General features: G+C 39.8%; 3 protein-coding genes across 6 annotated transcripts; 1 reads left to right on the top strand and 2 right to left on the bottom strand.

Annotated features, from left to right (window-relative positions):
• Window positions 1-42,036: 42,036 nt before the first annotated feature.
• TRMO (tRNA methyltransferase O) lies at window positions 42,037-52,717 on the bottom strand. 3 transcript variants are annotated; one of them, XM_036741489.1, is made up of 6 exons: window positions 52,519-52,717; window positions 50,077-50,251; window positions 49,395-49,552; window positions 45,271-45,882; window positions 43,021-43,291; window positions 42,037-42,120 (listed from the first exon to the last, which is right to left on the bottom strand). In XM_036741489.1, the coding sequence occupies exons 1-5, from the start codon at window positions 52,592-52,594 to the stop codon at window positions 43,035-43,037; spliced, it is 1,278 nt and encodes a 425-aa protein (XP_036597384.1). In that variant the 5' UTR covers window positions 52,595-52,717; the 3' UTR covers window positions 42,037-42,120; window positions 43,021-43,034. The 3 variants fall into 3 exon arrangements, with proteins under 3 accessions (XP_036597384.1, XP_036597385.1, XP_036597386.1); XM_036741490.1 differs by having other exon boundaries at window positions 43,035-43,291; XM_036741491.1 differs by lacking the exon at window positions 42,037-42,120 and having other exon boundaries at window positions 42,623-43,156.
• A 47-nt stretch (window positions 52,718-52,764) lies between these two features.
• LOC118834050 (tigger transposable element-derived protein 1-like) lies at window positions 52,765-57,110 on the top strand. 2 transcript variants are annotated; one of them, XM_036741488.1, is made up of 3 exons: window positions 52,847-52,986; window positions 54,036-54,114; window positions 54,638-57,110. In XM_036741488.1, the coding sequence occupies exon 3, from the start codon at window positions 54,649-54,651 to the stop codon at window positions 56,929-56,931; it is 2,283 nt and encodes a 760-aa protein (XP_036597383.1). In that variant the 5' UTR covers window positions 52,847-52,986; window positions 54,036-54,114; window positions 54,638-54,648; the 3' UTR covers window positions 56,932-57,110. The 2 variants fall into 2 exon arrangements, with proteins under 2 accessions (XP_036597382.1, XP_036597383.1); XM_036741487.1 differs by having other exon boundaries at window positions 52,765-52,986; window positions 54,036-57,110.
• A 4,247-nt stretch (window positions 57,111-61,357) lies between these two features.
• Window positions 61,358-70,302, bottom strand: HEMGN (hemogen). Its single transcript, XM_036748976.1, has 4 exons — window positions 70,221-70,302; window positions 67,316-67,406; window positions 62,854-64,865; window positions 61,358-61,691 (listed from the first exon to the last, which is right to left on the bottom strand). The coding sequence occupies exons 1-4, from the start codon at window positions 70,300-70,302 to the stop codon at window positions 61,576-61,578; spliced, it is 2,301 nt and encodes a 766-aa protein (XP_036604871.1). The 3' UTR covers window positions 61,358-61,575.
• Window positions 70,303-72,089: the final 1,787 nt, after the last annotated feature.

Genomic DNA, 72,089 nt, shown 5'->3' with positions numbered 1-72,089 from the left:
TTTCATTACGAATTGCTGGCAGAGGTTAGGAAGCATGACTCAAGACCATCCTTGCCAGGCTCTGCTGACGCTCACCACTATACATCTCACCAAAGGCTGTTTTCTCCTGAATGAACCAGTGTTATTAACCTCAGGGCAGGCATCATAAAATCAGCTTCAGACTGTATTTTCTACTGCTTCTAATAGACAACAAGCACAGAAACAACACCATACCCTGTAATTCAGAGGAAAAGATTTAGTTAAAACCGCAAGATGGAAATCATCCTTGGACAGACTATCACAATAATCTCTTTCCATCAAGATTAAGATTCTATGTTGTTGCTGTTGTTAAGGTGTTTTTCAGTTGTGTCCAACTCTTTACACCCCATTTGGGGTTTTCTAGGCAAAGGTACTAGAGTGGTTTGCCATTTCCTTCTCCAGCTCATTTTACAGATAAGGAAATTGAGGCAAACAGGGTTAAGTGACTTGTGCAGGGTCACACAGCTAGTATCTGAGGCCAGATTGGAACTCAGGAAGATGAGTCTTCCTGATTTCAGGCCCCAAACTCTATCCACTGCACCAACTAGCTGTCCCAAAAAGATTCTATACATTGAATAAATTTCTAGAGAACTCAGCTCCATTTGCAAACAAAACCATATTTATACTTATTTTTCAGAAATAAGGAAAGACTCTTTGAAAAAGTTGAATGTAAGATTCTTTGATGTCAAGAACTATTTGGTTTTAGTTATTTATATTCTTAGCATTTATATTCTAGCATGGTACCTTGCACATATTCCAATGTTTCAACAGAATTGTGATCTCTAAGATGGTAGCTCATCCATGGGTGCTCATGCTGTACGACTCTTGTCTATATCTTCCCACACACTCACATGGGAGAACATCCAAACTTCTTCATGGGGAAGGAGGGAACTTTGTGGGGACATCCTTTGTGTTCTCTTGATGTGATGAGGATACCAGTGGAGGTCAAGGGTTGGCCATCAGTTGATAGCATCATAGATCTAGTCTTGGAAGGGACCTGAGGCCAACCCCTTAATTTTTCATTTCAAGAAACTGAGGCCCAAAGAAATGAAATGACTTGCCCAAAGTCACACAGGTATTGTCAGAGGCAGAATGAGAACTCGGGTTTCTGACCCTGGATCCAGAGTTCTTTCTATTGTACCATACTGCTTCTTCTGGTGGAGTTATCTGTCATTTTCCCTTGGTAACTGGCCTGTAGTTTTTGGGTTTTGGTTATATATTTCTTTGATGATGTTCTTTTCACATTGCTTCTCCTGTGTAATTCCTTATGTGTGGTATGTTTTGGCTCACAGCCACCGTCTCCAATGCCTTATGGGTACTCTTCATCATTAAAGGTAGCTAGGTAGCATTGTGCATAGAGCGCTGGGCCTGGAGTCAGGAACTCATCTTCCTGAGCTCAAATATGACCTCAGACACTTACTAGCGGGGTGACTCTGGGCAAGTCACTTAACCCTGTTTGCCTCAGTTTCCTCCTCTGTAAAATGAGCTGGAGAAGGAAACAGCAAACCACTCCAGTATCTTTACCAAGAAAACCCCAAATGGAGTCACAAAGATTCAGACACAGCTGAAAAAAATTGACTGAACAAGAATTGTAAACCTTAAAGTGCTATATAAATATTAGCTACTATTACTTTTTATTGTCATTTCTTCAGAGACCTTCCATAACTCACATACATATAACATCACCAAAGAAATTCTGATGCTGTTTTGTTTTGGGGAGAGGCTTGGGATGATTAAAAACACTCTGCAGTTTCCTTTGGGAAACTGGGCTGCACTTAATAGAGTAGGGACTTGATAAATGTTTGTTGAATTGAATTATCACTGGTGATCACAAGCATCAGATTGAGAGCTCCTTGAGGGCAGGGACTACCTTTTGTCTCTTTTTGTACCCTCAGGGCTTAGCATAGGTCCTAGTACATAGTAGGCATTTAATAAATACTTATTGACTCACTAATGGGGTATCTCTAAGCAGGGTTGTTGGAGAAATCTATGCCTCACTTTAAACTTAAACGAAAACACAATAACGTAAAACGGATGGAGGACTGGGTATGAATATTCTCCTTGCAGAGAATTCTTCATCTTTTAAAGAATTAATCCACTTCAAAGTTCTTTTAAAGAATGAGTTCCCCTGAAACATTAAAAATATGACCCCTTTTGTAAAAAATCATCTAAGAGTACAAAGCAATGTACAGCTGTATGCTCCTTGAATGAGCCAGGAATGCCTTCATTCATTGGAGTAATGCTTCATCCCACAGTAAGCACAACAAAGGATCTAGACTATGGCCAGCCCACCAGCACTGAAGCAATCCTTGTTATGTTACAACCAAGCTAGGCTAGACATGTCTGGAGGATGAATGACAACTGGACAAACAAGTAGCCAAGGAACGATGAGCCAAAAAAGAAGCTGGCAGTACCAGAAAAGTGTGCAAAAGAAATGTTCTGAGGACATAATGAAGCATGGTAATGGGTAGACTGGAATCTGAAAAGCAGATTCATAAACAACATTAGGCTATGTAAATAACAGCTGCTGTTACAAATCAAGGGCAAGTCTTTACTGATAGGTAACAACCCCTCCAGGCTACTCCCCAGATTTGCACTGGAACTTGGAGATGGGGTCCCCCACGTCAGGTTACAGGGCTAACTCTGTGGGTAGATACTCAAGAGCCCCGACCATTGTGTTTTTCATGCACAATCAACTAGTAGACTCAATTAGCTCCTATCAAAGGCATTTACTCAATGGAATAGCAAGGACAGTTGGTACAAAACACCCCCCGCAAAAAAAACCTAAGGCTCACTCTCCCACAGCTACACATACTCAGTGGGAGAGAGTGGGCACAAAGCACAATGGCACCATTGAACACATGCGGTCCGAAGAATTGCAGGGCTTGATGTTATCTCCAATAGATACTCTTTCCCACTTGGGAAACCAAGGGACTCTCTTCAGAGCATTCTCACAATGTTCACTGGAAGCTATAGCATCTATTATGTACTCCCTGCTTGGTTGGGCTTACTCTTCATAGGGCATAATACATCCTTCTGCTGGGCTCCTTAGGTTTTCTCCGTGAAGGGTAGCTATGTTCCTACCTCTCCCAGCCTCTGGCTTAGCCATAACCCTCAGCTCGAGCAATGTAGTACTCTTTTAGAAAGAGCTGAGACTGTTAGTCGAAAGTTGGCAGAAGTCTCCTTTCTCCACTCTGCTCACACAGGGCCTCTGAGGCTTTTTCACGTTCCAGGTAGGAGGTGGTAAAACATAAACGTAACCTCTTCTTTCAAAAACTCTTCCTGGTTCAGGTCTTAGCCCTCTAAGTGACAGAACTTACCCTATCTTTTCCATTACATTTGCCAAATCTTGTTATCTTGTAATCTTGCCATTTTGACCTTATCTTGATAAATGGTGTAAGATAATCTGTACCTAGTTTCTGCCAGACTACTTTCCAGCTAGCCTGACAATTTTTGCCAAATAATAAATTAAGGTCAAAATGGATACATGATCTAGATATAAAGGGAGATATTTTAAAAAACTGAGAATATGAAACATACTACTTTTCAGACTTATGAATAGGTGAACAATTTACAAGTAAACAAGAGACAGAGAGTAGTGTGAGGTGTAAAATGGATACTTTCAATTACATTAAATTAAAAAGCTTTTTGACAAATAAAACCAATGTAGCCAAGATCAGAAGGAAAGCAGAAAGTTGGTGGGGGTCGGGGGGCAGGGAAGGGGGAATTTTATGGACAGTTTCTCAGACAAAGGTCTCATATCTCAAATATATAAAAAGACATTGTCCAATCTATAAGAATATGAATCATTCCCCAGTTGATAAATGGTCAGAGGATAAGAACAGGCAGTTTTCTGATGAGGAAATCAAAACAATTTATAGTCATGTAAAAATGCTCTAAATCATTATTGATTAGAAAAATGCAGATGAAAACAATCTTGAGATGTCACTTTACACTTATCAGACTGGTTAAGACGATAAAAGGGAAAGCCACAAATGTTGAAGGGGATGTGGAAAAATTGGGACACTAATTCACTGTTGGTGGAATTGTGAACTGATCCAGCCATTTTGGAGAGCAGTCTGGAATTATGCCCAAATAATTATTAAACTGTCTATACTCTTCTTTGATCCAGTCATGCCACTTCTAGGTCTGTTTCCCAAGATGATCAAGGGAAAAAGAGAAGGACCTGTATGTTCTGAAATATTTATAGCAGCTCTCTTTGTGGTGGTGAAGAACAGGAAATTGCAGGGATGTCCATCAATTGGGGAATGGCTGAATAAGTTGGGGTATATGATTGGTATTGGAATACTATTGTGCTATAAGAAATGAATTAGATGATCTTAGAAAACTAGGGATTGCCTTGCACAAAATAACGAGTAGCAAAATGAGCAAAACCAGGAGAATGTTGTGTGGTAATAGCGAAATGGTAAAAACAACTTTGAGTAACTAGGTCATTTTGATGATTATAAATACCCAAATTAACTACAAAGGACTCATGAAGGAAGATGATCTCTGCATCCAGAGAAGGAACCGACCAATAGAAGTATGTATAGAATGGTTTTACACATATTTGTATCTAATAGTAGCCATCTCTAGGGTGTTACATAATATATAATGACAACTTTCTAATATATTTAAAAGGAATAACAAGTTGTACATATCAGACTTGCAGTTCCTTACGCAATCAGCTTTTTTTCCATGCTACTATGTTACGGAAATGCTTGTTTTATTGCTTAAGTTCAGAATTTTAAAAAATAAATAAATAACTTGTCTCTATAGAATAAGCCATAACTAGCAATGGCCATTTGTCCAATTAATCATTAAATAGCTCTGGGATTCAGGGTTCCCCAGTTGTTAAGAGTTCTGCTGTTTTCTTGTTGGCCTATGCAAATGAGTGGTTGGGGGAGAGATGCTAAGGAAATCAGTGCTGAGAACACAGCGCTGGGTCCTTGCCCCTAATATTAGCTAAAGTTTGCAAGGAGCAAAGCATGAAGTAGAAAGCACTACATATGAGTCTTTCATCAATCTTTTCACTCACATAAATTCAGAAGCAATGTTCCGAATGCTTATTGTGTGGGCAGTGCTGGGCACGTTATTATAGGAGAAACAGTAGTAGATATGGTGCCTGTCCTTGAGGAAGATACCAGGACAATTATAGGAAGAACACACATACTATTCAACTAATGTGATGTCAATTACAGTTGTACCAAACCATTTATTGAAAGAGATTGAAAAGTTACTCAAATGTAAAATGGCCAAAACTTAACACATCAATCAACCTTAGAAGCATAGCACTATGATGGGTGATAATAATAAGATTTTACAGTATTTACAGAATGCTTTAAGGCTGGTAAAGTTCTTGTGCAAATGTTATCTTATTGGATCCTCACAACAACCCTATGAAGTAGGTGCTATTTTATCTTCATTTTACAGATGAGGCATACAAAGGTTAAGCGACTTGCCCAAGAGCCCTACAGCTTGTAAATGTCTGAGGGAGGATTTGAGCCCTCGCCTTCCTGAGTTCAGATCAAGTTCAGTGCTCTTACTCACTGTACCGCTTAGGAGAATACAAAAAAAGGCAGATTCTACCTCTCCAACGTCCTCTGTGTCCCTTGATTTATAAGATATCATAACTATTTTCTCCTTTTCATTCTCACTACCACCACTCCAGTTCAGACCCTTGTTGCCTTTTCCTTAAACTATTATAATAGCTTTCTCTCCTTGCCTCCTACTCACAAGACCTTCCTCCCTAAATAATCCTGCATGCTTCTGTGAGATCAATCTTCCTAAATCACAGAGCTGATTGTATTACAATCTGATTCAAAAACTGTCCATGGCTCCCCATTGTTTATAAATATAGGAACTATATTTTCCAAACAAAAAATAGAAATGCATGGATCATTAGTATCCATAAGGTACTTGACATACCATAGGCAAACATCTTAAGGTCGAAGCTACAGAGACACATTTTACAAGAAAGTATGCATTTTCTTGAACAATTGTGATATTCAGCCATCATATTTATATTCTGCAGCCCTCAATATTTTGAGACTTATGCATATTTTTATGGTAATGCTTACTGAAATTTTAGAATGACAGAATTTCAAAGTTGACCTCTGAGGTCACTGAATCTAACCCTACCTGAACAGGAATGTTCTATAAAACATTTTAGGCAAATGGTCATTAAATGATGGATAAACATCCGGTGACATGGATGGATAAACATCCAGTGGATAAACATTCACTATTTTCCTTTGGACCACTCTAGTTGCTAGAAAATTTTTCCTGAAATCAAACTGAAATCTGGCTCTCTGCAACTCTGAACACTTATTTCTAATACTGCCTTCTGTGTCCAAGGAAAGCAAGTTAAATCTCTTTTCCAAATAAAAGAACTCCAAAGAACTTGACCTCTTTAGACTCAAATATCACCAGTTTCTTTAGCTAATTTTTGTATGGTATCATCTCCAGTCTCCTCATGAACCTTTGGACAAATTCCAGTTTGTCTGTATCCATCCTAAAGTAAGGTACCTAGTGCTGAACACAATATTCCAGATATTATCTGACCAGGGTATAATACCAACAGGACTCTCACCTCTCTCACTTTGAATACTATACCTGCTTCAACAAAGCCCAAGACTGTGTTAGCTTTTGGACTGCCACATCATCCTCTTAATTCATCTTAAGTTTGCAGTCCACTAAACCCCAGATCTTATTTCAGATGAGCCAAACATGTCCCAGTTTGTACTCGTGAAATTGATTATCTTATCCCAAAAGTAAGACAATATTTACCCTTCATTAATTCTATCTTATTTGGTTCAGCTCTAGACTTTTAAGATCTTTTCTGGATTCTGATTCTGTTGAGTAACATTTTAGCTATGTTTTTCTAGCTTTACGTTTATCTGAAAATTTGACACATGTGCCTTCTATAACTTTTAAAAAATTAGTTTCAAAAATGTTAAACTATACAGTGTGAGGAATAGATCCCTTGCAGGTTTGCCCTGATTCATTAATGACTTCTCTTTGGATCCAGTCATTCAACCAATTCTGAATCTTCCTAACATCTAGCTCATATTTGTCCATCTTTGTCCACAAGGATAACATAATGCTTTATTAACATCTAAATAAACTACCTCCACAGTATTACCTTGATCAACCAGTCCATTAACACTGTCAAAATAAAAGGCAATGGGGTTATTCTGGAATGACCTGTTCTTGATGAAGCCATACTCCTTCTTTGTTGTCACTGTTCCCTTTTTTTTTTTTTTACATATTCATTAGTCATTCCCTTAATAATGTGTTAAAGTCAAACCCAGTGACCCACAGTTGCCTATTTCAAAATTTAGAACATTTGTCTTTTCACAGGTCCAGGCCTCTCCTGCTCACCACAATGGTGCAACTATCTCACCTGCCAGTTCTTTCAGGGCCATGGGATACAGTTTGGATCATCCTGACAACTCACCCCAGTATTTACCCAACTACATCCATCTACTTTTCTCAAGTTTTTTACTCCTTATTAGTCATTTCCATTCCAAAAATTATTCTCCTTGGCAGAGAAAAAAAGGATCAAAATAAGACTTGAATAGTTCTCCCTTCTCTCTGTCATCCATTATCATTCTCCCATCCACTGCAAGCAATAATCTTATTCCTCTCTTTGTCTAATATGGGGCAGCTAGGTGGCACAGTGGATACAGTGCCAGGCCTGGAGTCAAGAAGACCTGAGTTCAAATTCAGCTTGTAGATACTTACTAGCTGTGTCATTTTACCCTGTTTGCCTCAGTTTCCTCATCTGTAAAATGAGCTGTAGAAGGAAATGGCAAACCATGCCAGTATCACGTAGAGTCAGACACAACTGAAAACTGACTGAACAACAATTCACCTAATATAAAAACTACAATAACAACACCAGTTTTTAACCAAATCAGAAATACAGGGACTCATCTCAGACCATTCCTTCGGTCGTATGTGTTGTGCCTGCTCTGAGAGTGGTCCTGAGTATACCTGAAAGTAAATAAAGCCCCCATTCCCTCTTTTGAAAATATTAAGAAAGCGTTTAAAAATTATCCTGGTCTGAAACCTTTGGATTAAGCTAGAAAAAAAAATGCTTATCAGTTTTTCTTTAAATATCAGCTCCAAAACAAGGTCCTGCTCTCCTGATTGGAAAAGAGATCAGCCCAGAAAGGACTCCTCCCTGAAATAATTAGGGTGTGACTGAACCAGGCAAGGGGCCCTAAACTGATCCACCACAGTGGCCTCTTTCCCAATTCCCAGAAGGTATTAGGGTAATGATCTAAGGAAGAAAAGCAGGAAGCCTCTCTGATTACTTCAGTTAATGAAGTATCTCTTTTGTTCGTCTTTGACCTGGTAAAAATGATAATAGCTAACATTAATATAGCAGTTTAAAGTTTGTAAAGTACTTTATCTCATTTGCTCCTCATAACAATCCTGTGAGGCAGGTGCTATTACTATCTCTGTTTTACAAATGGGGTCTGAAACGAGATTTGAACTCTCCCAGGTTTTCCTAACTTCAAGTCCAAGGCATTAGCCACATGCCACCCAGCCACCTCTTTATGTAAATTAGAGGATAAGTAGCTTAAGTCTATAGCACTTTCCTCTGAACATAGCAGGCCCAAGTTCTGTCTGAGAAGCCACAGGATTCCGGGATCTTAGCTTGGATTCAGTGCCATCTCTTCATCCAGGTGTCTGAAAGCGTCACAAAGGGATAATAGCCACAGCTCAGGAGGCCAGGAACAGTACTAATTGCATTCTTGTACCTCCTGGGATTGATTATAATCCAACTTGTCTGACTCTGTCAATGAATGCTGTAAGTCCTCCCCCACCCCACCCCCAAACAGGATCACTTCTCCCAGACTAAATCCTGCAGCTGAACTCCCTTCTACCTGTCTGTGTAGTGTAGGACTTGGCGATAGGAAAGGCTCAGATTCAAATCCTGCCCCCAGTACTTACTAGTTGTGTAAGCATAGAAAACACCCCCCACCCCAACTCTCTGAGATTTGGTTTCCTTATTTGCTAAATAGTGATAACAATAGTACTTAACTCAAATAGTTGCTGTGTGCATCAAATGAAATGTTTATAAAGTGTTTGGAAAACTTTAAAGCACTATATAAATGTCAGGAGTAGTAGTGGCAGTAGTAGTAGTGGTGGTGGTGGTGGTGGTAGTAGTAGTAGTAGTAGTAGTATGTAAATTCAGGGGGAGTAATAGTAGCAGTAGCAGCAGCATCAATATGAGGAAGAAGAGGAAGAGGAGGAAAAAGAAGGGAAGAAAGGGAAAGGGAAGGAAAAGGGAAAGGAGAAAAAGAAAAAGAAAAGGAGAAGAAAGAAGGGGAAGGGGAAGGAAAAGGGAAAGGAGAAGAGGCAAAGGAGAAGGGGAAAAAAGGAGATGAGGAGGAGAGGAAGAGGAGAAAAACAGAAGGGGAAAGAGAAAGAGGAGAAGGAAAAGAAAGAAGAGAGGGAGTAGAAGAGAGGATTGGTACAAGAATGAACCATTTGTTTCCATAGACTGAATACTCTCTGGAGGAAGTCCTAGATTTCATTCACACTTTGTGTCAGTGGCCCTGCTTCCTTTATTTCCCAGATCATTTTCACCCTATCCATGAAGATCACAATGATTTCAAATATGTAGGGAGTTAAAGATAGGTCACAGGGGCTGGTAATACACATTAAACTCATAGATCACCAGATCTGCCACACATCTCTGAACAGAAATATCCAATTTAGCACTTATAAGAACAATAAGTCAGTAGACAATGGCCTATCCATGTTTACAATCAAGATGCATACATACTGTCAGTGAGAGCCCACCACAAAGCCAAAAATCCCAGCTTATGGACAGGATAACGAGTTTCACTTGGTTTCTAACAATTAATAGGATTGCCACTGCTACTGTCACCTTCCTGATCAGGGCCATGACTCCCGGATACCCTTCCCATCTTTGTGCATGTGGCTCCTTTTTTGTTCTGAGTATTTGCTATTCTCTTTCAATTAAGCACTATGCTCTGGGCCCAGGGCATCATGAGAAAATGTGTTCTTGGCCTCTTCCAAACAACTCCCATGCCTCAGGCTAATGGCGCTACAGAAAAATAAATCTTTCTCCATTGGTTCATGCACTTATAGGAAAGTAAGGCCTTTCTCTATCAAGCAGTGCCCACTACCATAGAAATGTGCATTCTCTGCTTGACTATAGCATGTAGGATATATTATTAGAAGCTATTAAAGTTAAATTACTGAAGCTTTTTTTTTTTCATTTTGAAGTGACTCGCATCTAAAGCAAAATTGGAGGCAACCATGTAGCCTAGTGAATAGAGTCTTGGGCTTGGACTTGGGAAGACCCGAGTTCAAACCCAGCCTTAGACACTTATTAGCTGTCCAATCCTGGGCAGATCACTCAACCTCTAACCACATCAGTTTCCTGAACTGAAAAATGGGGATCATAAGAGCAACGTAGGGCTGTTGTCAAGATCAAATGAGATGTATCTGTGAAGTACTTAGCATAGTCCCTGCTCATAGTAGACATTATATAAATGCTTGCTCTCTTTCTCTCCAGTGTGATCAATGTAGATTTTTATTTGATAGACTTGGTAAATTTTCATTCTTGTTTTCAAAGAAAGACTTATGAGCCAGATATAATCTGCCAAGAATTAGCAAAGCTAAAATATTTCAAGTTCAAGAAGCTCTTGGAATATGTTTAAAAGGTAATCCTTTTATTCCTCCCTAAATGATTCCTTGGGACAGTTAAGTGGTGCAATGGATTGAGTGCCAGGTCTGGAGTCAGGAAGATGCATCTTTCTGAGTTCAAATCCAGCCTCAGACACTTGCTGTGTGACCCTAGGCATATTACTTCGCCCTGTTTACCTCAGTTTCCTCATCTGTAAAATGAGCTGGAGAAGGAAATCGAGAGCCACTCCAGTATCTTTGCCAAGAAAACCCCAAATGGGGTCACAAAGAGTTAGACAGGACTGAACAACAACAAATTGATTCCTCAAACTTCCCATACCTCCTTCTTTCTCCTCTAAGCTGAGGCCTTCACCTTATACTTAATAAATGTTTATTCATTCATTCATTCATTCATTCTTGTCTGGACTATTGCAATAGTTTTTTGATTGGTCTTCCTGGCTTAAGTCTCTCTCTACTCTAATCTATCCTCCATACAGTTGCCACAGCAACTTTCCTACAAAGACAGGAAGCATTCACCCTGAACTCCTTCTCCCTTCTAAAACCTTTTGACACCATTTCCCACTCTCTCCTCCTTTGCTCCAGTCTCTGACAATGAATTGACCTTTCTCTTTATCAAAGCCAACCCCTCTATCTTGATTCCATCCCTTCCTAGCTTCTCCAGCAGAATTGCCCCCTCCATCATCTTCCCCCTCTTTAATTTTCAATCTCTTCCTATCTATTCATTTCTTCCCTGCTTCTTTCAAACATATTCAACTCTCTCCCACCCTTAAAAAAGACAAAACACCTTCCTTGGACTATATCATGCCCTTGAGCTACTTCCCCATTATTTCCTGACTCTCTTTCACAATCAAAATCCTTAAAAAAAAAAAGAGGGGAGGGCTATCTATATTTGTCTCTATTTCCTATTTTCTTGCTCACTCCTGTATCAGTAAAGCAATAAACACAACATCAATGATAATTGTGAATATGCCTACGTAGTTCTGTATTGCAAGGCATGAGAGACTCTCCATAAAGAAGGTAGAAGTATAACATTTATTCAGACACCAGAGAACCATATCCCACAAGCCATTTATCCAGTCAGTCCACTTCATCATAACAGCAAGGAACCCAAAACATTCAATACACAACATAACAACCTGGAGCTTCACTGTCCCAAAACCTCCCCAACCCCCTGCTGGGATCTTCCCCAAAACAAATCACAGTACATCTAAGTCAGCCTGTTCAGTTCTAACCATCAGGAGGGTGGCCATTAGCAGCCATAACATATCTCTCTTTCTCTCTCTCTCTCTCTCTCTCTCTCTCTCTCTCTCTCTCTGTCTCTCTCTCTCTCTTTCTCTCTCAGAATTTCCTGTTACATAATTTCCTTTTCCTGTCAGGAAGCTCCTCCCACCATGTAACTTAGGCTTCCTGTGACGTGAGCAGGTTACATGGACTATTAATGGGTGGGAAAGATCTTCAAATCTAATTGCTATGGCAACTCCTCAAGCCTTTGCAATCTGGCTTCCAAACTCAACATCCAGTTGAAACTACTCATTTTAAATTACCAATGATCTCTTAATTGCCAACTCTTTTTTCACTCTTTATCTTTCTTGACCTTTCTGTAGTAGCTGAGGCTGTGGACCACTCTCTCCTCATGGAATCTCTCTTTCCTCTGGGTTTTTCTGACACTGCTTTCCTGGTTCTGCTCCTACTTCTCTGGCCACTACTTCTCAGTATTTTTTCCCCTTGCTCATCATTCATATCATGCCCTTGAACTATTCACCTATCCTTAAGATTCTGTCTTGTCCTCTTTCCTCTTCCTCTACAATCTCTCATGACCTCATTAGTTCCCATGGATTTAATTATGTTCTCTACGCAGATAACTGCCAGATCGATATATCCAACACCTTTTCTGAACTCCAATCCTGCACCATGAGCTGTTCATTGGAAATTGGAAACTGGATGTCACATAGATATCTCATCCTCAACAAAACCAAAATAGCACTAGCTCATTATCTTTCTCCCCAAACCCACCCCTTTTCTGAACTTCCCTATTTATGTGGAGGATTATCACCATCCTTCCAGTTGCCCAGATTGCAACCTGGAAATTATCTTCAACTCCCCAATATCCCTCACCCTACATAGATCTTGCATTTTATACCTCTATTACATTCTGAAAATCAATTCCTTCTCACAGACCACACCACCACTCCATTAATTTAGGGCCTGATTACCTACAAAAGGGAAGAGAATGATGGAAAAGGTTGGCTGCCAAGGGAAGTGTCTGGAGGAAGCCCAAGAGAAAGGGCTAGAACTGGATACCTAGTAGTATGGTCAAAGTATGAGTTCACAGCCTTGCCATCCACCTTGTTATAAGACCCTCTGGACTATCAAGATTTACCACACGCAGGGCAGCTAGGTGGTGCGGTGAGTAGATCACTGGCCCTGGAATCAGGAGGACCTGAGTTCAAATCCAGCCTCAGACATATGACACTTACTAGCTGCGTGACCTTGGGCAAGTCACTTAGCCCCAATTGCCCTGCCTTCCCCCCTGCAAAAATAAAAAAAGATTTACCATTTGCCTTTGTGTTGCACGATCCAGACCACTGCACCTTTCCAACACCCTGCAGCTAAACTGTCCTACACCTATTGTTTCCTCCTTTCATAATGGAAGCTACTTGAGAACAAGGTAGTTTTCCATTATACAAATACTGGGCATACAAGCCCAGTATTTAGCCCAGTTCTTGGCATACAGGAAGCACTTGACAAATGTTTATTCATTTATTCCTTCTTGTCTGGACCATTTTTTTTGGAGGGGGGAAGGCAAGGCAATTGGGGTTAAGTGACTCACCCAAGGTCACACAGCTGGTGTCAAGTGTCTGAGGCCTTGACAGGTCCTCCTGACTCCAGGGCTGGTGCTCTATTCACTGTGCCATCTAGCTGCCCCTTCTCGTCTGGACTATTGCAATAGTTCCTGATGGGTCTTCCTGGCTCAAGTCTTTCCCACTACAATCCATCCTCCATATAGTTGCCAAAGTGACTTTCTTCAGCCTGGATCTGACCATGTCACTCTCCCTTCCCCTCCCCACCCACACTACTCAATGAATTCCAGTGGCCCCCTGTCTCTAGGATAAAACATAGGCTCCACTATTTGGCCTTTAAAGACCTTCGCAACCTGGCCTCAACTTACCTTCCCAGACTCATAATACAGGACTCCCCTTCCTGCCCATTAGCCTTTTTGCAATTCCTCCCACATCACTCTCTCCCAACTCAGCTCCTTTGTATTGGCTGTGCTCCATGCTTAAAATATATTCCCTTCTCACCACAGCCTCCTGCAATCACTTATTTCCTTTCAAGCTCAGCTCAAGCACCACCTTCTACATGAGGACTTTATTGCTCACTCTCTCCCAGCTCCCAGTGCCCTCCCTCTCAAAACTACCCTGTATTTATTTTGCATATATTATGTGTACGTGTGTATGTGTATATACACACATATACACATCCTTACCTATTTACATATATACATACATAATGTATGTATACTTGAGAAATCAGCTATTGCTAAGAAGACCCCTGCCCCACAGCCCCTGAAAAGACCCCAGTTTGCATAAGAAAAAATGGACTTAGATCTGGCCATTTGGTGTTCAGCAAATGTCCCTGGGGCCCCGTGACTGCTCCAAGGAATGTCAATAGATAAGACTCAGAGACCAAACTAATTAACCGGAAGAAAAGCCTTACCCTAACAATCTCTTTGTTCCCTGAGTAGGCTCAGAGATGTCTGTATCTTATGTCAACAAACCCAGATGGAGCATCCCTTGGTCTGTCCATGGCCATTAAGGGTGAAAACCTTAACCCCAGACATCATCTTGAATTATGTGACTTTTCCCCTATCTTGATATTTAATGGGCATATACCATGTTGTGGAATGTGAATGACAAATTGGACACAGAGATCCTAGGTTGTAATTTCAGTTGACACTTTGTCAGCTATCTGATTTGTTGTATTTACAATCTATTCCATTAAGGAAGTTCCTCTTCTTGTATCATGGTCATAAAAGTGAGATAACACAGGCTTGCTGGGTCTGCTGAAATAACATATGTAAGTTTCAAGAGATAATTAACCACTGCACCTTGATTTCTGTATAAATATGTCTCCTTCAGCCCTATTTGTGGCCGTTCTGATTTGGGCTGCTTATGCCCCGGACGGACGCCGGCTAATAAATTCTCCATTTAAAACTTATACTCTGTGACATGTCTTGCTTGCTATTGGAACAACAATATATCTGCATACATATGTTGCATATATTAAGTATGTATATGTATGTATACACATACACACATATTATCTCCCCCCAAAAGAATGCAAATTCCTTGACAGTTTTATCTTTAACACCCTAGCATACAGTACAGTGCCTAGCACAGAGCAACCACCTAATAAGTCCTTGTTCATTGATTAGGTAAGCATATGGCATCACCAATGGCATTGAGGTTTTATTTTTTAATATTATACAATGATTTGTAACCATAATACAAAATTGAAGAAGACTATCTCGAAGCATAACATAGATTCAATAAAATCCGAAATTAGTTTATTTTCTGTTTTCTGTGAGAAAAGACTGTGGGAAGAATTTCAGAAGAAGCAAGATGGACAGGAGATGAATAACAAGGAAATTGTGAACCTGATTTGAGGGTTTATGAAGAAAGTCAGAGATTGAATTAGGAGACATGTTTGGAGAAATTTGAGAGAAAATTTGAAGGGACGCAATCTCCAGATCCAGATTTGATTTCTGGTTCCTGTGAGAGAAGATTTCAGGAGAAGGAGTCAAGTGAGGGAGTATGCATCTGAAAATAAGGATTCAAGGAAAAAGAAAACGAGAAGGCAGTTGGCAAGGCAAAGCAAATGAGAACAGGCAAATAAATTGCTAAAGTAAATTGCTGAGCAAAACCAACTTGTGAAACAAATGAGAACGTCACAAGGTTTTTAAAAGAAAAAGGAAGTAAGGCGCTGGTTGTAAAGGTGTTGAGATGGTTCCCTTAATAAAGGAAAAGAAATTGAGGGTGGTTGCCAACTTGTTAAGAGGTAATTAACTGTTATAAAAATCAACCTAGGTGGTGAGAAGGTGGTGTTGATATCTAAAAGCAGTTTAAAAATTGTTAGAGAATGTCAACAGTGTGGAGAGGATGAACTTTGTATTGAGTGTGAGATGTTTTTATTTCTGTGACAGTCGAGAGACTAATATTTATATTCCAAATCGAGGTTAGGATCCCTCCTAGAGAAGATATTTCTTAACCTCTCCACACTCCAGGCTATTAGAGAAACTGTAACTTCCTTTAATAAAAAATCTGAAGTGGCAGAGAGAAATTTACTTTTCTTAGGATTAAAGAGAGAAGAAGAATTTCAGACAGAGAAGAAAAAAAATGCTAAGAACCTATGAGGTTCTTCCTAAACAAGAAGGAGCTTGAGGCTCTAAAGAAGGAGTTGCTTGTCTTCTAAGGACATAGAAGTAGAGTCACCAAAGTCATCAGGTGAGGGATCATCCAATGAGCTTCAAGGGTCAGAAGAAGAAGAGCAATGGAATGGCTCTTGGTGACTCTCTGCTGAGGGGTACTGAGGTTGACTGATATATGTTGATTGGTAACCGTGATAGAAAGGTCTCTTGTCTTCACAGCGCATGCATCCAAGATGGAGAACCTAACAAAACTTGTCAAAATAGATGACTACTACCCACCCCTGACAACTCATGTAGGTGCAAATGATATTGCCAAAGGGAACCTAGAAAACATTATGAAATATTACAAAGTCTTCAGCAAGAAACTGGAGACTATACTGCAGTGGTAGTTTCATCAATGCTACCCACTGAAGGCAAGGGATACAAAGGAGAAAAATGCTTTAGGAAGTAAAAATCTGGCTAAGAAGGTTGTGTCTAAGGACGGAATATGAATTTTTGGATCATGGCCTAAAAACAGTTTTCAAAAGAACTGCAAACTATTAAATGATCACATGAAAACATACTCCAAATCATTAATAGTAAGGTAAATGAAAATTAAAACAATTTTGATGTTCCACTTCACACCACAGAGATTGAAATTCTATGTAGATGACAAAGATGACAAAGGATGGGAATAGTCAATGTTGGATAGTCTATAAGAAAATAGACACTAAGGTACTATTAGTGGAGCTGTGAAGTGGTACATCTCTTTTTTTTTTGGAGGGTGGAAGGTAGGGTAATTGGGGTTAAGTTAATTTGGAGTTAAGTAAGAAATCTGACTAAACTGTACATACTTCTTTGACTCAACAATCTCACTGCTGGGCATATACTCTAAGAAAGTCAAAGTCAGAAGTAAAGGTTAAATACATACCACAATATTCACAGAAACACTCTTTGTGGTAGCAAAGAACTGGAAATAAAGCTTATTAATTGGGTAATGGATAAAAAAATTGATCTATGAATGTATTCCATTACATTCATTATTCAGTTAAAAAATATGAGAAGTTCAGGGAAACATGGGAAGATTAATATGAAGTAATACAAAGTAAAATTAGAAGAACCAAGAGAGCAATACACATGACTACAATAATGTAAGTGAGAAAAGATCACTAAAAAGAAGTCAACCTCTCAGAGAAGGTCCTAGAGAACAGATAAGGAAATATACCTTCCTTCTCATAGCAGAGACTACTAAGACAAAATATTGTATACATTGTCAGATGAAGTCATTGTATCAGATGCTTTTTGCTTAATTTTTTTTTTGTCACAAAGGAAGGTGCAATTTCAGGAGGTGAGGTAAGAGTGGGGTTTGAAATGACGGTGATGCAAGATATGCTCTAGACTAGACAGACAGACACAGAAAGGCAAGAAAGGGAAGAAGCTGTAAAGAGGAGACTCTGGAAATCCAGCAGAGATACTATACCCAAGGGGAATTATATGTGAACTATAGGAAGAGATAAAGGACTTCCAGGCCCGACAGTACCAGGAGTTGTGAATTGACTTTGCTACATGTATATCCTACAGTGTATTTCACTACCATTATATTCTAAGCTTGGGCTAACTGCTCCCATGGATACTGTGTATTTGTGGGAAAGTGTGCTCCAGGTTTTTAAAGTTGTAGAAATATTGTTTTTACTATGCCACCTTGGTAAATGCCTTTTCTAAGAGCTAATTGTGTTTACTGTCTGACTGTTAATGGGATGCACACCCTGTAGGGGCTTATGAATTATGGTATTAGGAATAGAAACCCACAGGGTTACTTTTAGGACCTAAGATAGCTCTAGCACTAGCTGCCCCTTGCCCCAATTCAGCCCCTCCATTCAACCAATAGTTCAAGTGTGTGTTGGTGTAGTAACCTGGAAGACTACTATATATTTTTGTTTTTGCAGAATGTCATGTCTTACGAAACTCATTTCCTTTTTTGACAGAGTTACTAAACTGGTCAATCAGGGGAATGTTGCAAATATAGTTTACCTAAATTTTACCAAATCATTTGTTAAAATGTCTGATGTGGAAAAGATGGAGTGCTACGAGCTAATGATAAAACAGATCAATTCAACCAATTTGATGGTTGCACTCAAAAAGTAATCATTAATGATTCATTGTCATTTTGGCAGGAGATCAACAGTGGAATTCCCCAGGGAATCTACGCTTAGCCTTGTGCTGTTTAATATTTTTTTATCAATGACTTGGACAAAGGCATGGATAAATTCCTGTCATATTTGTATGTGATGCAAAACTGGGAGGAATAGCTAACATACTGAATGACAGAGTCAGTAGTTTAAAAGGTACTGAAAGATGAGCATTAGACTGAGAGAAGAAATTCAGTGGGGATAAATGTAAAGCCTTATACTTAGGTTCAAAAAGTCAATTTCAAATTGTTGGCGAAGCATTGCTGGACAGGAACTTATATAAAAAAAATCCAGAGAGGTTTTCGAGGGCTGAAAGCTCAAAATCATTCAGTCGTGTCATGTGGTAGCCAAAAAGCCAACATAATCTCCAGCTGCATCAAGAAAGGCCTAGTTTCTAGGAAAAAGGAGGATAATCCCTCTGTACTTTGCCCTGGTCAGATCACATTTAGGATCTTGTGTCCAGTTCTGGGTACCACAATTTGGAAGAACATTGCTAAGTTAGCATCCATAGAAGGGAGAATAGAACGGTAAAAGCTTGGAGTCCATGTCATATAAAAATAACTCAAAAAAACTGGAAATATTTATCCTAAAGAAGAGTAGAGTGAGAGGGGGATGTAAGAGTTATGTTCAAGTACTTGAAGGGCTATCACAAAGAAGAGGAATTAGACTTCTGTTTGCCCCTAGAGGACAGAACCAGGAACAATGAGTAGAAATTACAAAGAGGTAAATTGAGGCTCTGACATTAGCTACTTTTTTATTATTAATAAGAGTACGAAAGGGCAGCTAGGGGGTGCAATGGATGGAGTGCCAACCTTGGAGTCAGGAAGAGCTGAGTTCAAGTCTGACCTCAGGCACTTACTAGCTGTGTGACCCTGGGAGAGTCACTTAACTCTGCCTCAGTTTCTTCATCTGTAAAATGAGGTGGAGAAGGAAATGGCAAGCCACTCCAGTATCTTTGCCAAGAAAAATCCAAATGGGATCGTGAAGAGTTACATACTGAAATGAGTTACCAAGAGTATGAATTTTTTTCTAAGCCTTTGTGTCTTCTCTTCCTTCATAAAGTTTGTGAAGTAATCCCTGAATGTTCTGAAAGTTGTTTCATCTCCAGCACCAATGAATCTCCTCTATGTATACTTGATTTAATCCAGCTGCATGTCCTATATTTGCTGCCTTTACTGCCATTTTATTTGCTCTATAAATTCATCTAGGATGGTGATGTTAGAGTTACTAATAGGGGACAGGCAGTCTTTCACAAATAACATTTCACAATAGATCATATCTTTGCCATCACACATTTGACTGAATTACATAATACAAGATTCCACTGTGTCTATTGTTTGTTAACTACAAAAGGGCACTTGATTCAATAGAGCAAAATGTCCCCTTAAAGACTCTGTTACAAGGTGTCTCCCATACACACATCAAAATAATGAAAAATTCCTTGAAAAATGTAACAAGCTTGTTTGAGGGACCCCTGAGCAAGAAAAGGAGGACATGGTAATAGAGGCACCTCAGGGAGCCCTTCTCCAAAATTCCTACCAATACCGTCTCACTCCTTCCTTCTCCTAGCTGGACAATGACATGCCCCCCCATTTCTGCTCCTTTATGAGGGGACCCAGATCCCCATCTCCACTCCAACTCTCAAACCCACTCTCAACTTTAACAGTTATAGATTGGTACCTCCATCCCCACCACCCCAGGTGTAGACATGGTCACTCATAGCACTTGGAAAAAACGGAAATTATCAACTACAATCCTGGCAAGATGACCCTTCCTCTGCATCCTCTGTCCACCAGCCCTTGTGGTCATCCTAGCACTACACCATCTAGACCCCAAGTATTTTCATCTGAATTGCTACTGGACTGTATGGACCTCTGAGACCTGCTATCCACCCTGCTGCTGCTACATAAGAATCACAAGGCCTTCCTATCTCCTCTGCATCTGAACACTCCTTTCTGTGTTGCCTCCCTCAATTAGAATGTGAATTCCTTTAGGTATAGTTCTCACTCTTCTATTTATATCCCCTTCACTTAGCTGTGGTTGGCACACAGTAAGAGCTAAATAATTGACGGGTTTTTAAAAATTCATTCATTAATTCATTTAGAAATGCTCACCAAGGGTCTTCATCAATGTCATGGAGAAGATCCAGCACAGGGGACAAATTGAAGAGGGATTCCTTATGGATGGTAAGATTTTTCAAATGATTTTGTTTGCATATGACAATATGTTTTCTACATCAAGTCCCAAAACATTAGAACTTCCTGAACAACATCCACAGTCATTCATCAGATTTTGGCTTTAATTATCCACACAGGAAAAAGCAAGTGCATGAAGAATACCTGTTGTTTATATCATGATTGCTGTTTGTCTTTTGTTCTTGAAGAGGATCATGCTATTAAACGGACTACCTATGCACTTTGTCCATCTGTGTGTGCTCTCTCCAAAGTGACCAACAATCTCTTAATTGTCTTTTTTCCATCCACATCCTTCTTTGACTTCTCTGAAGCCTCTGATACTATCAAACACTCTCTTCTTGATACTTCCTTCTTTTTAGGTTTTTGTGACACTGCTCTCTCCTGGCTCTCCTCCTACTTGTCTGACTGTTCCACCTCAGTCTCCTTTGCTGGATCTCCATCAAAGTCATACCCATTAACTATAGGTATTCCCAAAGGTTCCTCTTTTCTCTAACCTCTATATTATTTTGCTTGGATTCTACCATCAGTTCCTATGGATTCAATCATTATCTCTCCCACCTCCTCCGCCCAGTCACCTGTGCTCATGATCTATTTGCCAATTTTGACTCCTTACTCTCTAAACCCCATAGCCAATAATTTCTACTTCAGTGGCATTTCTTATATATACTCCCTTCTCTCCTCTGACACTGCAATCACCCTGGTGCTGGCCTTCATTACCTCACTGTCCTACAATAGTCTGTTGGTTGGTCTCCCTGCCTCAAGTCAATCTCCACTCCAGTCCACTCTCCACTCAACTGTTTAATTGATCTTCTTAAAGCACAAGTCTGACCATGTCACCAGCCTATTCGATCAACTACAGCCTCCCAATTGCCTCCAGGATCAAATTTTAAAATGGTGTTTGACTTATAAAGCCCTTTATTTATTATTATCTATTAGTGTAGGCACTCATAATCTCATATCTGTACTACTATAATAACCTGCTGATGGGTCCTCCTGCTGCAAGTCTCTCCCCACTCCAATCCATCCTCCATTTGGTTGCCAAAGTGATTTTCCTAAAGCACAGTTTCAACCATATCATTCTCCCACTCTCCCACCACCTCCAAATGAACTCCAGTGACTCCCTATCAACTCTAGGATCAAAGTAAACTTTGGAATTCAAAGCCCTTCATAATCTAGCCCCCTCCCACCTTTATAGTTGTCATATTCCTTACTTCTCTCCACTTACTCTGTCATCCAGTGATACTGACTTTCTTGTTGTTCCTCCCATATGACAATCCTTCTTCTGACTCGAAGCATTTTCTCTGGCTATCTCCCATGTCTGGAACTCACTTCTCCTCTCTGTCTCTTCTTCCTTGAAATATCAGCTGAAGTCCCGCCTTCTTCAAGAAATCTTTGCCAATCCCCTCTAATGGCGGGCTCTTCTATTGATTTTCTCCAATTTTTCTTCTATAAATCTTATATGTACATAGTCATTTGTATGTTGTCTTCCCTGTGAGCAGGGACTCTGGCCTTTCTTTGAATACTCAGCTCTTAGTACAATGTCTGGCACATAGTAGGTATTTAATAAATGCTAGTTGATTGACAAAGTGACTTAAACATTCAGTGCCCTAGGCAACTCCCTAAAGCTATGAGTTGCAGTAGAGTTGCTAATCTGCATTGGTGGAGGGAGTTTCCAGAGGTCTGAAACAAAAATGTCCCAGTCCACCATTCCATGTGAGTTTTCCCACACTATGTGAATCTGCAAGCAGAGAGGCAAGTCCTTCCAGTCTGTGATCCTGGACGTTTCCTTCTCCATAGCCAAGTGGAGAAGCTTCTGAGGGACCGGGAGCTCTGATCAGGAAAGATGGCCTTGGGGATTTATCCTTTCCATCTCCCTTCTCCCATCATCACAACAAGCATGGCTGCTGCAGCACAAATAAGTTGGAACAGAAGAAGAGCTAGGACAAATCCTGGAGATCTGTGGCAGCCAGGATCTGAAGGTGGGAATTAGTGAATTATAGTTCAGTTGCAACTGGAGGAGATGAGCAATACTGGAGAGGCAGACTATTACAAACCTCAGTGTGATAGCTGTGCCAATGTCCACCTAGCAATTCTCTCTCCTCTGTAACCCCCATTTGTCCAAGTTGAGCCAATCTTAGTTTCAAACCTATAATGTCTTCCTGACCCTCCTTCCTATGTCCCAACCATTCAGAGGGTGGCTCATTTATGTTTACTTTACCGTATTCCAAGAAATCATATGTCTATTGAAATATAAATTATCTAAGTCTTGAAAGTAGGGGCAGTACCTGGAGGCTTCTCTAAAGTGGGGTGGGGGCTCAGCACAGAACAGAGATAGTAAATGTTATTGTTTTTCTAATTCTTGGGTATGTTCCAGGGCATGCTATATTAAATCATGAGATGGCTGCAGCAACCCTAAGGGTTCAAGAGACATCAGGGCAATGGGAGGGGGAAGTAGTGTAGCAGCCTAAGGGTTCAGAAGCTAGCACCCTCTGTGGAAGAAAACTGAACCATCTGCACTGAATAATTTCTGATGTAGTCTCTATGCTGGTGGCCTAACCATAGCACCACCCAGTGGCTAAAGTATGCTTGACTCTAGCTGGTTCATTAAAAAGAAATTAGCCTTTACTAATTTTTCATATAAGGATGACACACCCTCATTCAATCCATATGTCAAATAGTCACATGCCTCATATGGTACATGAAGCATTCTAAGGGAGAAGTGTAAGCACTGCAATATGAAGGGGACATTCATCCTGTAGCGGATGAAAAGTTCAAGGGACATGATAACTGGGCAATTAGTCATTTTATTAATTACGGTTGGCAAATAAAAGGATTTATATTTATTATATGGATTTACTGATTATATTATCTATATTTAACTGAACTAAATTTCACAAAATAGATAACTGACTTGAAAAGATTCCTACAAAGAAACCTGGGAGTAAAGATAGCTTTAATAATGCAAACATAGATGAACAAGAAAATGGCAGAATTGACAATTCTTCTGATCATTATTAGCTCTTTATCAGTCACGTTGCAAGGTAAACAATGACAGTTTAATAAGTTCTGACATGAAATCAGCCAAAAAAATTATCAAGATTATTTGAAATATGAATTTGGTATTAGCAAATAGTAGCACGAAGTCATTACAATTAGCACAGCAATTAAAAACTAACTTCTATGGCCCAAGGGCTGTCATCTATAAAAACTCACATCTGCACATTTGAAAACTTGAAAAGCATAACTTTTTTTGAAAAAAATCTTCCAAATAAATTTAAGCGGGTTTTTGAGGAATTTGTTGAAAATTTTTAAAAATTCAATATCTTCCGACAATTATTAAGAAAAATTTATCACCATCAGGGAAGGTGGAAATTTACTAGCTGAATCTTTAAATAATTAGTGTATGGGATTGAAAAATTAGTATCATGATTTAGTGAGCAGAGCCAACGAAGCACTTCATTCACTTTGATCTCCATTATCTTTATGAAGTGGTTTGTTATTTTGGGTTTTTTTTTAGTTGTAATAGCTAAACCATTTAAAAGCAGTTTAAAATACAATGAAATTAGAGCCAGATCTTCAAATTCCTGTATCACAAAAGAACCAAGATTTCTAAAACTTACTTTCTTACTTTCACTAAAACATTATTAGTAATAGCATCTTAGGGAGAGCCAAAAGGATTTTGCATCATTAACATATAGAAAGCATTTGAAATATTGCATCTTCATTGCCTAATTTTAATTTCCATTTTTGTGGATGTTTTATAACTTAGTATTATAATTACAATTATATAATATAATTATAATTTATAATTAGTATAATGACACAAATAATGTATAAATTAACATGCATTGGGAATTCAAGCTCAAATATTTATTGATTAATTCATTCATTTGTTTTTGTTTGTTTGTTTATTTTGTTAATAGGAGAGTGTGATCAAAAAGGTTTTGAAACCACTGCTCTAAAGTCTAGCTACAATGCCCCCTTCTCTAAAAAGCCTAACAACTGAACATCATCTCTCCCTCTTTAGTTTTCCTGTCTTGTAGCAAAAAAAAAAGATATGTAGAATCATGTAGATGATTTCAGCTAAGTTTACAACATAAGAAATTTAGCAGATATAGTTATGTACTTGAGAATTCATTGTGTTTCCCTTACTGCTTATTCATAAACAAGAAATTTGAACTTTCAGATTTTTTCGATTCACTAGTGCTTTTAAAATAGTTTAGAGTTTGAAATTCCAAAATGTAATCCTTGTCCTTCCACAGATGCCTCAGAGTAGCACAACAGGAAGAGATTAGAGATGGGTGGGTCGCTAGAAGTTTCAGGTCCTTCCAGTTCCAAATGACCTTGAAAATAATTAATGGAGAGAATCCACCTAGCCACATGGCCAGATGGGAGTACTGCTCCAGGATTCCATATCAGGTAGCTGAGTAGGGAGCAGTTATGACCAGCTTATGTGAAGACAGTGGAAATGAGATAAAGCAAGTAAGACTTGGGCTGACCAGGACCAATAGGAAACAAGAGGGGAGATCAGGCCAAAACAACAGAAATATGGTAGGCAAGATACCAAGATCCAGTCTGTATTTGCTTTTTTCCCCTTCCTTCCCTGGAAAGTTGCCAGGGGAAAGCAGTATCATTGATCCTGTTATCCTGTCTGAACCCCTTACTTTCCATTTCCCCTTGGACCAGTGGGAGGATGTACAGAGAGAGAAAAGATACTTCTCCTCCTCTTTACTGACAGGTACTGCAGTTAGGAACTGGAAGCTTAATTCCTTTTCAGGGTTAATTTATCTTACAATGTACTTGAAGCTATTCTTATACTATATGGCTATTTATTATGGTATTGGCTCAAATCTTTGATCAGCAGGTTCAAGGTCTAAAGAGAAACTAAATCAAAAAGGAAAAAAAAAGATTTTTTTTCATCACAAGCTGGGGCTGGAGTGAATGAACTGATGAGAGAGATACAGCTATTTTAATAATATTTCACAATAAACACATACATGTACATCTATCTATGTCTAACAGGAAGATTTGTTAACCCTGAGAAAAAAGTTAATAAGAAAATTAGTCATAAGACAAACTGGGGGGAGGAGGAGAAGGCTGGTGCAATTTTTTGCCTTTGGTGCTGCTGTAGCTTAGCTAGCCTGGCCTGGAATTATCAGTTTTCTGATTACTGCCATCGTGATCCATTTTCTTGAAAAAGTAGATGCTTACATATCTGAAATGTATTTGGGTATATGTAGTGGATGTAGAGCCACATAGAAGTCCCTTGATATTGAGAACAGACCCTGTGTGTAAGAAAAAGAACATTGTAAGATCACTGAAGAGAGATACAAAAATTTGGAGGATTGTAAAGTGACTTATAGAAGGTTCAGTTCAGGAGAGACCATGCAGGAGGTCTTTTGTGACTTAGCAAATCCAATCAAACATTCAGACATTTCTGATGCTATGGCAGTAGAAGATAGTACATAGAAATTGATCTCCATATCTCTTTCTCCAACCCTTAAAGAACTGATTAAAACACTGAGAGCTCACATGGACAGGAAAGGCTTGCCAGGAAAGACAACAACAAAAATAGGGGCACGCTAAAGTCAGGAAAAAAAAGAAAAGACTCAAACATAGGTAAGGCCAAGCCTAGAATTCCTTATCAGAGGGACGTTACAAGTTCAAGGTAGAACCTTTTCAGGAAAGGAACTGTGATCCATCTGAGCAAGAACCATGGGAAGTTTAGATTAGCCATGTGACAGAACCATTACAACATAGGCAGGTAACTGAATATAAAAGAGGAACAGATTATTAGAAGGCTTTAAAGGAACCATTTTGGGACTTGTTCAGGGCCTTAGGGTTGCCCAGCCTGGAATCACATGACATGTATGTCTGCAAAAAGTAGAGGCAATTTGGTAATGGTGGGACCCTACAACAACCAAGAGTATGCTACATTTCTCTATTCTATTATTCCTTACAAACTTGTAATTCTGGTGAATGCTTTCTTTTTAAAAAAAATAGATCCCAATAAAAAGAGGAGAAATAAAATTTGAGGAAGCAGCAGTGGTCAGAATGCAGCAAGAGAACAGAGGTATGATATATGGCCATAGGCTGCAATGGCCCTCATCAGCCTTGAATTACAGCAGAAGCCACTAAATTTGGGCCACTTGATGGGAACAGTAAGACAGGGAACAGATGAAGAGCTGCAATGCAAGACTGACCCAGTATAGCTTCTTGGGTATGGGTCACAGAAGCAAAACAATGGGACCCTAGCGCAAACACAGATTTGAAGGCAGGAGTCTACAGAAAACCTGCTGAGAGATGGAATCCTGAACAATACCATTCTATGTTGAAAGACAAATGACAAGTCTGAGGCAAAAACATCACCAGCAGGATACGACAAGGGAAATACAGCTATCTTTTGCAACAGTTGTGGACATATGAGTGATCCATGTACCTGCGAGAGGAATGCAGAACTAGTGTATTACAGGCTAAATTCCAAAGACTGAGCATTAGGAAATGGAGATGGGCCAAGAACGAAAAAACCTCCACCCCCAAAAGTTTAATCATCATCATACTTACATATTCATTCCATCTGGACTCATAGGATCTGGCACAGAGGTGATGATTAAAGACCAAGAATGCATAATGAACTATGGTCCATTATGACCTAATGATGCTATGGGAGACAACTGAGGGAAGTATCTTTATGGTCAATGAAAGGCCTAGGACTTGGTAGACAGTAACAAAACTACCTATACCTGGGATACATTAGAGTAAGCTCGAAGTTGACTAAGGAAGTTGCTGTCAACAGGAAGGTGGACACCATGGCTCTGGTATGTCCAACTACCACTGGTGTGTCAGCCATGATTCCAGTTCCATCCTGTTTAAAGTACTGGGCGCAGTGGCACACACTTGTAAAATCCCTACTGCTAAGGAGACTGGCAGATCTTGAGTTTGGGAGTTCTGAGCTGCAGTGAGCTAAGCTGATTGGGTGACCACACACTGTTCCCCCCCACCAGGAGCAGGGAGCCTGCAGGAGTGAGTGGGGATGTAAACTGTTCTAAGGCAGAAATGAAGCAGGCCAAAGCTCCCATGCCAATCAGAGAGGGATCAGTCCTTGAGTAGTACTTTCATTTCCAGCCAAAGCAAGACAGAAGGACCCAGTATTTATTATGCTTATTAATCATCATCATCATCTTCAAGTTCTAGCAGAATAAGGCTAACAAACACACAGGGACCCAATATTGGCATATTTTGACCATCTGTGCAGCCTATACAGAAGCTGACTGGAAAGAGGTGAGCAGTCAACATCATGAGAACACTGGCTCTTATAATTCAGAAGTGAATCCCAGTAAGTTTTACTTTGGAAATTCTCTGGTACTAAAAGAATATAAGAACTGGTTGATGAGAAGCCCAGGAGAAAGACACACATATTCTCACTGAATAAATGAGAAATGGGATGTGGCTGAGGAGCCACTCATAGAACCTACCTCACTGGCTCCCAAGCATTCTGGAAATGATCTAGGAAGCTTCTTTAACTGTGATGGAAGAACTCAGAAACTATCTCAAAGAACTGATGATCAGTGGCATCATCCCAGAGTCCAGCAGACTATGTCCATCACCTACAGTGGTGACAGAGAAGAAAAGAGGAATAATACAAATATTTGTGGACTATTGAATGTTAAACAGGAAAACTAAAGTAGAACAGAACACCATGCTAAGAGTTCAAAATGCCCTGGACTGATGTTAGGCAGCCAGTAGTTCTCAGTATTGGATTTATTCAGTGGATACATATCCCTGTGGCAGAGAAGGACAATGAGAAGACTACTTTCATATGCCCAGATGGATTTTGAGCAGTTCAAATCTAGGTCCCAAGGCATTTTAGGGACACCTGCCACTTTTCAATGACTAAAGGAGAATAAGAACAATGATAATAAGGATAGCACCTTAAGGTCCACAAAGCACTTTACTTAAATTATCTCATTCTATCCCCACGAGACATAGATGACTGGTTTTAGAGTCAAAGGAGATGGGTTCAAATGCTGCCTCTGCCATTCACTACCTGTGCAATCTTGGGCAAGTAACTTATCATCTCTGGGCTTCAGTAGCCTTATCTGTAAAACGAGTGGGTTAGACCAGAGGATCCTTCCAGACCTAAACCTCTGATCCTATAATCCTAGGAATGTGAGGAAAGACTGATGAAAGTATTGTATTGGCTAGAGGAGCCCATGACACTGACAATTACCAGTTTTGCATAGCCTCTGTGAAGGATGTAGGTCACATATTGGAGCGAGGCATAAGCACCAAACCAGAGAAGACAGAAACATTCCTGAACTGGCTACGTCACAGAACCTTCAAGTTCTAAGACTTTGTCCAGTATTTGATGGCTACTATTGGAAACTTTTAAAGACCTATGTTGCTATTGCTAAACCACTAAATAATCTCACTTTTAGATATGTAATGGAAGACACAGGAAGCAAAAAGGCAAGAAAGGTAAATTTACTTGAAACCTTATGAAGTCATTTGAAGATCGATATATACATATATGTGGGCAAATGTAAACAAGCTTACAAGGACTCGGTTAACAGCCAGCACGTTTGTGTGGGACTAGGGAAATCCAAGCACGTCTTTTGTTCTCCTGCACACAGACGCTAATTTGGAGGACTGGGGAGCAATTCAGTACCAAGAAAGCAATGATCACCAGAAAACAAATGCATTCACCAAGAGAGATCTTAGTAACAGTGAGAATCTATACTCCATCCAGGAATTTTTGGTTTTGAAAAAAACTATTAAAAAGTTCAAAAACTATGTAAATGGAACTAAATTTCAAGCATGGTTTGATAATAATCCGCTGACATATTTTATTTAACCAGTGCCAAGTTAAATGTTGCTTACCAGAAATAAATAGCAGCACTAGCCAACTATGAATTCAACATACATTACTGACAAGGGAAGGCTAATTTGAGACACAGATACCCTGTCCCAAATGCCATGTGATGCCCGAGTTATGGTAATATCTAACTAAGGAGTAAAGGTTATATATTATTATCCAGAGAGCTTGGGTTCAATTATGTAGAAGTACAGCTGAGAGTTTGGGATTTCCACCAATATCCAGCAGCAAGTGAACCTTGATCCATTGATCCAACCTCCTTTTTCTCAGTTGTCTGTGGAGGACTTGCAGAAATAACAAAGACTGCTGGTGAAAGACTTTGAGAAGAGTCAAGCTCCATTCCCCAGAGGGCAGTTTACTATTGAAATAATGGCAGAAGTCGGAGCTATGCAAATGTTATATCAGACCACAATCCCACACATTGGACCAAAAAGCAATTGGTGCTGCCTAGTGCATATTACAATACATATATCACTATAAGAAAGCACTGCATGGTGACTTTGGACATATGAGTCAAGAAAGTACCCTAGATTTAGTAAGAAGCAGATTTTACTGGTCTAAAATGGCAGCAGATGTCACTAAGAAGTGTGATATGTTTAAGGAAAAGTGCTACCAATGCCTGCTTGCCATACAAGCATAGAGTACAAACACTAACAAACCTTTGGAACACATCTTAATTTACTTTCTAGCCCTGGAAGGTGACAATAAGGATATGTACCATATCTCAGTAGTGAATGATCTTTTTTTATCAGGCATGCATTGGCATACCCAACCAGAAATCAGAATACTTCCATAGTTGCTAAATTGTTATGGGAGAAGTATTTTCCAATATGTAGGTTTTCGTGACAGAATCCATACTGACCAAGGCAGAATTTGAAAGCAAGCTACTCAAATAAATACTAGTGTCAGAGTTCCAAGAGGTCTAGACCTGACCATTCCCAAGGAAATCCACAGCTTAAGGATTTTGATGGCACATTAATGACCTGAGGGAAAACAAAAAAAATCTCAGTGGAGTCAATATGTGACATTTCTAATATACAGCCACAATTCCACCATGAATGGTGCCTTTATTCTGTATTTGCTGATATGTGGTAAAGAGGTATGCCTGTTTTGTACTGCAGAGTCTAAGAACATGGACAAGATGCAAGTATTCACAAGTATACAATTTAACTGAGAAAAGTGTAGAAGGAACCCTACCAACTAGACATGATGTCAGCTCAGAAGAGCTCTGACAGAAATAAACAACAGTATGACACTCCCATTCCTTGTTAAGTCTCTCATCATGTTGACAATGTTTCAAGGAGAAATCTTTGTATTTAGGAAAGAAGTTGGTAGGTTAATGCAAAGATAGGCTATTCCAAGTTGTTGAAAGACCTGCCTGTCTACAAAACATCCAGAGAATTGGGATGCTATAAAGACAATTCATCATAACCACTGCTTGCCTATAGGAATTGTGCTTTCTGATGATCAGCAGGAAAAAAAGATGGTGGACAATTAGATCAGTAGACCTAGAGAAGAGAGCAGACACCAGTTATAAAAAGACAGACAAAGAATATATCAGAAGGTGATCTTTCAAGTAAAGGCACTCACTGTATACCATAACCAACAAACTTAGCAATATCCAGCTCCCTCATTTTACAGATGATAAATCTGAAACTATATTAACTAAAGCATGAAGTCCAAGATGAGTGAGATCATAGCCTCTGCAATCACCTCCAAACCATATACGGAGTATTTTGTTGAATATCAGATGCTACATTTTAGGAGGGACATTGGGCACATACCAAAAGTGGAGTACATACAGAAGAAGACAAGCATGGTTATGAGAGGCCTCAAAATTATGCCCCTTGAGAACTAGTTAGAGATCCTAGGAATGTTTAGCCTGCAGATAATGATTATAACAATAATAGTAGTAACATTTGAGTAGGGCTTTAAGGTTTCCCAAGTGCTTTAGATGTACTAGGAGAGACCTGATAGATATCTTCAAATAATCTTCAAAGCCTATCAAAAGGAAGAGGGATTGGACATTTTCTCAGGAGCTCCTAAGGGGAGAATTAGTGACAGTAGTTGGAAGTAAGGGGTTTTAAATGTTGACATATAAGTAAGAAGTTCCCAAGCTATTCAAATACAGAATATACTTCCCTGTGACATAGTGACTTTGCTAACACTTGGGAAGCTCAAGCAGAGGAGGACCTTCCATCACTAGTATAGAATATAATAGAGAGAGTTCATACTTTGAGTAATGGGTGAGTAATAGTGCTAGGTAACCTCTGAGGGCCTATTCAGCTCAGTAATTCTAGGCTTCTGTGAATTTTTGGATCACTGCATATTTGCAAGCTAGGGATTTCCTAGTTTATATTGGTATATATTTAACTATATTAACCTATAGCCACATATACAGATGTGTGATATATATAATATAAATATATTTACATAGGTTTGGGAAATTTTCATAAATTTCTAGATTGACAGGCCATTTTCTTGCCAATGTTCTCAATATCAAAGTCAAAGAAGTTGGTCAAAACTTGAGCATCCAACAATCCATAGTACCTATCTAATAAATTTCCTGTTTGTCTATTATTTCTTGGTCTATCCATTTGTCTATTATTTCTTGGCTGCTAGAATAGACTAGGGGGGCGGAGCCAAGATGGCGGCTGGTAAGCAGGGACTAGAGTGAGCTCCGTTACCGAGTCCCTCCAAAAACCTATAAAAAATGGCTCTGAACCAATTCTAGAACAGCAGAACCCACAGAACAGCAGAGGGAAGCAGGGCTCCAGCCCAGGACAGCCTGGATGGTCTCTGGGTGAGATCTATTCCACACGGAGCTGGGAACTGGGAGCTGGGAACGGAGTGCAGCAGAGCCGAGCCTGAGCAGCGTGGGCCATCCAGACCAGAAGCCGGGTGGAGGGGGCCCTAGTGCCCTGATACAGTGAGCTGCGGCAGTTACCAGACCCCTCAACCCACAAACACCAAAGACTGCGGAGAAGGTTAGTGGGAAAAGCTGCGGGAGTGGAAAGAGTTCGCGGTTCGGCTTCCAGCCCCGGGGCCAGCGGAGGTGGGGCAGCTACAGCTGTTGTTACTTCCGGCTCCAGGCCCACCTGGTGGGAGGAATTAAGTGGCGGATCAGAGCAGGGGTGCACAGCCTGCCGAAGATCTAAGCCCAGTTCGGGTTGGGGGTTCTTGGGGAAGGAGCAGTGCGGGTCTGACAGAGCTGGCACCTCCCCCCCAAACGTGGAACATAGAACTCGTTAGTCTACAAGCAGTCATACCCCACTGAAAAACTCAAGGGTCAAGTTAGTTGGTTGGGAATATGGCCAGGCAGCGAAAACGCGCCCAGATTCAGTCTCAGATTTTTGGATTCTTTCTTTGGTGACAAAGAAGACCAAAACATACAACCTAAAGAAGACAACAAAGTCATAGAGCCTACAACAAAAGCCTCCAAGAAAAACATGAACTGGCCCCAGGCCATAGAAGAACTCAAAAAGGATTTGGAAAAGCAAGTTAGAGAAGTAGAGGAAAAATTGGGAAGAGAAATGAGAAGGATGCGAGAAAACCATGAAAAACAAGTCAATGACTTGCTAAAGGAGACCCAAAAAAATACTGAAAAATACACTGAAGAAAACAACACCTTAAAAAACAGACTAACTCAAATGGCAAAAGAGCTCCAAAAAGCCAATGAGAAGAAGAATGCCTTGAAAGGCAGAATTAGCCAAATGGAAAAGGAGGTCCAAAAGACCACTGAACAAAATACTACTTTAAAAATTAGATTGGAGCAAGTGGAAGCTAGTGACTTTATGAGGAATCAGGATATTATAAAACAGAACCAAAGGAATGAAAAAATGGAAGACAATGTGAAATATCTCATTGGAAAAACCACTGACCTGGAAAATAGATCCAGGAGAGATAATTTAAAAATTATTGGACTACCTGAAAGCCATGATCAAAAAAAGAGCCTAGATACCATCTTTCAAGAAATTATCAAGGAGAACTGCCCTGATATTCTAGAGCCACAGGGCAAAATAGAAATTGAAAGAATCCATCGATCGCCTCCTCAAATAGATCCCAAAAAGAAATCTCCTAGGAATATTGTTGCCAAATTCCAGAGCTCCCAGATCAAGGAGAAAATACTGCAAGTGGCCAGAAAGAAACAATTTGAGTATTGTGGAAACCCAATCAGAATAACCCAAGACCTGGCAGCTTCTACATTAAGAGATCGAAGGGCTTGGAATGCGATATTCCAAAGGTCAATGGAGCTAGGATTAAAACCTAGAATCACCTACCCAGCAAAACTGAGTATCATGTTCCAAGGCAAAATATGGATTTTCAATAAAATAGAGGACTTTCAAGCTTTCTCAATGAAAAGACCAGAACTGCACAGAAAATTTGACTTTCAAACACGAGAATCAAGAGAAGCATGAAAAGGTAATCAAGAAACGGAAATTGCAAGGGACTTACTAATGTTGAACTGTTTTGTTTACATTCCTACATGGAAAGATGATGTGTATGATTCATGAGACCTCAGTATTAGGGTAGTTGAAGGGAATATGCATATATATAGGTATATGTTTATGTATATATATAAGAGAATGTGTATGTATGTATATATCTATGTGTATATGTATGTATGTGTATGTATGTGTATATATATATGTCTGTTTATATATGTGTGTGTATACATATATATATATATATGTAAAAGAGAGAGAGCAGACACAGGGTGAGTTGAAGATGAAGGGAAGATATCTAAAAGAAATAAAATGAAATTAAGGGATGAGAGAGCAACATACTGAGAGAGGGAGATAGGGAGAGATAGAATGGGGTGGATTATCTCACATAAAGGTGGCAAGAGGAAGCAGTTCTGTGGGAGGAGGGGAGAGGGCAGGTGAGGGGGGAATGAGTGAACCTTGCTCTCATCAGATTTGGCCTGAGGGGGAATACCATACATACTCAGTTGGGTATCTTACCCCACAGGAAAGAAGAGGGAGGAAGATAAAAAAATAAAAGGGGGGGGGATGATGGAGGGGAGGGCAGATGGGGGTGGAGGTAATCAAAACAAACACTTTCGAAAGGGGACAGGGTCAAGGGAGAAAATTCAATAAAGCGGGATGGGTTGAAAAGGAGCAAAATGTAGTTAGCCTTTCACAACATGAGTATTGTGGAAGGGTTATACATAATGATACATGTGTGGCCTAGGTTGAATTGCTCGACTTCTTAGGGAGGGTGGGTAGGAAGGGAAGAGGGGAGAGAATTTGGAACTCAAAATTTTAAAATCAGATGTTCAAAAAAAAAAGTTTTTGCATGCAACTAAAAAATAAGATACACAGGCAATGGGGCATAGAAATTTATCTTGCCCTACAAGAAAGAAAGGGAAAAGGGGATGGGAAGGGAGGGGGGTGATAGAGGGGAGGGGAGACTGGGGAACAGGGCAACCAGAATATAAGCCATCTTGGAGGGGGGGAGGGTAGAAATGGGGAGAAAATTTGTAATTCAAACTGTTGTGAAAATCAATGCTGAAAACCAAATATGTTAAATAAATAAATTTAAATTAAAAAAAAATAGACTACTGACTCATACTGAATTTGTAGTCAACAAACCGCTAGTTCTTTTTTCACCTTAACCACAGTCAGGTTTAACACTTGCCAGGGTTGAACTTGAACTTTCTCAGAGTATCAGACAAGGGAATCCTAAACCTGTTCAATAAATTAAGGAATATCATTCTTAAGTTCTGACAATAAAAGAAAGTATTAAACCAATTATAAAGGAATCCCTTTGGTGAAATTCATGAGTTTCTATCTATATAATGAAAATATTAGCAGGTAAAGTTTTGGTAAGAAGGGCAGTGACCTGTCTATAAATATAGGAGTGCAAGGTGACAGTTACCAGCTCTACTAAGGCCCTCTAGTGTTGCTAAACAAAGCTCCAAGATTATTTGGTACTGATATACATTGGTAATTAAGATAGGCTTTTAACACTTATTCAACCAAGTGCCCTTGAAGAGTTTGGCCTTTGTTTCCTTGATTAAATTAGAAGTCCTTGATGACCTCCTTGCCTCAAAGGAAAGCCTAGTTTACATGAGTTTGAGTAACATGTTTGTGACATCAGAGGCTTTTAGACTACATGGGTTTAAGTAGCACTTTTGTGACACTTTTAGGTCATGTGGGTGAGTCGCATGTGTGACTCACCTTTGACTCTGAACAAAATATACAAACCCAGAGGTTGGCGTTCTCCCTTGAGGCTCTCACTTCTGGAGGCACAGGACTCTGGGCAGCCACTCTAAGGGCCTCCTGGTTCATCCAGATATTGATGGTTTCTTGGTAACTATGAATTGTATTTGGTCTGCTTATAATGTATGTTTATAATTTGTTTGTATTTGCTCTGAAGTTCAGGGTGCTGGCTTTTTCCCCTGAACCAAGCGAATGATATTTGTATGTTGGATTTAAATAAAATTGTTAACCCCTTAACATTGCATTCCTTAGTACAGCAGATTAAAAGAACCTGTTCTGGCAGCCTCCTTGTTGTTGGGCTTGTGTTGGTCTTTCACCACCACCCACCCCCAGCAGCTGCTAGCTGAACTGTTGTAACATGATATTAGGGTTTGATGGAAATAGAAAAATTTTGCTGCTTCAACCCAAGTAGCTAGCAAGCCTGGGGGACTTCCTGATGAGGGAGTAGTAGGAAGATGGTCAAAAAGAAAAACTTGACCTCAGGGACCCTGCTGTGCTCCCTCTGCGTGGCTTTAGGCCAGACTCACAAGTCAAAACAGTTCAGAGCACAAATTGAAGGATCAGGACAAAGAGCCAAAAAACCTCCAGGCAGAAGAATACTAGAAGCAGTAATGCCGAGATGCAGCAGATGGCAGCCTAGCGGTGCTCAAATCATGGCTCAGGAGGCAAGCAGCAAGGAGCAGCTTCAGAGGCAGTGCGGTATCCCAGCCGGGACCCAATTCTGGGAGTGGGAGGTGTCTTGAAAGGAGGGTCCCCTTACCAGTGTGATAGGGCTCTGGGTGAGACTATGCCCCTGTGTGCATGTAGGGAGTTTTCCTTGTTGTTTATCTTGCTATTCTATTCAATTAAGTGACTTATGCTTTGAATTAATGTACCATCTAGTTAGTTCTGCTAGAAGGGAAACGTGAGATTAAGGGCTCATGAGAGGTGGATTTGAATGGATACTACCACAAAGAATATCTCAAACTCGGCTGTAGCTTTTCTGGGTACCATGCTGAGTAGGGCCTTGGGCTGTAGACTGTTTTTTTTTTTTTTTAATTAGGGCCAACCTAATTAAATATTCACTCACTAGAACACATTCTTTTCATTTGTAGTTCTTTTAATCCAACACACACAGAATAAATAACTCACATTTATGTAGCCCTTTCAGATGTATATAGTGCTGTTCTTTTAACAACCCTGCGAGGGAGATAAACATATTATCTCTATTTTGTGGCTAGAGAGAATGTATGACATAGTAGATCAAGAGCTGGCCTTGAAGAAAGAAGACAGATTCAAGTCTTGCCTGAGACATCTTGGCTATGTGATCCTGGGCCAGTCACTCTATCTCTCAGTGTTTTAGGCAACTCTGTTAAGACTATAAATTGCAGAAAAGGTGGCAACCTGCATTGGTAAAGAGAATGTCCTTACCTGGGAGATCCTTACACCAATGAAATCACAGATCAGGTCCCTATTTAATGGATAATGAAACCGAGGATCAGAGATGAAATGATCTCCTCAGTCACTCACCTAGTGAGGATCAGACATAGGATTCCATCCTTGGCTTGCCATTTCTCCTGTGTAACCTTGAACCTCAGCTTCCTCAGCTATAAAATGAGGGGGTTGAACCAGATGATCTCTTCCAACTCAGTATTTATGATTTTGGGATTCCACCACTGTTATTTGTACCATACCACATGGCCTCTAGGAGAGGAAATAAAGCATTCTGACTCTTTACTAATCACTTAGTTAATTGATCTGTCAGTCAAAAATATTGACCAAACATTCCTATGTGCAACTTACTGTATTACTCTGTAGGAAAGCAGATTTTTGAAAGACTTCAGTTGGTTTCAATTTGCAAGACCTTTCGAGATCTTTCAGTTTGAAAGACCAACTTCAGTTAGTTTCAATGTTCAACTAAAGAAATTAAATAGATATGGATTTTCAAAGAAGATTGTCTAGTTAGGAAGAGAAAGTAATATTCTGTCCTAAGACAGCAGAGAAACTCAAAACAGTTTGTTAATGGCTATTTGCACTTATCAGTGCCAGGCACATTTAAGTGATGAATAAATGCTTTTTTCATTCATTCAAACTATATAAGAAAACCAGTACAGCGATCCCTTCCACATTGTGACTTGGTTTTGATATGTCATGGGTCAGCATAGGAAATTAAATGGAATTTTGGGGGAGTTTTGCAGAAGCCACAGGCAACACACAAAGGCCAGCAGATGACACAGAGCATATAACCAAAACAAGAAGGTACTATAAACACCCCATAAAAGAAAAAGAAAAAATTCAGACTTTTTCTCTGAAGCGAAGTGAGGGCCAAAAAATTTACATGGATTTTCCAGATCAAGGGGGTGCTGTGCCATTAGCCCCCTTGATGAGGACAGGATAACCATATAGTTGTGTTTCCATCTCAAAGCAGTAACTATAATAATCTTTTCATAGTAACTATGTATGTGTGCCCTGAGAAGACTGCCCAGTAGGTATAATGAAAGTGCATACTGGCTGTGTCCCATACCTGAAATATTCTCTTTCCTCACCCAGCCACTCTGGCCTTCTTCAAGACTCGGCTCAAATCCCACCTTCTGTCAGGAGGCCTTTGCGGGTCTTGTCTTCCCAACTCCCAAGGTCTGCCCTCTGAAATTGCCTTCCATATCTACTATATAAATCTTGCATGTACAGTTATTTGCAGGATGACTCCTCCATTAGAATGTCAGCACCTTGAGGGCAAGGACCTTTTCCCCCCTTTCTTTGTATACTTAGTACTTACCACAGTGCTTGGAATAAATCCTTGTTGACTGATGGGCTACTCAAAAACCTTCCACCATTCCTCAATACTGCCTACCCAACAAACTTAATTCTAGCACTCAAGGCCATCTACTATCCAGCTCTAATCTAGTTTCCAACCTTAACTCCTGGTTATTTCTCATCCTTATTCTGCTCTACAGACAAAACTGACTAGTCGCCATTCCCCATTATTATCCTGCCTCCTCATCTCCTGCGCCTGTCCTTTCCCTCTTTTCAGAATCTGAAATTCACTAGATGTTGACAGAAATCAGCAAGGCCTAAGGCTGGATCCCCCAAGTATGGCTAGCAATAGCAGGAATGCACATTCTAGACCTGTGATACCAGAAAGACAGTGACCCTAGAGAACTATGCCTGGATCCTTTGCACTGTATTAAAATGCCTCCATTCTTAATAGTTGCCACTTCTATAAGGCCTACTTTAATAAATGAAGGCCATCCATAACTAACTATAGTCAGGCTAAGCCTGTTTAAGTCAAACATTCATTATTATTTTTAAGCAGGTTATAGTAGTGTTCCATGTCTGTTTTCTCACTAGAGAATTGAAAATATATGGGAATTAGGTTTTATCACTATTGCTTATGTGCTTAAATTTTTTTATTTCTTCCTTTGAAGTCCTCAGCGTTCACAAAACACTCTCTGATTGCCTTATTCCTTTGTATTCTTTGTATTCGCATATCGTAACTCTACTCAATTGTAAGCTCTATGAACAGGGACTAGGTCTTATCTAAACTCTGTACTGCCCCTAATACCTAGCACAGTGCTCTTCACTGTGTAGGTGTTTGATAAAAGTGGATTGAGTTGAAAACTGACTTCTTCACTAAGGTAAGTCTTTGCAAAAGCAAAAGGCAGAGTATTCTTTATGAGACAAAAAGCAACATTTAAGTATACTATAAAGGCACTTCACTGATCCTTAATGGACCACTTCAAGATAATATCAGAGATACAGCAGCCAGGGTGGTACAGTGGATAGACAACTAGCAGTGCAATCAGGGAAGACCTGAGTTCAAATCCAGCCTAAGGCACTTACTAGCTGTATGACCTCACTTAACCTCTATTTGCCTATTTCTTCCACTGTAACATGGAGATAATAATAGTACCTACCTCTCAGGGTTGTTATGAGGATAAAATGAGATATTTGTAAAGCACTTCACATAGTGCCTGGCACATGGTAGCCACTGTACAAATGCTATCGTTATCTTTATTATCATTACATGTCAATGTAACAAAACAATTTCACTCAGTGGAGCATTAAAAGCATTGGCCAAACATCTCTGTACAAATAACCATGAGCAACGAGATCTCATTTCCAAGCATGGTCATTCATCCAGTCTCTGTTTGGACTACTTAATACCTAACACTACTGATCTTAGGCATTTATCTAACCTGCGTATGCTGCCCTTTTTAGCTATCTAGTCACAATATTAATCTCTCAACTACAGGCGATAAGAGTTTCATAATCAGTGGTTATTATTTTACCAGATTTTACTGGGATGATTCCCTATATTGATGCAGCATGACCAAAATGATACCAAGCAGATTTTTTAAAAAGGGAATCGTGTGTATTAAGAACGGCTACCTTTAAAATAACCCAAGTATCAAAAATTCAAGGGATTTGCCGTCAAATCACTAAGCATTTATTGTCTACTGCGTGAAAAGCATTGTGACAAGACAGGTCTATAGCCTAGCGTTCTTAGAGAATTACAGAAGTGACCTACACTCATTTGTGAGGAGTCTATCCAGTTGCACCTTGATTCCTGCTCACAGAAATGTCTTCGGCAGGCAGAGTGACATAAAAAAAGAGAGCTCCGGAGCAGATTTCTACCAAGTCACTATATCAATCAGTAAACTACCATGCATTTCTTACAAATTCTGTGTGGCACTAGGGCATGAAGGTCAAAATGAAAGTCCCTGCTCTCAAGGGGCTCACTTCCTCTCAGGGGAAACAGCATGTGCACAAATAATCGAATACAAGGTAATTCTGTGGGCAAGGGTTGGCAGCAGCTGCTACAGGAGTTAGGAAAGATCTGATGGAGAAAGACGCATTTGAGCTACATGTTAAAGAAAGGCAGAACGAGGAGGGAATGCGTTGTAGGCCCAGAGGATACAATGTAAGCAAACAGGAGAAAGAACATTGTGCAAGAGCAGCCAGCATGCAAGTGTGCACAGACCGTAGAGTGGAACGTGTAATGAAAATGTGTCATATGTAGTAAGTCTGGGAAGAAGGACTTCAAACGTCAAGAAATTTGTATTTTAACTCAGCGTGGGGCTTTCCTACCCTTCTGGCATCACAGACCTCTTTGGCAATCTGGTGAAACCTGTGGACTTCTTTTCAGAATAGTGTTTTTAAATAATTGAAGAAAATACTACATTCCAGTTAAAAGTTAATGAAAATAAAGATAGAAATGTTTTGCCATCTTAGTCACCAAATCCCCTTAAATCTATCCATGGAGCCCTATGGGGACCTCAGACCCCAGTTAAGAACCACTGAACTAGAGGCAACAGAGATTCCTCAGAGCTGAGGAGTGACAGGGTCAGATGTGTTCTTTAGGAAGGTCATTTTGGCAATTGTGTGGAGGGCAAATTGGAAAGGAAAAACATTAAGGAACTTAAGACATATTATTTTGCCTCCATATCATCACATGTAAACATTGCACATGCAGAGATTAGAGTCAATGGTCTCGAAGGTTCCTTGGAGCTCTTGCTGTTCATTCATTTCAGTCGTGCCCAACTCTTCATCATCCTATTTGGGGTTTTCTTGGGAAACACAATGGAGTGGTTGCCATTTCCTTCTCTAGCTCATTATTTCATGAATGAGGAAACAGGCAAACAGAGTTCAGTAACTTCCCCAGGGTCACACAGGCAGTAAGTGTCTGAAACAAGATTTGAACTCAGGAAGATGAGTCTTCTGACTCTAGGCCTGGTACTCTATCCACTGTGCCACCTAGCTGTCCCTGCTTCCAGTTCTAACATTCTATAATCCCATCTTAATAACTTGTGATTTGGAATGAGATTTTTTTTAGTTAGGGAAATGAAATTTCTTTTTTTTTCTGTTTGGAAATTATTGGCTTAATTTCTTTTTTTAAAATTTTTTCTGTATATATTTAATATTTTAGTTTTCAACATTGATTTCCACAAGATTGTGAGTTACAAATTTTCTCCCGATTTCTACCATCCCCCCCATTCCAAGATGGCATATATTCTGATTGCCTCATTCCCCAGTCAGCCCTCCCCTCTTTCACCCCATTCCCCCCACCCTCATCCTCTTTCCCCTTACTTTCTTGTAGGGCAGGATAGATTTCTATGCCCCATTCCCTATATATCTTGTTTCCCAGCTGCATGTGAAAAAAAAAAAATTAAATTTTTTTAAGCATCTGCTTTTAAAACTTTGAGTTCCAAATTCTCACCCTCCCTAGGAAGGCAAGCAATTCAAAATAGGTCAGAGATGAAATTTCTAGTCCAAATTTATAACCACTTCTTAGTGAGCAGGTTTTGGGGTTTTTTTTGGACTGAAAGCCCCTCCTCCAAGAGCATCCATTTCATGAGTGACAAGAAGTAACTGATCCCTTCCAGACTCACTGGCAGCCCAATACACTTTTGCATATGCTGATATTAACACAATTTTTATAACATGGAAGTTTATTAAAAGTAGATGTTTCCATACAAAGAAACCAAAGCAGCAGGAACTGTAAGATGCTGTGCTTCTTTCATTTGCAATAACCACAGATGGGCTATAAGAAAAATGCACAAGAGCATATTTAATAAATAATATATTGAGGGGATGATACCATACAGTAGTACTGTTAGTATCTAACCACCATATGTAACAATGTTTCTCCCTCTTCCTGCCCTGAGACAGAGGACCCTTTCCCCACCTGACAGCTGACAAAAGAAAAAACAGGGACTGAGTATCCAGAATAGAATGGCTACGGAGCCCTGCTGCTATCCACCTACAGGGACAGTCTTCTGTCAGGCCAACTCCCCAATCATTATGCTTTTCTTTTCTTCCCCAAATTTACTGGTCTTTCTACTCCCACCACCTATTCCTTCTGACCAGGGTTTCTCACCTTATATACTGCAAAAGCATTGCACAGAATGCCTAGTGCTTAATAAATGCTTATTAACTAAATAAACAGAGGGCAGTCTCACACATACAATGCTTTGATATTATCTAAGGGTTTTTTTAACTAATAATAAAAGTTTGTTAGTATATTAGTAAATAAAAAGGATGTCAGTCAGGGTATAATAAGCCCCTTCCCACAGACGTTCCATCTTTGCTTTCTTTACAGAACAGGTGTCTGGGTTAGGGTGAGAGGCTACCCTATGGGCCATCTACTGTTAAGGTCAGTACTGAAACTAGGGGAGCCAATGGCAATATTAGAAGCCGAGAGAGGAAGTGCGGAAGGTTTATCCTCCTTCTCCATCCTCACCACTACTATCCCTGGGCACCTGACTCCACCCTGGACTATTCCAGAGTCAAGAGAAAAACAGAGAGTTGAGATCTGAATGTAAACAAGTCCAGGAAGGAGCCAGATGAAGGGGAAAAGAAAGAAAGAAGGAAAGCCCAAAGGCCTCCTCCCCACGGAGTCATTCCACAAGATGATCAGATTCAGTCCATAGGGCAGATTTACCTGTTCCTCATTACCTAAGATGGAGCTGACTGTAATGAACACTGCCAAACTGTGTTTTCAACAGGGTCAGTATGCTTGATCCTTAGCACTTCTGCAAACCCATCACCAAACCAGCAAGTGATATGTGCCGTATCCACTGAAAAGTAGAAAAGACGATCCTGGCAATGTTTCCTTCGATACACAGAACGGGGATCAGCTGCTAATACAGCAACAATGGCACACTTTGCCTCTTTCACTGATCGAAAATATTTAAATGAAGTTATACTGACGTCTGAAATGAGAAGAACAAATTAAGTTTTTAAAAAAACTCATCTCTACTTTGAAATCACATGTGGGTCAAATTTCATTGTAACAAACTTCAATTTTATTGCACTAAACAGCTCTCAAAATAAATGGGCCACCATCTGGAGCTTAGATATCTTAATCACAGAGATTTTCCACTCAATTCAACAGGCATTTATTACACATGCCACGCACTAGGCTAGGTGCCTCTACAGACTACATCTGTACTGACTGTTATGCAGTGAATATAGCCTTCTTCCCTGAATCGAAGCCAGACATTTTCTTTTCTGACTGTTAAGATGGGGACTTTCATTTGTTGTTAGCCTCACAACACCAAATATCCTACAACTAATAACAAATAGTTAGCTTTTATATAGTGCTTTAAGGTTTTCAAGGCACTGTTCAAACATTACCTCATTTCTGCTCCAAGATAATTCCAAAGGACACATGATGAAAAATGTCATCAATCTTCAAAGAGATTTGATGGAGTCTGAGTGCAGATCGAATCATACTTTTTTACTTTTTTATGTTTCTTGCTTTTTCTTATTTTTTTTCAACATGCCTAATATGGAAATATGTTTTGCATGACTTCACATGTATAACTGATATCACACTGCTTGCCTTCTTAAGGGATGGGGGAAAAATGGGAGGGAGGGAGAGAATATAGAACTGAAAATTTTTAAAAATGAATGCCCAAAATAAATAAGGTATCAAAGGAAAACCAACTAAATAAATGTTATCTCACTTTACCCTTACAGCAGTCCTGGGAGGTAGGTCTTGTTATTATCCCCATGTTAACAGATAAAGAAACTGAGGAAACACAAGTTAAGTGACTTGCCCAGGGTCACACAGCTAGTAAGGATCTGAGGATGAATTTTAATTCAGGTCTTCCTGACTCCAGATCTAGAGGTCTATCCTCTGCACTTAGTAGATGCCTGCCAAGGGATAGCGAAGGAAACTCCCATCCAGTCATCCACTAGGCCTTCATCAGTACAAGGACCTTGCCGTCTACCTGGCTTCTGTTGCCCTTGTCTCCAAACCACAAACAGCTTCTGAGGCCATTTTCCATCTCTAATTAACTGAGTCAATCCCCTCATCTTTGGGACTCCTCCCCAGGGCAGGGTTGTCCAGCTTGACATCTCAGTCAAAACTCATTTAATCCACTAGATCTAGGAGGCCCAAGACCACATGTCATATCTCATCTAGTCATCCACAAAGATACTGGGCTTACTCAGCCCAGCACGGATGTACTCACCTGCCTCCAACTTGTCACCTCCTGTCCTGAGAGCAACAGTCAAGTGACACCATTGCTACTGGAAAAGAAGTGACAATCCCAGCAGCTCCTCCTATAATTTCTGTGACTGCCTAGCTCCAAGCTACGCATTTTGTATTCTCTGCACCACCCCAACTAGAATGTAAGCTTCCTGAGGGCAAGGATGGGGGAGAGGGGGTGCCACCATTTGCTTTTGCAGCCCCAGTGCTGAGTGTACATCAAGCACTCAAGAAAAGCTTGTTGATTGACTGTGTATAGTTGCCCTGACAACGTTTATAGCAACAGGAATATAAGGAATCCTAAACAGGGAAAGCAGCAGTTAACATACATACAACCAATGCATATCTTAAAAGAATACTGTACCACCCAGTACTTTCATATTTTTCTTTCCAGAAAACCATGTTGATAAATACCTCAAATTCCTCATAAAAAGGACTCTAAAAAGATTACCCTTTGTTAAATTCCTAACAAAAACACATTACAACTTTCAAAAATGAGAAAAGAAGATTTGAAGGAACTAATTTTCTCCTAAGGAAGATAACGTGGGGAAGCTAGGTGCTGCAGTGGATACAGCACCAAGTCCTGGAGTCAAGAGGACTTGAGTTCAAATCCCGCCCCAGACACTTACTAGCTGTGTGACCCTGGGCAAGTCACTTACCCAATTGCCTACAAAAAAAAACAAAAGAAGAAGATACCTGTATCCCCTTCTGAACTAAAGTGTTCAAGATCCATCTCGGCATGAGGTGTAAACCGGACCTGTAAAGTAGTCACAGGAGAATCTTTCACCCAGGATGGAACACAACTGGCAGGGGCTGAGACACCTGCGCTGGAAGGGTGCTGAGTCCCCAAGCTGTTTCCTTGTGTGGCTGCATCTCCTTCCACTGCACTTAGCCCACTGTCTATATCTTCCTTTGGCTGCTGCCAGTCAGTCTGTCCTCCATCTCTGCTTGAACTCTCATTTGTGTTTGTTTCTAAAATACAATCTGCTGCTGTGCTCCCACCCTTACTTAACAGGCATTTCACTTCTGTTGAGTCTTTATCCTTCAGATACTTTTCTTCTGCCCTTTGGCCTTCAGGGTGTTTCTCCTCTGTATTGCAATACTGAGGCCGGAAGTCCTCTGTTCTTTGCTGCTGCTCATGATTACCAGCTGGGTTGATCGAGTCTTTCCGTTCCCCTTCTTGTAAACTGAGCTCATCTAAAGGTTCAATCAGATCCTGTGGTGAATCATAGTCAGCTATATATGGTTTTATGTCCAGAACAGGTGTACCATTTATCATGTCAATTCCAGAGAGGTATATGGCTCCTCCTAAGATAAAAAGTGGGGGATGTAGAAATCATCTTAGAATTTCTACAACCAAAGAAAACCAAATTGTCCATTCAAAGACAAAATGCTACCTAGATTCACATTTTTAAAGACACTAATGCTCAAAACAGCTCAAAAAATTAATCAGAAAGCTAGTTACAACAGCAAAAAATTAAGTGCTGATGACTAAATAATGCTTAGCATAGTGTCTGGCACACAGTAGGTGCTTAATATATGATAGCTGAATGACTGACTTACTGAGGAAGAGGGCAGCTTTCTTGTCATTCACAACCATTCAAGCAGGGAATCTTCTGTTACTATTATTTAGCAGATAGAAAAATTCCATTTTCTCCTGTCCCCATGAGGACCTTAATTGAAAAGGAACCCAAAGAACCACAAATGTGAGAAGTTGAATTAATCTGATATTTGAAAGGTGGTTCATTTTGTTTTTGCCCTACTGATATCTAACAGACATCAACTGTGAATCAACTGAGAGAAGTTGAGAATCTAATTTAAAGCCTCTTATGGATATATCAGGATAGGTAGGTGGTTCAGTGGATAGAGTGCTGGCCTTGGAGTTGGAAAGACTCATCTTCCTGAGTTCAAATCTGGCCTCAGACACTAACTAGCTGTGTGACCCTGGGAAAGTCACTTAACCCTGTTTGCCTAGTATCCTCATCTGTGAAATGAGCTGGAGAAGGAAAAGGCAAACCACTCCAGTATCTTTGTCAAGAAAACCCCAAATAGGGTCATGAAGAGTCAGACATGACTGAAAACAACAGAACAACAAAAGTGGTTATATCAGCTTCCCAACTGGCACGCAGGGATAAGAAAAGCATAAAAGGTATAAAAAAGTAATTATAGCTAGATCTTTTTGCTGTTCAGTGGCTTCCAACTCTTCATGGTCCTGTGGACCATACTGTCTATGGGAGTATCTCGGCAAAGGTACTGGAGCGGTTTGCTATTTCCTTCTCCAGTATGCCATGATAAATAGAGGTTAAGGGACTTGCCTGGGGTCACACAGCTAGTAAGGTTGTGTGAGGCTGGATTTGAACTCGGGTCTTCCTGACTCCAGGCCCAGTGCTCTACCCACTGAGCCACCCAGCTGCCTCCTAGCTATATCCTAGAATCACAACACTTTGGATCTGGGAGGGAACACCAAGATTAGTCTCTATGCTTTCATTTTACAAATACAGACTCTGAGGCCCAGAGAGGCTTATATCCTGATCTGGTCAGTGGTGGAACCACAAATAGAAACAACGTCCCCTGGTTCTTGGTCCCTTTGCTCACCATATGCTATTGTCTCTCATCATTACTGCATTTCCTTTATTTGGAGAGCACAATGACTTTGCTAAAAATAAAGTAGCTCTATTATTAAGATATTTAGACATGCCACTCATCCAGAGTGGACTAAGGAAAAGGTGTTAGCTCAACGTAGATGGGACCCACTTATAGCTGTCACCGAGTTGTATTTGATGTTACTTTCAAATCTCTACTGAAACCAGCCTTCTTCTTCTCAACGGCTCCAAGGACTGGTTTGCTTATTCATCAAAATTACGATAATAATCTTTGGTTTTCATTAATACAGAGATGGAATGGACCTTCCACTGGTGTAGGGAGCTCTTGGTGAAAAACTCCTCCACCAATGCAGGGCAACACCTTCTCTGCAAGTCTTAGAGAACTGCTGTGAGCACTCAGAGAGTAAGACACTTGCCCATGGTCACACAGCCTGTAAGGCAGAGGAGGGCCTTGAGTCTAGGTGGCTTTAGTCCAAGGCCTACCACTAGGCTACAAACACTATTTTGACTCTATGGGAAAATCATCATTAGAGTCAGAAAAAATGACAACAAGCAATCTACAAGTGCAGTATGCTTGACCCAGAAGCAGTCCAGCTACATTTTAGTATCTTTGTTTTTATAACTAGTTCCTGACATCAAAAGTTCACAGAGTAATCTGACATCTAAGAAAGAGGAACTAATATATGTTCACTGTTCATTCCTCTGAGCTCTAGGTCAGAAAGCTGCATTCCTAAAATTTAGTATCTTAGCTTCCCCAAAAAAGATACTTAAGATCTGATTTTATGCTCTCAGATTTTATATGAGTCCAGATAGCAATAAGCACTCAAAGAACATTCTGTATCATTCACAAAAATACAGTTGAAGACATCTTCCATTTTGTTACCCAAAGTCTCTTATCTAAGTATGTACATGATAAACTCACAGAAAATGCAGAAAGTCCTTTGGTTGATTGTCTGGTAAATCCTAGGGACCCCTAGGTAAAGCTTATAAAATACACAGATTCCAAAGGAAACCAATTATATTGAAATGCAGTTCTAAGAATATTTATTTAAAAATAAAACAAGTTTATGGACCCATGCTTCTACGGAAATGTTTCTGACTTCTTTTATCAGACAATGAGAACTATATAAAACAAACTATAAACAATGTAGAACAAATTTGCTTTTTTGCTTTAACTTCCAGGAAGTTCAGTGGCAAATTCAAATATAGAATCTCATAAAAATGATAGACAGAAATAGAAGAGACCTTGGAAACCATCTAGTCCTGCCCTCTCCTCTTACAGACAAGGTAAGCGAGGCCCCGAGAGATTCAGTGACTTGCTGAGGTTACATATGTAGTGACAGAAATGGGGTTTGAACCAAGGTCCTCTGGCTCTAAAGTCAACACCTTCTTTCCCATTCAATTTCAGGTATTCAGCATATTCACTTCTCTTCTCCTTAGAAACTTTTTTCTGTTTTTACCTTTAATTGTGTTACAACCTTCAAAGTTTATCAAACTTTTGGGGAAGCAAACAGGGAATTATTATTAAATAAATAAAAATAGCTCCCAAGAGTGTAATGTCTCTCAGCATTTGTTACATTCTAAGCTACAGAAAACCATGTAACAATGAAGACATAAATGTTATTGCTTCATACATGATCAACTCCTACAGAAAATGGCATGTGTCCTGAACACAGAAAACAAGAGAAATCAAGCAATAAAATTTAGGAAAAGATTAGTCAATTTTTTCCAATATGATAACACTGAAAATAAAGTGGGTGATAATATCTTACATTTCTACAGTACTTTAAAGTTTAAAAAATGCTTCTCTTGCAAAAACCTAGTGAGATAAAAAAATGAGAGTATCATGACCCCCATTTTAAGGGTCTGAAAACTAAGGCTGAGAAATTAAATGACTTGCCCACAGCCACATAGCTAGTAGGTGTCCGAAGTTAATCCAAGCCTCTCCTGCCTCCAAGTCTAACGCTTGTTTCATTATCCCATACCACTCACCAAGAAGGCCAAACACAACAGTTTCGTCTTTAGCACTAAACACAGAAGACTGATATAATTATCTGTAAATTCAAGAAATGTTTTAATTATGCAAATAAAATTAAGACTGTTCTTTGTATTGTTTGATCGTCCCAAAATTATGCTTACTGAGGAGTTAACTGAGTGTTGCGTCTTGATATGCTTCCCTCTGCTGGGGTTAGGAATGTAAAAAATAATTAACATCACCTTCTACTTTGTCCAGCTTGGCAAGGGTAAGTCCAATGGCATTAGGGCGATGGGGACTCCTCGTGGAGAAGATTCCAGTCTTTGCACCATTCAACCGAGGAGGCTGCACTTTAGCCTTACAACTTAAATGACCATTTTTATGAAAAACAAACAAAATCCTGCCAGGAAAGACCAGAATCACTTAGTATGGAAAAAAAGAAAGAAATTTTTTGAAAACATAAAAGAAACACACAAATTACCCCCAAAATAATGATTTCATTGAGTGTAAAATTTAACCCAGACTTTATCACTCACTTTTGGGGTGAGAGGGAAGCACTGAAAAGTGACAATGGTATAGAACAGCAGCTAAAAACATTTTCTTTTCAAAAGAAAGTAAATTTAAACTTTTAGAAGGAAAAGAATTTGTATTTAATCTACAGTCTTCACCAATACTCACTCACGTAATTAATAGATTCAGACTTCTGGGGCAGGGGAGGGAGAAACAGACAGAATTGTCTCAATTCAAATGATAAGAGATAAATATTAGGGTAATTTCTCTTGTAAGAGATGTGATCTTAAAGTAGGCTACACGTTGTTAAAAGTCAATGTATTTTCCAAAGTAACCAATTATTTCCAAAGTACTTATTTATTCCCTAGCAAATTCTGGACATAAAAATCTACTACCAATGATTAAACAACTTACCAAACATGGGAAAACTGTTCTAAGCCCATTACGGAATGTTCAGGATTGTTAAAGACACTTTTTCGTATCCTCAAACAAGCACGTGACAAACTGCAAATGGTTGGCTGCCTCGGTGTACCGTTCTTAGCTGAGAAACATGACTCTATGTAACCAATTGGTTCAGTTAAAATATTACCTACAGAAAGAAAAAAACAAAACAATTTAATTTGGCGAGAAAGCTGGGGGTACAGTGGTTAGAATGTCAGACTTGGAGTCACGAATTCAAATTCTGCCTCGGTACAACTTAGAAGCTTGTGATCCTGGGCCCCTTCCCTCATCATCAGTTTCTTCATCTTCCCTCGTCATCAGTAAAATGCGGATAACACCAACACCTAACTCACAGGGTTGTAGTGGGTATGAAATCAGACAACATGTAAAGTGCTTTACAGAACCTTAAGATGTTCCATAAATGTTAGCTAGAATTATCTTCAGTAATAATGATAAGCAACAAAAGGATCATTAAAATAATCCATGCTGCTTTCTTGAGCTCTTTAGTTGTAGCCAACTTTACTGCTTTAATATTCTAAAGGATACAAAGAACAATATAAATCTAGAACTAGAAAGAATCTAAAAAAATCACACAGCCAACCTCTTCATTTTATAGATAGAAAAAATGAGGCTCAGACCCTGAGCAAGTCACTTAACCCTGTCTGCCTCGGTTTCCTCATCTGGAGCTGGTGAAGGAAATGGAAAACCTCTCCAGTCAGAAAACCCCCAATGGGGTCACAAAGAGTTGGGCACGACTGAACAACAACAGAAATTTATAGAGCACATTAAGGTTCGCAAAGCACTTTACAAAAGTGATCTTATTTTGTCCGTACAGCAATGCTGGAAGGCAGAGGCTATTACTATTTCCATCTTACAGATGTGGGAACTGAGGTACACAGCAGTGAAGCGACTCACCCAGAGTCACTGGACTAGTAAGTGTCCTGTGCCGCGTGCCTTGATGCTCATCACTCCCAATTTTCATGGCATGGACGAAAAAGCACCGAGCCGTGCTGGGCTTATGGGAAAGGTTCAAGTTCCAGTATTGCCAAGACTCTGCATGACCTTGTGCAAATAATTAATCTCTCTGGACTTGTTTCCTACTCTACAAAATGAATGATGGACTAGATGGGAAGATCCTTACTAGCTCTAACAGTTTCACAGAGGCAGCTCACTGACTGTTAAGAACTTGAAGGGGCCTAAGAGGTTACCTTGAGTCCAAATCCTTATTTTTCCACTCTCAGCAAGGTGGTTGTTTTTGCTTTTCTTGTTATTCCCTGCTGTTAGCACAGTGCCTCCAAAATAACAATATACATTATATATAGCATACATATAACATATACACTATATAGACAGAACTTTAAGGCTTGCAAAGCACTTTACATGTTAATTCCTTTGATCCACAGAACAACCCATTTAACAGATAAGGAAACTGAGGTTAAGCAGTGAAAGAGGTTAAGTGATTTGCCCAGCTATGATGTGTCTGAGGCAGTATTTGAACTCAGGTCTTCCTGACTCATTATCTTTTGCTCTAATCATTGAAACCATTTAGTAAACATTCAATACATACACACACACACACACACACACCTCTTTGACCTTCCATCTAGTTCTGATCTCTCCCATTTGCTTTATTATTATTGTTTGCTATTGTTTCTAATATGCTTCCAGGGCTCAATCCGGATAGATCGGGGGTTGGGGGGGGGGGGTACACGGAGTGAGGAAGACCCAAGTTCAAACCTGCCTCAGTTACATACTAGCCGTGGGAGCCTGAGCAAGTTATGCAACCTTGCCGTGCCTGAGCTTCCCAATTGTAAAACGTGAACAATGATAGCGCTTCACAGGGTTGTTGCGAGGTTACAATGAGATCACATATCGGCCCCACATGACGAGTTTGGGGATCAAAGTGTTAGCGATGTATAAACGCTGGCTATAGGGACACCCTCTAGGGCTTAGCTGGGGATGCTGGCGCAGATGGGCCAACTCCATTCACGGGGGGGGGGGGGGGGGGGGGGGGGAGGAAAAAGGGATGATGTTCCTTCAGACATCCTACCCAGTCCTACCCACGCATACCCCAGAGTCTTTTCTATACTCTTCAAGCTGGGGTGACCATAGGGGGTAAAAATGATGAATATTCTAATTCAGTAATGGCTAATTCTATTCATATTCACTATTCATTCATCACAACAGATGGCTGCCACTAACTGTAAGGAAACAGGTGCGAGGGGTGGGGTGGGGAAGGGGGGGTGTGGGAGAAGTTCTCCGAAATAAATTCACAAAAGTAAAGCAAGTTCCCAGGAGAGAATCTACTGCCTGAGGGAAGCCCTGACAGGAAGAAGAGGCTGCTCATGTGACCGCTCTTCATGTGACTGTCCAGCACGTGACCTTCCTCCAATAAGGAAACAATCCCTCGGTTACCTGTTTCTAAAGCCGGTTTCACGCACCCACACGGGTTCGAGGCGGGCGGGGTCCTGGGCTCTTCCGCACGCTGCATGGTGTCAGTCCCCTTGGCCTGCTTTGCAGATTAAAACAACAATAGTAACTATGATGACGATAACCACCAGCTCCCGGTACCCAGCCGGACGAGGTTCCCTCGCAGCCTGCAGGTCCCACAGTCCCTGACCCCAGCGGCGCAGAGGATTGGCTGCGGTCCGACGCCTGCGCAGAGGAGGTTGGGGGGGGAGATGATGGGGGAGGGCCCCTGCGCGGAGTACGCATGCGCGCGGCCTGTCCAAGGGCTCAGGATCCGCCGCTGTTCTTCTGTTGGCGTCGCTTCTCTCGGTCGCTTAGGCTGCCTCCGCCCTCCGGCATCCGCCGCTCTCAGAGGACAGGTTCTCCAGCGGACAGCGCCGCAGATCGGTTGGGGCTTGCACGCACTAGTCCCAGGTATCGTTGCGGGGAGCGGCTCGCCGGCCCGGGGCGCACACACCTGCGATCTGTGTCAGCTTGTCTAGCAGGGCCTGGGCTGGAAGGTCCCCCGGGGGACAGTGTCGCCGAGCGTGGAGCCGCCCCTCTGGGAGCCGGCCGGGGGGGAGGGGGCGGGGCTTCCTGCCCACCCCCACTCCTACTCCCACCCCCGCCCCCACCCCGGCGGTTTGGCTGCTGCCGCACGACACAGACCCAGAATTTGGGGACACCCGATATGTAGTAGCCGGTTAAATGGTGTCTTCATAGACGTTCTGGCCTTTACTTCAAAAAATTTTGTGCTTTTTTAAAAAAAACTTTCACTCCACCACCCACACGTCATTAGGTGATACATGAGCACGTTTGAGTAAAAACAAAAAAGCACCTGCTGTGTGCCAGACACTGCTAGACTCTGAAAAAACAAGCACAAAGAACGAAAACAGCCCTTCCAGGGTGTCCCAAAAATCTTAGTGCAGGTTTTAAGCTTTGACTAGAGTTCTATGGCACCTGTTGTGTGCCAGACACTTTACAATGGTTATGTCATTTGATCTCAACCACCCTGGGAGGTTAGGTGTTATTATTATCCACTTTTTAGAGAGGAAGAAGCTGAGGCAAGCTTAATTGATTTGCCTAGGGTCACAGAGCTTGTAAATATCTGAGGCTGTATAATGATAATAACAGCTAACTTTATTTATGTAGTCTTTACTATGTGCAAGACTGTGCTAAGCCCTTTGCAATTATTACCTCATTTGATCCTTACAACGACTCTAGGACGTAGGTACTATTAATATCCCCATTTTACAGATGGGGAATCTGACCCAAACAGGTTGAGTGATTAGCCATGGGTCACAGAGCCATAAGTATGTGAGGCCTGGATTTGAACTTGGGGCTTTGTGACTCCTCCCCCAATGCTTCTATCCACTATGCCACCTACTAACTTAAAAAAAATATTAATCGAAAGTTTAATTATTTATCTTTTGTAATCATTTAATTTTGAATAATAAACTTTTAACTTAAATTTTTTGTTTCAGTCTCTTCGATTGAGGATAGCAAATATTGAAGATAGTCAACTGCATTCCCTGGTTGGCTGAACTCAACTCCACAACAGCAGTAAGAAGAAAACTCACTTTCTTTTATAAGGAGGCTTCCCACAGAAATTTAATTAACAACTAGATGAAAAGATTAAAGGAAACTGACTCATTTCAATATAAACATAGATTTGGGAGACTCCAAGCAAGCAAAGAAACTGTGGCTGAAACTGAGAGAGCAGCATTTGTATATGAAGCACAAGAGGGTGGTTATGTAGAATTTTAATAAGAAACATCAATATTTTAAAAATTTAAATAACCTCCTATATCACTTTTTGTAAGTTTGTAGCAAGTATACTTTTTAAGTTATTACAGCTATGTCATGATTAATGCAAGTTCAAATAATTCGAAATTCAGCTTAGTGCAACCTATAAAATGAGAGCTATTGAAGTTAATGTGAGCCAAAAATCAGTTGATGCATTGTATGCTAGTTAAAGGTTTTAACTTAGAGATATGTCATTCTGCTCTTGCCTATCATAGTTTGCTAATGTAATTTTTTTGCTGTGTACCATATTACCAACAGTTTCATTCATTTTTTTAAAAAGCCCATAAGAAAATGGACAAAAGGAAGAAGACTTCAGATGGAAACACTGCCAGTGTGAAAAAAAAGAGGCTTGTTATTACATTAGAACAAAAATGTGATGTGATCGAACGGCATGAACGTGGTCATAGTAACTCCAAAATAGGGCGAGATGTAGGAATGCCAGAATCTACAGTACGGAATATTATAAAACATGCAGGTGAAATTAAAAAAAAAGGTAAAGTCGCATCCACTTTTTGTGGTTTGCAAACAACTACAAGGAATAGAAGCGTTACAATGATAGAAATGGAACGTCTTTTAGCTGTGTGGATTGATGATTGTAATAAAAAATGCATTCCTCTTAGCAGAGCTGCTATTCAGACAAAAGCCTCAAGTTTATTTAAAGCAGTGAAAGAAAATGGGAATGAAGTAGATAGTGAGGAAACTTTTTCTGCCAGTGGTGGTTGGTTTGATCGCTTTAAAAATCGAGTTCATTTGCATCATGTTAAAATTACTGGAGAGATAGCCAGTGCAGACGAGAACATGGCAGCCACCTATCCTGATGTTTTGAAGAAAATAATTGGAGAAGGTGGATACTCTGATCAGCCAATTTTTAATGTGGGTGGAACAGGCTTATTCTGGAAAAAGATTCCTTTCAGAACTTATATTTTTAAAAAAGAAAAAACTCAACCTGGATTTAAAGTGTCTAACGATCACCTGACAGTTTTTGAACAGCTCGAATGTGGTCATAGTAACTCTAAAATAGGACAAGATGTAGGAATGCCTGAACCTACAGTACAGAATATTATAAAACACACAAGTGAAATACAAGAAAAAGGCAACGTTGCCTCAGCTTTTTGTGATGCACAGACAACTACAAGGAATAAAAGTGTTACGATGATAGAAATGGAGCATCCTTTAGCTTTATGGATTGAAGATTGTAATGATAAACACATTCCGCATAGCAAAACAGCCATACAACCGAATGCTCCGAGTTTATTTAAGGTAGAGAAAGAAAATGGAAATGAAATAGATAGTGAAGAAACTTTTACTGCAAACAGTGGTTGCCTTGATCCCTTTAAAGATCACGATCAATTACGTAATGTTAAAATTACCGAAAAGGCTGCTACTACAGATGAGAATATGGCAGCTAAATTTCCTGATATTTTAAAGAAAATAATTGAAGAAGGTGGATACACTGATCAACAGATTTTCAATGTGGATGAAACAGGTTTATTCTGGAAAAGGCTGCCTTCTAGAACTTACATCTTTAAGAAAGAAAACACTCAACCTGGATTTAAAGTGTCTAGGGATCGCCTAACACTTTTACTAGGAGGTAATGCAGAAGGGGATTTTAAATTAAAACCAATGCTTGTTTACTGGTCCCGAAATCCTCCTGCTCTTAGAGGCTACAACCAACAATCACTTCCAGTTCTTTGGAGGTCAAATAAGAAAGCATGGGTAACTAAAGCTATTTTTGAAGACTGGTTTTCAAGTTATTTTAGCCCAGCTGTTGAAAAATATTGCAAGGACAGGAACATTGCCTTTAAAGTATTATTGATTTTAGATAATGCCTCTGGTCATCCAACTACACTTGGTTCATTGTGTGAGAATATAAAAGTAATTTTTTTGCCACCAAACACAGCATCTTTATTGCAACCCATGAACCAAGGAAATGTTGCAATATTTAAGGCCTACTACCTAAGAAAAATTTTTGAACAGGCAGATGCAAAAACTACAGGTGATGAGGCAATGTCTTTAACTGACTTCTGGGGAAATTATAACATCAGAGATGCAATTGAAAATATTCATCATGCTTGGCAACAAATAACTACAAATAACATGCGTGAAGTATGGAAGTGCATTTTGCCACATTGTGCAAATAGTAATTTTGAAGGTTTTCCCTCTCAAAGTCAGGCTATTATAGAAGAAATAACAAACATAGGAAGAAAGCTTGGTTTTGATGAACTAGAAAGTGACAATGTCCTAGAATTGTTGGAAGCACATTCAGAAGAATTGACCGATGATGATTTTCTTCATTTAGATCAACAACGAGTGTTTGAAGATGTTGGCGATGATACTGAAGAAGCAGATAATATGCAAATGAAAGAGTTCACTCTCAAAGAATTTGAAGATATCTTTCAAGCTTTAGAGGTTGTGAAACAAAAAATTGTGGATGCTGACCCTAATGTTGATCGAAGAATACAGATTCATCAAGATGTGGATAAAGCTCTTTGTACCTACCAACGTATGTATGAAGATTTAAAGAAAGAGAAGACAATTCAGTCTACACTGCTAAAATATTTTAAACAAGAATAACAGTGTTTTCATCATATCAGTGTAGGCTTATCTTTAGGTAAGATATTCAGTAATTTAATTTTTTTATTAATTTTGTTTTCTCTAGCTACATTATTACTTTGTAATGAACCTGAAACAGAAGTACATTTTTCTTATCATTTGTTGTTATATTATGTTAATAAACAGTAAAAAAAAACTCATTTTAAATATTTTCATCGCATATTTCTATCTGGCCAGACCTGATAACTATTTTGCATATAATATAACTTCAAATAGTTTAGTTTCAAATGTGGCCACTTCACAGGAGTCATTCACACTAATCAGGATCTAATTGTGAAGCTTAAAACTGCACTCACACTTTTGTATATTGCCCCCCTCTCTCCCCAGCTGTCAATCTATCCCCTTTATTAATAAAGAATTTTTTAAAAGAGGGGAATACTACAGTGTATAAGTATACGTTGAGGGAAGAGCGAAAAGTCCTATTTGGCTTAAAGCTCATTAAGATGAGTAGTGTGAGATGTGATGTGCCTAAAGATGATAAATCAGGGCCAAAGTATGAAGAGTCTTGAATCTTGGGCTGAAGAGTTTCAACATTATTCAGTAGGTGGAAGAAAGTGATGGACAGTTTCTGAATGGGAAATACAATGTTCCAAACCTATATTTTACAAAGAGAAACTTGGTAGCAAGTAGGATGTGTGGTAGGAGGGGAGAGGTAAATGAGAACCTGAACTAGGTTGACGACACTGGTAATAGAAACAAACTAATCAGCAGATTACTAGGTACCAGTTACTGGGGTAAGCATTGGTGATAGAAATGGAAGATAGCCTTAGAGGAGAAAATGAAGGTACTAGTTTCTGAGATGATGAGGAAAAACCTGCAGAAAGTAGCCTTTGAGTTGAGTCTTGAAGGAAGTGAGAGATTATAAGGGGAACAGCATAAGGGCATACTGTAGCCCGCTCACAAGGACTCTGCTAAAGCCACTGTTGAATTTTCAGTGGTGAGCATTTACACCTCAAAAGTCAGCAAACACTACAGATCAGGACTTGATTTGTTTTGTTGATTGTGTATACTTAAGAAAGTATACTGGATAGCACAGTACCAGCAAGGGGCAGCAGGGTTAATATTTGTTGTTGTTCATCAAAGAGGACCAATAACATAAATCTGGAAAGGTAAAAAGGGTACAGTTTGTGAAAAGCTTTAAGTGCCAAATGTAGATTGTGATTGATTCTAGAAGTATTGGGGCCATAGGAATTTACAAAGTAGGGAGACAACATGGACAGATCTGTGCTTTAGGAAAATCACTGGCCTCTGTGTGGGGAATAGATTAGAATGGAGAGAGACTTATGGCAAGGAGAGATGTTAGGTTATTAAAATAGTCCAGGCAATAGGTGATGAGCATCTGAACTAGGGTGGTGGTTGTATGAATGGAGACAAAGGGCCACATGTAAGAGATCTGTGGAAGTAGAAATGTCAAGATTTGGCAGCTGATTGGATATACAGAGTGAATGAGAATGAAAGAGGTTGTGAACCTGAGTCACTGGAAGGGTGGCAATGTTCTTTGAAGTAATGGAAAAATTTGGAAGAACTATGGGATTTGTAGGGAAGATAATGAGTTGTTTTAGACATGTGAAGTTTGAAATGTCTGCAGTCCATCCATCATGAAATGTCCACTATGCAGTTGGCAGTGCAGGACTGGAACCCAGGAGAGATTGGGGCTTGGTATATAGATCTGGAAATCATCAGCATAAAGATAATATTTGAACCCATGAGAGCAAGATTATTAAGTGAAATATCGTGAAAAGAAAGAATAGAGTCTTAGGAGACACTCACTAATGACATGGATAAAGATCGAACAAAGGAAACTGAGAAGGAATGGTCAGAGAACAGACAGTTCAGGTGATATTGTGGAGGCAAGAACATGTAGAATGGAGAAGAGGGAGACCTGAAAGATAATTCCTGAGTTTTCCAGTCTGTGGTCAGGATGATAGTTGTGTCATTAACAAAAACAGAAAAGTCAGAAGTTTGTGGAGAAGCAAGAGAAGTATCTCTGGCCATGAAGTATTAGGAGGAAGCAGCTCCATCTTTCCCCTTTTCTAAATATTTTCAGAAAGAACTCTAGATAATTTGAATAAACTGGCCCAATTGCCTGAGGGACAGAATGAACATCTGAGAGTGAGGCTCTCCTCCAAGCCTTTTGCACTGGCAGGATGGGATGTGAGTGCTAATAAATTTCCACAAACCCAGGTGATACTGCAAGAAGAAGTACATTGTGAGACGCAAAGAGGAACCTTCCTATAACCCCCAAACCCCTAGAGTGTGAGGCTTAGTCCTGTAGGAGACAATATGCAAAAATAGGCGTAGACATAACAGTAATGTGTTTCTGAGTCCTAAAACATATCCCAAGTTCCTTTGCCATATGAGATACTTAGAGAGCTGGCCCTCCAGGAAAGGGAAAGGACCTCCTGCTCTAATAGGGGTTCTTAACCTGTGGTTCAAAAGCTTTTTTTTTTTAACATTGACAACTGTATTTCAATATATTGGTTTCCTTTATAATTGTTTGTATTTAACTTCATGCATTTATAAACATTCCGAGGAATCCATGGGCTTCACCAAACAGCCAAAGAGGTCCATGACATAGAAAAAGATTCAGAACCCCTGTGCCTAGGTGCTGAGAAGGGCAAAAAAATCAAAGGACAAAGAAAGGAGTCGGAGAAAAATGACCACTGTCTTCATGGAGCTAACTAACGAGTTACAGGAAATAGCAACAGTGGAGGACAGTAGTGGAAAAAAGCAACCAGTGATAGCAGCTGAGAAGGGCCGGAAGCAAGACTTGTCAGATATTCAATTCATCAATAGACATTTATCAAGCACCTACTATGTGGCAGGCACTGTGCTAGGCTCTGGGATACAAAAAGAGGCCAAAGGCAGTCCCTGCTCCCAAGGATCTTACAATAAAAGGGAAGACAACGTGCAAATATATACTGAGCAGGCTATATATAGGATAAATAGGAAATAATTAAAAGAGGAAAAGCACTGGAATTAAGAGGAATTGGGAAAAGCTTCCTGTAGAAGGTGGGGCTTGGATGAAGCCAGGGAGGTCAGTAGTCAGAGTGGAGGAAAGGGTTAGAGCTGAGAGATGGAGTATCTTATTTATGGAACAGCCAAGAGGTCAAGTGTCACTGGATGAAAGAGTGCATGTTGGGGAATAAGGAGTAAGAAGAGTGGAAGGGCAGGGGTGGGGGGGATAAGTTATGAAAAGCTTCGAATACCACACAGAGCATTTTGCATGATCAGATCTTGGTTTTAGGAAACTCGCTGGTGACTGAAGGGAGGATGGATTGGAGTGGGGAGAGACTTGGCGCAGGCAGATCCACCAGCAGGCTCCTGTGACCATCAAGGTGTGAGGTGACTAGGGCCTGCACCAGAGGGGTGGCAGTGTCAGAGAAGGGGGAATATTGGTGAGATGTTGCAAAGGTGAAAGTGACAGGCCTTGGCAACAGCTCAGATATGGCTCAAAGTGAGGGGGAGTGGGGATGAATCCAGGACTATTCCTAGGTTTGTGAGACTGAGGGGCTGGGAGGCTGGTGTTGGCCTCTTCTGTAACAGGGAAGGTAGGAGGTGAGGGAGGCTTTAAGGGAAAAGATATAAGCAATACTGGGCAGGCAAAGAGGATATGGAGAGGAGTGCCAATACAGAGAAGCAGACTGCAACCATCTCTGCTGGAGTGCCATCCCTAGAGTAAAACGGGGTGTCCCAAAAGTCTTAGTGCAGTTTTTGGCTTTAATGATCTTAAAACTACACTAAGACTTTTGGAACACCCTATACTTTAAGTTACTAACTGAAATTACACTGGTGAATCTTACTTCTTTCTATGGGCACAGATGTGAGTCCTGCTTAGTTCTATTAACCTGTAAATGAAGAGTTTTCTTCATTTTTTGAGACTTCATAACCATGTTTGGGGTAAAGAGTGCTAGACACTCAAATTCCTATATTATCAGGATCTAGGCAATGAGCCGGCGAAGTCGGGAGTCCCCCAAAGTGTATCCTATTGCTTCACATTAGGAAGAAGCCTTGGCACAAAGATTATACACATAATAATTTTATTTAGTTAAAAATAGGAGATCAAAACTAAAACACACAAAAAAATAAGCTATTATGCACCCACAGCCACACCAGGTAGGTTTTCAGGATACTTATAATAGCAAATAAAACTGCTATACTAATGAAACAACCAACTTTTTTAAAAGCCTAAACGAAATATGACATTATTACTACATTAATATTTGATTTAAGTTAACAAGAAAACAAGCAACTGCCAAAGAAAGGTTTTAAATATTCCTAATTATTTAATCACTTAATAGCAAGGATTAATTAAAACAATTTTGTTTTCTGAGGAACAAAAAGATGGTCCTCAGATATTTTTTTCCTCCCTTCCCCCCGCCCCACCCCTATCGATCTGTTCTCATCTATCCCCAATTCCCCAGCACACACAAATGAGTTACCATTGCTGAAGCCAGGTCTTCAAATATGTTAAATACAGAGTATATATAGGAAAACATCCCTGAGGCAAATTATCGCTGAACGCTATAGAGATCTATACTTTATTGCATGTAGAGAAATTGTGCATTTAAAGTATTAGGATACTGTATCTTTAGTTTGAAATTATTATGGTTGAGGTAGTTGTTGAAATCTGTGGTAATCAATCCCTGCATTATTCTCCTGGGAAAGATTCAGAATTGTAGGTTTTTCTGGTTCCTCTGCTTCTGTTATTTTTTTCAGCTCTGTAAAACAAAATAAGATAGACACAAGTGGTTTGCATCAAAATTTCAGAATGTAAATTCTTAGAGATTAGGTGTTATCTTGGTTTTAGTTGACTCTATTTTTATGCTCCTAAAGGTGTTTATACCTGCTTTGGGGGGGTGGGGGGTATTCTTTACACCATGTACTGTAAAACTTCAAAATTAACACCCAATTAATCAAAATTCTCTATCACAATGTTTCATTGAATTCTTTTAAAGGTAGGTAACTGACAAAGAAATGAGTCATTCTCAAGGGTTTAAAAATCCAAGAAATATCATATAGCCAGTAGAAATTCATCTAAATATTCTACCTTTTCGTATAACATTGAATGAGAAGAACTTATGTTCAGAATGATGGCCACAAGGCACTGTGAGACCACAGTCATCAAGGAAAGATTCAATTATGTTCAAAAAAGTGTTCACCACCAAGAAGAAGAAGAAGAAAACCCTCATGAATTTACCAAAAACCAAATGAACTAAAGCACACTATTCCTTAAGCACTCTGGTTAATTTTTATTACACTATGCTCTATAATACTTTGCATATTGTTTCTGTTAGATTCCTTTCCCTTCATTGGCTAAGACTAAGTAGCTGTTGCAAGCTTTCATTTTTTTATTGTTTTTTCTCAAGTAGGCACTGATTGAAACCACAGATTGAGTGTTCGCTCTGAAATCAGCCCTTTAGATAAGGGGGTCAAACCCCAGATGTAAAACAAACAGAAATCAGTGTACCCGAGGGTCATAAATAGCCTGCTGTAATGGACGTTTGAGACTCTCTAGACTAATTGCTTTGGGTGGCACAGGTGGTACAGTGGTTAGAGGTCTGCGCCTGCAGTCAGGATAGACCTGAGTTCAAATTTGACCTGAGATCACACACTAGTTGTATGACCCTGGGCAAGTCACTTAACTTATGTTTGCCCAGATTCCTCATCTGAAAAAAATGGGGATAATAATAGCGCCTACCTCCCAGGATTGTTTGTGAATAATTATAATTCACTTAGCACAGTGCGTGGTAGCTAATTAGCTATTATTCTTAAGAAACTTGCTCAAGGTTCAATAGTACTTGAACATTTTAAATCCAGATAGTTACTAAATGCACACTTTCACATATCTATTTGAACATCTTAATAAAAAGGGATGCCTACTTGGAGGACAAATGATAGCTGTAGCAGTTTCTCCGTGTGTTAGAGGATCCTGAACTTTAGGCATAACTTTTTCTTGGTATGTTTCAGTATGATATTCTTCTGGACCAGCTGTTTTGTGACATATTTTAGCCAAGACAGTTTTAGGCATAGCTGCTTCTTGGTGTTTTTTAGGAAAATATTTTTCAAGCACAGATATTTTCTGGCTTATATTAGGCGTGAGATCTTTGGCCACAGCTGTATCTTGGTATAGTTCCATAGGATATTCTTTAATTCCATCTCTTTCTTGGCATTTTTTAGCTAAGTAAGGCACAGCCCTTTCTTGGGACATCTTAAGGGCATGTTTTTCAAATACATTTTTCTCCTGGCATGTTTCTTTGTGTATAGCTGTTTCTTGGTATGTTTTAGGGGTGTATTTTTTAGGAATAATGCTTTCCTGGTGTATTTTAGGAGGAAGATCTTTGGGCATAGCTGTTTCTTGATATGATTTAGAAGTATGTTTTTCAAGTGCATCTATTTCGTGGAATGGTGTAGGAAAGCTACTTTCATGCACAGTTGTTTCTTGGTTCATTTTAGAGACACCTTTTTCAGACATAGCTTTTTCCTGGCATGTCTTAGGAGAGCAATCTTTAGGCACAGCTGCTCCTTGGCACATTATAGAGGCATGTTTTTCCGGCACAGCTGTTTCTTGGTTTGTTTTAAGGGTGTATCTTTCAGACATAGGTATTTCCTGGCATGTTTTTGGAGAAAACTCTTCAGGCACAGCTGTTTCTTGACATCTCTTAGGTGCATAGTTTTCAGTGATGGCTGTTTCTTGATGTGTTTTAGGAGAGCAATCTCCAGGAACAGTTGTTTCTTGGTATCTTCTAGGAGACAAAGATTCAGGTACAACTGTTTCTTGGCATGTTTCAAGGGTGTATTTTTCAGGCACAGCTGCTTCTTGGCATGTTTTAGGAGAAAGTGCTTCATAAATGGTTGTTTCTTGGCTTCTTTTAGGTGAAGAATTTTCAGTTTTAGCTCTTTTTTGGAATGTTTTAGGAGAGAGATCTTCAGGTACATCTGTCTCTTGGTATATTTCAAAGGTGTATTTTGCAGACACACCTATTTCCTGACATATTTTTGGAGAAAGCTCTTCAGGTACAGCTGTTTCTTGGCATCTCTTAGGTGCACAGTTTTCAATGATAGCTGTTTCTTGACATATTTTTGGAGAACAATCTTTAGGAAGAGCTGTTTCTTGGTCTCTTTTAGGAGACAAAGATTCAGGTACAACTATTCCTTGGCATGTTTTAGGAAACAGCTCCTTAAACACAGTGGTTTCTTGGTATGTTGTAGAGGTATGTTTTTCAGGCACAGATGTTTCTTGGCATGTTTTACGAGAGAGATCTTCGGGTACAGATGCTTCTTGGTATGTTTCGTGGGTGTATTTTGCAGACACACCTATTTCCTGGCATGTTTTAGGAGAAAGCTGTTCAGGTATAGCTGTTTCTTGACATCCCTTAGGTGCATAGTTTTCAGTGATAGCTGTTTCTTGACATATTTTCGGAGAACAATCTTTAGGAAGAGCTGTTTCTTGGTCTCTTTTAGGAGAGAAAGATTCCAGTACAACTACTCCCTGGCATGTTTTAGGAGGCATCTCTTTAAATACAGTGGTTTCTTGGTGTGTTTTAAAGGCATGTTTTTCAGGCACAGCTGTTTCTTGGCATGTTTTAGGAGAAAGGTCCTTAGGCTCAGATGTTTCTTGGTATGTTTCAGTTGTGTAGTCCTGAGGCATAGCTGCATCTTGATATGTTTTAGGGGCACGTTCTGTCACAGTCACTTTGTGGTTTTCTGTAGAGTGGAAGTCCTCAGCAACAGTCACCAGTGTCTTCTGCTGCTCCTGAGATGGCAGTTCCTTCTTTGTTTTTTCTTCCTTTTCCACTCTCACAACTTGTTGCAAAGGCTCCTTCTTTGTTTCTTTAGTTTGTGACTGGCCTCGGCCTTTTGCTGTTCTTTGTCGTTTGCTTTGATTTTGTGATCTGTTAGGATGACAAAAGAAGATCCAAGAACAGGATTTAAGCATACATGTAAAAATATAGCATTGTAGTTAGACAGGCGTAAAAACTGAGCTCTTACTTTTCGAGTGCTTATGGCCAGCCCAATGAAGAGTCAGAGCTCAGGGTTTGCATACCTAAGGAGGTGTTTAGAATACACTTTCATCCAGGATTTAGGAGTAGAGAAAGTAGGAAAAGGTATTTTACTATACTGTGTTATTAGGTTGAGAGCAAAAAGTGACCTTAGAGGTCATTTAGTCTGACCCTTTCATCTTACACAGCGAGACACAGGTTCTGTGGATTTGCCCAAAGGTACACAAACTTGGAATCAGATCCAGGTCCTCTGATAAATCTAAGGCTTTTCCCACTATGTCTTTAAGACAGATATTCTGTCCATACCTACCTAGTATCTAATGTAAGTCAACTAGAAGATATTTGAAGGGCACTAGGCAGAAATAGATGCCTAATGTCATTCTAGTAAATTCAGAAGGGATTGAACAAGATGATCTCTAGGTATAAATTCTATTATTTCAATTTATATTGTCCTGTGGAAGGAAAAAAATGATAAGAGAAAAAACTTAGTAATAGTGACTTGGTCAGATTCAGGTCAATCAGGTATGGGGATTAAGTTGCTGTGATATAGCACCTTTTGAACCTTCTGTTGAAGTAGCTAGGTAGCACAATGGATAGAATGCTTATCCTGGAATCAGGAAGACCTGAATTCAAATTTGACCTTAGATACTTACTAGCTGTGTGGCCCTGAACAAGACACTTAATCTCCATCTGACTCAGTTTTCTCAAGTGTAAAATGGGGATAATAATAGCATCTACTTCCTAGGGTTATTCTGAAGATCAAAAGAGATAGTATTTGTAACATAGGTGCTTAACAAATGCTTGTTTTTCTTTTCTTTTCTTGTTTTTCTAACCTGGGGCTAGCCTTGAGAAGTCAGTTCAGCAATAACCAGGAAGGAAATAAGAAGCCTCCTGTATGAGACAAATTGGCTTTAGGTTCAAGATCCTAAAATCTCTGGCACATCGGATCTGCCTTTGCTACCCAAACCACTTGGCAGATCAGAAACTGATAATACTGTCTTTATCTCTGGCTCATTCTGTGTATTCCCTGGCTCCTCACTACCAGCTAGTTTTTCTTCATGGTTTCATCTTTATTTTTGACTTCCGTGCAATTTCCAGCTTTTGCTTTGACTCCCTTGATCGTGATTACAGCCCAGTCTAGAACAGCCCTCTGTTCTGGTGTCTTAGGTGAAGAAATGGGCAGCTAGAAGGCATAGAAGTTAGGCCTGGAGTCAGGGAGACTCTTTCTCCTGAGTTCAAATCCAGTACTGTAGGAAGAGTGAGAAAACATGGTCCCCATCCAGCCTCCATGCCTCACTACTGGTCTGCAGACCAGTCACTTCACTTCTAGGAAAGTCCATTCACTCATCTATAAAATAGGACTCAGAGGATATAGAGCTGGATGGACATTTAAAGATCACCTTGTCCAACTCCTTCATTTTATAGACGAGGAGAGTGAGATCCAGAAGAGTAATGTGCATAGTCATGCAGGCATTAAGAATAAAAGCTAGGGGGCAGCTGGGTGGTATAGTGGATTGAGCACCAGCCCTGGAGTCAGGAGGACCTGAGTTCAAATCCAGCCTTAGACATGTATTAGCTATGTGACCCTTGGTAAGTCATTTAACCCCAATTGCCACTACCACTCCAAAAAAAGAATAAAACGTAGAATCCAAGTCCTGTGTTCTTTCTCCTAAACCTCTTGGCCATCTCCACACAGGAAAATATTTGCTCTTTCCACGTGTAGTTTTTATGAAGCTCAAATAAATAGCACATTTATTTGGCACCTTAACATTTACAAAGTGTTTTACGTTATCTCATTTGATATACCAACTCTGAGACAGATGTAATTAACCCTGCTTTTTGTTGTTCAGTCATTTTCGGTGTCCAACTCTTCATGACCCCATTTGGGGTGTCCTTGGCAAAGATGCTTGAGTGATTTGCCATTTCCTTCTTCAGTGCATCTTACAGATGAGGAAACTGAGGCAAACAAGTCACTTGTCTGGGGTCACACAGTAAGTGTGAGGCCAGATTTGAACTCGAGAAAATGAGTCTTTCTGACTCCAGGCCTGAGTGAGGCTATCCACTACACTGCCTAACTGCCCCACTCTCCAAATGGGAAAATGAGAGAGGTTAGCTGACTTGTCCAAATCTCATAGCTGGTAAACATCTGAGTTAGGATTTGAACCCGGATCTTGCTGGACCTAAGTCTAACATTAGCCACTATACCACAGTGTCTCTCTATGTAAAGTACTTTGTGAACTCTATATACAAACATAAGCCATTAGTGTTATTCATTCTGCTGTCTGGATTTCCTCAGGTGCTATCTTTACAATGTACTTATGTCCCCATTGTAACTAATTTACCCAGGCCACTGTGACATTTGTCTTTCTTGGGCTTCAGCTTTTCTTTTCCTGAGTAGCTCTCGGTTCCGCAAACATCGAGTTCCTGTGCTTTCTGTGGGACCAAAATAAAAGATCTTGATCAAGAAAATGCAATAAAATTTAATTGGCCCATACTTAGGAAAGAGATTATGGCATCGTTGTACCCAGTAGTCTCAGAATATAATAGAAACCTTCCATTTGGGAGTAATTGGGGATCCATTCCTATCTTTACCCTCTAGATCAGATTTCCCTCTGCAACAAGTTCTGACCTCAAGCATTACTTCCATCTTAAGGGTGAAGAGGAACAATTTTGAGCACAAAGGAGATCTCAGTCTCCAGCTGTCTATGTCTGTGTCCACACAATGGCTCCTTGAGTAAGTGACGTTTCACTGGATCTTCACAAAACCATAAGCCTAGTGTTTGGCCCAGGGGACCATGACCAGAGAAATATAGCTACCTCTTAGCAATTTACCAAATATAAAACTTCAATTCTTTTGAAGAGTGAATCCTCTGGAAAGTTTAATCTGCAAAACCTAAAACAAAAACTTCATGCTCCATTTAAGCACTATTTTTCTCTCCTTCCTTTCTCTGACAAACTTTTTTAAGCTCAAAATATAATATGTTTATTGAAAATGAAGGATATCTTTGTAAGAAGTGCATGCATTCTTGTTAAATATGTTTGTGTATTTTAAAATTTTTATTTTAGTTTTCAACATTCATTTCTACAAGATTTTGAATTACAAGTTTTCTCCCCATCTCTATCCTCCCCCACCCCAAGATGGCATGTATTCTGATTGCCCTTTTCCCCTTCTGCCCTCCCTTCTATCACCCCCCTTCCCCTCCCTTTAGCCCCTCCCCCCTTACTTTCTTGTAGAGCCAGACAGATTTCTATACCCCATTGCCTATATATCTTATTTCCCAGGTCTGACAAACTTCTTGAATATCAATCACCAGAGGTGTTCAAGAGAGAACATGAAGCCTCCAATAACCCACAAAACTCCATTGCAGCCTGAATCAGATTTAAATGTCATTGAAAAATGGTTAACAAAATATTAAGATACAATATAGATAATTTAAATTTGTGGTTTTCTAAGTAACATTCAATCCCCAGGGATCCATTTCTGTTTGAGTTTGACACCATTGCTGTACACCCCTGTCTGTACTTACTCCCCACTCGTTTCCTCCTCCTCATTGCAATCAGGTTCTTTGACCCTACCATTTACTAGCTGTACAGCTTTGAGCAAGTCACTTCATCCCTTTGAATTCAATTGACTCATCTGCGAAATGAAGAGTTTAGCTACTCCATAATCTGGCCTTGGTCTGTCTTTCCACTTTATTCTAACTTTTCCCACGATAACCAGTTGATCTGTTCATCGGCCCCTTGTTCATTTCCACTTCTCTGCCTTAGCTCATTTGATTCCCATCGAGAAATGCCTTCCCTGGTCTTCTCTGCCAATCCGCATCTTACCTATGTTTCAGAATTCACCACAAATCCCGTCACCTCCCTGAAACCTTCCTCGTCCGTCCCCCCCCAGCCCACAGGGATGTCTCCCTCCTCTGAACTCCTATAGCATTTTCTACATGTACCCATCATTTTGAAGTTATTGAATTATAATCCATATTCTTGCTTTTTGGGTGCATATAGCTTATCTCCGTTATATTCCCTGAGGAAAGGAATCAATGCTTAATTTGAGGAAGCATAAAACTTTTTGAGAGTATCACAGGATCATAAAATCTTAGAGTTTAGAAGGAACTTTAAAGGTCCCCTGGTGCAACACAATCTGAAGTAGAATCCCCCTCTACCACATGCCTGACAAGTGGTCGTCCGTTTTCCCCTGAGCCATGTACTCTGTGTTGTTTTTTTTTTCATAGTCAAAACATCATAAAAGTTCTACGGACAGATTCATCATTTGCATGCACCTTTGCAAACAAATTAGGGCGGCAACCGTTTTAAAGAAATATCAATCAGCAAGCAGATAAGCTCTTAGTAGATAAAATCCAAACTAGCAAAGTATTTGGAAACTCAATGGATATTATATTCCACTAAAATTATTTTTCCCTAAAATAACAAAATGGTGGGGTTTTATGATTCTTTTATTTGTTGAATGACAAATTATCCATTTTCCTAGTTTCCAATATATTTTTTTAATTCTTAGGGCACTTGTACTGTTTAGATTAGAGATATCACTTGTCTTCTTTCAGGCCTTCAGTTTCTTCCAAAACTTTTCCATATTAAATATGGTATTTGTTCAAGAGCCAAGGTTTTCTCATTATCACTACTTAAGCTATTTCTAGTTTAAAATAACAAAATCCCAATATTTTCTAACATAATTCCCAGATACTAAAAAAAAACTCTTGTATTCATAAAGAATCCATAATAATAAATACTAAAGGCAACCAAGATAATAATGGAAAGAAAACAATTTACTCAAAAACTTTTAAGATTTGTTTTTATGATGCCATTCTTCAAAATTATTCTTATCCTAAACAAACATGTTTCTCAATCTGACTGTTTTTTCTTCTTCCTTGTCTTCTCAAACACCCACATATACATAGGACTATGTTCTAAATAATTAAGATTTGGACACATTGTTGCTTTTTAGTCATTTAGCTTTAATTTTCCATTTCCTCATCCCCTTTCTCAGACTCAAGGAATAATTCCTTTATTATTTCTTTCTGTTTCTTCTGAGCCTAAAAACTCTATGTCAGCTTTTAGAATCATAGGACTAGAGGAGACAACAGGATGCCTAATGTCCTGTTTCCCACGATTATTAGTAAATATTCATCAGTGGCCTGTGAAAGATCCACACAGAACATGGAAGATAGTATACTTCCTGGTGTATCCAACTGCTACCACTTCACGTTTTCTGCACTAAATTTTTATTACCTGGAACATTGTCCTCTTTCTGGCCAAGGGCAGGCATCTCATTAACATCCAGGTGAAGCTGATCCCTTTTTCGATCATTCATTCTGCTTCAGTTGGTGGCTACAGTTCTGTGTGACTGCCACAAATGCCAGCCTAGCAGCTGATTCAAGACATTTAGAACAACTAATGCTTTAAAAAAAAACCCTAAACATTAGTCTTCCCGCCCAAATGTCTTATCTGGTCAGACCACATCTGCTCAGCTGGGTCCATTTTCTTTATCATTCTCTAAAGGTGTGTAAAGGGGGAAAGTGTTTGGTGATACATCCTTGCTCTTCATCATCATATTACTATTTTTACAGTGAGGCCCTCTGATAACACCCTAGCTTACAAATATTCCCCACCATTCAGCCTCTGTTTGTGTATATCTGCCCAAGTGCACACTTAAATGTTCTTCCCGCTTACATAGTTTTCCCGCCCAGTGCATTTTCTCTGCATACTCTCTTGCAAAATGACAGAAAGAACTTTACTATTTAAGTGACTAGCCTAGTTTAATAACTGAGACATAAGAAAAATAATCAATTGTTGGATTTTTAAAGAAAAAGTCCCTTTTAAAGTACTAATAATTTATTAAAGTACTGATAGTAAAGCATACAGCTATGTACCTAATAAGAACTAATAAGCATTGATTACTTATTAAAATTAATTATTAAATTAAAATTTAATTTTAAATTCAGTTTATTAATAGTTAATTAATAAAATGAGGATGTCAGTACCAAGTCAGAGAAACTAGGTTAGCAATGTCAAACTTGCAGATATCTTAAGAGATCGTCTGGTCCTTCAGGGAAGATGAGCTTCCTTTTTTCCTCTTAAGTTTTATTGGTGCCTTTTGTTTGAAAATCACAGCCGTCTCTAGATACATCTAACTACACACACATCGAACCCTCTTATGTGTCAAGAATGAATAGTTAAGTAAAAATGACTTACAGAATTACTACATCTGCCAAAGCATGCGATGTTCTGTCCCACTTCCTCCATATGCTTCATTATCTGTTCTCTCAAAGCTGGCCTTTCTTTTCATGCATTCTTATAGTTGTGCATATCTTTCTTCTGGTTCTGCTTAATTCACTCTAGTTCAGTTCATATAAATTTTCCTATATTTCTTCAAAATTCTTATACTTACCCTTTCTTATTGCAAAATAATATTCCATTAGAGTCACATATCACAGTTTGTTCAACCATTTCCCCAACAGATAGGCATCCTCTTTGTTTCTAGTTCTTTACTGCCACAAATAGTATTGCTAGAAATATCTTGGTGTGTATTGGATATTTCTTTCTGCTTTACTTCTTTGGGGTATATGCTCAGTAGTGAAATCATTGGGCCAAAGGAGATGAAACAGTTTGGTCTCTTTTCTTGCATAATTGAAAATTATTTTGGTCAGTCCATTTCTCAAAGTCAAGAATGTAGTCAGTACAACAGTATTTCCCATACTGTCCTGAGGAATGCTTGGGAAGCTTGAATGGGAGTTTTGCAAAAAAGAAGCCCATGATAGCCATCATTTCCCAAGGATAGGAGGAGGGAAAATTCTCCCTTCTTGAATTAAGTCTGAGAAAGGGAATGGAGAAGAAGAACTTTTTTAGAGAGTTGTCCAGTGCCCTGAGAGGTTAAGTGACTTGCCTCACCCTACACAACCAGTGTGTCAGAGATGGGACTTGAACCTGAATCTTCCTGGATTTGAGGCTGCCTCTCTTGATGATGATAATGGTGGTGATGGTGATGAAAGGAGGAAGGGGAGGAGAAAGAAGGATAAAGGAGGAAGAGGAGAAGAAGAAAGAAGAACGAAGACTGAGGCAGGTATGTGTGAAAAACTGGGTTGAGGGAAGAGGAGGAAA

The sequence above is a fragment of the Trichosurus vulpecula genome, chromosome 1 (assembly GCF_011100635.1).
Source record: "Trichosurus vulpecula isolate mTriVul1 chromosome 1, mTriVul1.pri, whole genome shotgun sequence".
Classification (NCBI taxonomy): domain Eukaryota; kingdom Metazoa; phylum Chordata; class Mammalia; order Diprotodontia; family Phalangeridae; genus Trichosurus; species Trichosurus vulpecula.
The sequence above is the reverse complement of the archived record's forward strand: the minus strand, read 5'-3'. Positions and strand labels throughout refer to the sequence as shown.

Bases quoted from the DNA above. Each gene is read 5' to 3' on its own strand.
- TRMO (XM_036741489.1), bottom strand. From the start codon at position 52,594: ATGCAGCGTGCGGAAGAGCCCAGGACCCCGCCCGCCTCGAACCCGTGT. The intron at 50,252-52,518 runs GTAACCGAGGGA...TTCTTTCTGTAG, and splicing joins GAAACCGGCTTTAGAAACAG to GTAATATTTTAACTGAACCA. The intron at 49,553-50,076 runs GTAAGTTGTTTA...CTTTCCTGGCAG, and splicing joins GAACAGTTTTCCCATGTTTG to GATTTTGTTTGTTTTTCATA.
- LOC118834050 (XM_036741487.1), top strand. From the start codon at position 54,649: ATGGACAAAAGGAAGAAGACTTCAGATGGAAACACTGCCAGTGTGAAA.
- HEMGN (XM_036748976.1), bottom strand. From the start codon at position 70,302: ATGAATGATCGAAAAAGGGATCAGCTTCACCTGGATGTTAATGAGATG. The intron at 64,866-67,315 runs GTAAATTAGTTA...TCATCCTAACAG, and splicing joins CAAATGTCACAGTGGCCTGG to ATCACAAAATCAAAGCAAAC. The intron at 61,692-62,853 runs GTAGGCATCCCT...TTTGTTTTACAG, and splicing joins AGCTATCATTTGTCCTCCAA to AGCTGAAAAAAATAACAGAA.